Source organism: Ursus maritimus, unplaced genomic scaffold (assembly GCF_017311325.1).
Source record: "Ursus maritimus isolate PB19 unplaced genomic scaffold, ASM1731132v1 scaffold_1, whole genome shotgun sequence".
Classification (NCBI taxonomy): Eukaryota; Metazoa; Chordata; class Mammalia; order Carnivora; family Ursidae; genus Ursus; species Ursus maritimus.
Window position 1 is genome coordinate 59,626,562 of NW_024423343.1, and position 71,603 is coordinate 59,698,164.

Here is a 71,603-nt window from a genome sequence, read left to right on the forward strand (position 1 = left end):
CTATATTATCAAGGTACTCTCTCACTCTCTCTCCCTCTCTCTGTTCTGCAGGACCTCCCGTTCTTCAGGCTGCCTGCAGGCTTTGTCATGCCATGGGAAGAGGGCACCCGGCAGCCTCAGGTATCACAGAAAAGACTCTAGAGAGTCCTCCGGGGGTCACATATCCACTTCCGCACCAACCACTGAGGCCAGACGGACAATGTACTAGAACTGATCCAGCTGTCAGTGGCCTAATTCTGCGGAAGAGGGTGAGCAAAGAAGTTTTCTGAGAGAGGGACAGCTGGGCAATACCCCAGTGTGCCTACTCGAACCCTTCTATCCATCTTAGCAGTCTGCCATTTCATCCATACAGCCAACAGAGTTTCTACAGGTAGTATTTCCAGCACCTGGAGTCCACTAGAAGTAGAGGAGACTCTGGCCACAGGAATTTTGAAAGTCTAGTAGGTCTTGCTACAGTGGCCCCAAGAAAGGACTTGTGAAGCATTTTATGGGGTGCTTTTGGAGACCATTAAGTAAAATGGTTTTGTCATAAAGCAGTTGGAGTTTATCAGTTGAATAAAAATATAAGAGGGCCATTTCAATGAGCCGGCTGGTAGAAGTCTTGTTAAACGAGCAGTTGGAGCTAATGCTAGCAGCGAACAAATACGAACGAAGATCTTACTAGACTTCATAAGGAGGTTCCCAGGGCAACCTACCAGCGAAAGGCAGGAGCTGTTACTCGGGACGAGCTGCTGCAGAAAGTGAGCATGTCGAAGGCTGTCTTGAAGCTGTCATTGTGCCTGTTTTCGGGCAGGGACCTCCCTCCTCCCCAGGGCAGTCGGGACGGCGGACACTTTCTCTGGCTACACCCACGGCTGCAGGAGGCTACCCTGACAAGGTGCAGCCTACGACATCAGATTTCAGAAGCCGCTGGGCCTTTGCCCTGACTGGCATATTTAAGATGGGGCGAAAACCTTTCATTCACTCCCTAGAGATAATTTTACAGAGCAATTATCACTGGGAAAGGTAACACAGGGATGGCACAAGATCCTATCATAAAAATAAGCTTTGCTCAGACATGCTCCGAATGTCTGAAGCTGAGAGGCGGAGAAAGGGAAAAGGAGGTTAATGGGACTGAAAGCGGACTTTGAATCCCTGACACTTCAGCCTGGGGTCAGTTCTCAGGAGAAGTGTTTCCCTGCATAAAAAATGTCTGGGGAAAGCTTACTATGGCCTCGTTTAAAAGGGAAAAAAGTAGAGGAGAAATACTGTTTTCAAGTACTTACATGTAAGAAATCTTTGAATGGGCTTCATCTATAGAAAATACAGATTTTCTGAGCAGTGGACCACAGTAATACATTCTAGTCCCAGGTCTAGTTTCCGGTTACTGAAAGATGTTCGGATGATCCGAGCATCCTCTTCAAGGAAGACTTTGAAGGGCAGATGCAACTAGGTTTGTTTTGGGCGAGGCGAGGGGGGCTGCCTTCTTTTGACTCATCTTTGTGGCCTACTGTACTTTCACATAATAAACAAAAATCTCAGAAACCTTCCCTTTAATTTCACTTATTGTTTTTCTAATGCCATTCATGAGGCAAGGCAACCCTTCTAATTAAGTGTACTTGTAGATGCAGGTGTTCCCATTAGAGAAATAAAAATCAATGGCAGATTGTGCTAATTTTCACAGCCAACAATATTGGCCCACATTATTGGACTGTGATTATAGTTAGTTTGCTGTCTGTTTATCTGTTCCTGACTTTTTTTTTTTTAATGATAGCATCAAGTGTAATTATCAAGTAATCTTCAGGGCATAAAAAGGAGCTTCATTCAACTCCTCAGTAATAACAGTCATTACTGTACTCTCTAAAAACAATTGGCTAGTTACTTGCAGCTTCCAAAAGCTCCCCAATCCGGAAAACTGCAAATTACATAGTAACGATTATTGAGGTTCTGTGGTAACTCCAGTCATAATTTCAATGTAATTGGTAGAGCGCGAATAACTATGAATTATGTCATATATACAACCTATTTACAGGGAACTCACATGGTTATTTGTGGTATGCATAATAAAGCAAAATTTAAATTGAATGTTAATTTTAATAAAAATCACTTTTATACCTCATTTTCATTTGAATGGATACCATCTGTTTTAAGGTGCTAGCAGGGAGCAAAGAAAAAAATGAACTTTTAAATAATTATTTGTTGTTTCCACCTTTTCAAATTTAATGCTGAAAGCCCATGAATGAAACAAGAGACTTTGATACAGATTGTCCTCCACAGCAGGGGGTTGTCCAAGACATTAATAGACGTTAATTAAGAATATTGAGGTATTTTTCTAAGCATACGAAGAAAGCTCTTGGATTTCAGTTTGGTGTCAGATTTGTGGTCATCGTCCAAGTTTAGGATCATCTAGGAGCAAACCCTCAAGCCAGGGTTTGATCACAAGTAGTTTACTTGGGAGGTAAGCCCGGGAGACACCAGTGACGGTGCAGGGATGTGAGGACAGGAGGGGAAGGAAGCCAACAAGGCGCGCATTACCACTGTGGGCACCTGGCGGTCGATGCTTCGGGGGACGCTGGAGAGGATGCGAGGGACACACGTCAGAGAGTCCCAACCAGGGGCTGAGGAAGTTGTATTTACCCACCCACATATCGTCATCTGGAAATGGCTGAGGGATGCGTCAGGCTCAGTTACTCTCCAGGCTTGCTTCAAGAGTGGGCAGAGTGGGATAAGCAGCCAAGAGTGCTTCCTCAGACAGAGTCACATTCTGCAAAATGCCCCTAACATACGTGGCCGACTTTCAACTGAAGATTTGGGGTAACAGAGGGGATTTACATCTAAATGAACATTTAAACTGAATAGTAAACATTGCTATTTGTAAAGGTCCTTGCCATCCCTCCCCTCACCATTGTTTATGGGTTGAACTGTGTCCCCCCAAAAAGATATGTTGGAATCCTAATCCCTAGTGCTTCAGAATGTAATCTAATTTTTTAAAAAAATTTTTAAAGATTTTATTTATTTGAGAGAGAGCATGAGCCAGGGGAGGGGGGGTTGGACAGAGGGAGAGGGAGAAGCAGGCTCCCCACTGAGCAGGGAGCCCGATGCAGGACTTGATCCCAGGACCCTGAGATCATGACCTGAGTCAAAGGCAGAGGCTTAGCCTACCGAGCCACCCAGGCATCCCAGAATGTAATCTAACTTAAAGATAATGTCTATACAGAAGAAATCAAGTTAAAACAAGCTCTCCAGGATAAGTCCTAATCTAATGTGACACAATCCTTATAAGAAAGGGGACATTTGGACACGGAGACAGACATGTGTGGAGGGAAGATGATAAGAAGAGACACAGGCAGAAGACAGCCATTTGCAAGCTGGAGAGATAGGTCTGGAACAGATCCTTCCCTCAGAGCCCTGGGGAGGAACCAACTCTGCCTACACCTTGATCCGGACTTCTAGCCTCTAGAACTGTGAGACAACACATTTCTGTTTTCAACCCACTCAGTTTGTTGTACTTTGTTACAGCAGTCCGAGGAAACCAATACTCCATTGTACCCAGGTCCCCACTCCACCAAGACCTTTCTCTTTCTCTCCTGTATTCGCACAATCATGCTCTTTTGCACAACAGGGAAAAATTCAAATTTTCTGTGATTTTATTGTGAAAAGCAAATGAATGCTCTTTAACTCCTTCGCATCAAGGTTAATCTGCAAGGAGGCTAGCAGTTCATGACCAATCCCATTCATTAGGCTTTCTTTACAAAAAAAAAAAAAAAAGAGGGGCACCTGGGTGGCTCAGTCATTAAGCGTCTGCCTTCGGCTCAGGGCGTGATCCCGGCGTTCTGGGATCGAGCCCCACATCAGGCTCCTCCGCTATGAGCCTGCTTCTTCCTCTCCCACTCCCCCTGCCTGTGTTCCCTCTCTCACTGGCTGTCTCTGTCAAATAAATAAATAAAATCTTTTTAAAAAAAAAAAAAAAAAAAAGAAAGAAAAAAAGAAAAAAAATAGCAGTTCTTTCCCTACCAGTTAACTTGTTAACTGCTTGGCCTACCAGAATAAAGACCACACTTTCCAGCTCTCTTGCATCTAGATTTGGCCATATGACTATGTTCTGGCCAGTGGAATATAAACATAAGTATCTTAGGGTGATTTCCAGGAATGTTTCAAGGAAAATGACAGGAGGTATGAACCTTTATCCTCTTCTTTGTCCTGTCTTGTTGGTTATAGACAGATAGCTGGATATGGAATCGTCACTGGGGCTCAGGAAGGAGCCATTCCTTGGGAATGCAGGCCATGTTATCTAAAACAAGACAGAAGGAGCCTGGATCCCCGAGATCTTACTGGAGCAAGCCACAATAGTAGCCCTGGGATGCTCATTTTTGGACTTTTACATTAAAAAAAATTTTTTTTTAAAGTTGTTACTCCCCTCCTCCATTCACAACTCAACCCATTTCTAACATATATTCCTTTAGCTACAGCTCCACCACAAATTGGAAAATTCCTTTAGCGTTTGCTAGCTGAAATCTCTAAGAGAAAGATCTTTCTAGACTCATTTTTTAATGCTTACAGCAGAGATGGATGGCTTCCACCAGAGATTTTGTCCCCTTTCCACTGTGTAGAGTCGGGCCTGGGAAGTAGTTGTACAATCTAGAAATACAGTCAACCTCGCATGTAGGGGAAGCTGTGTGTCTCACTTACAAGCCAGAGCTCTTAAGAAGCACCTGTTCTCACATCACCATCCTCTCTCTCCCTGTTAGCCTGCTGGAAGAGAACTCTAAGGTGGTGGAGTAATTATATGGAAGGATACTGGGATCCTGAATTACCACGTAGAAAGCGTCCTGCCAAATATCATGATGAATTATAAGGTGAAAAAGAAATAAGCATTGCTTGTGTAAACACCTGAAATTGGGAGATTTATCTGTTTCAGGAATTAGTATTACCCTAATACAAGGCAAATCTGTACATCAGGGTCCCCCTTTCTGACTGTGGACTGGACGCCTGTGGTGGACTGTATAACTGTTCAACAATATCTGGTTCCCCTCCCTGAGGAAGGATTATACTTCCCCATCGTCTTGATCCCGGGCTTGGCCATGTGCCTCGTGTTAGCCAGTAGAATGTGAGGAGATGTGATATGCTTAATTTCCATATAGAAGCCTTTAAGAGCCAGAGAATGATTCATCACTGGAAAAGAAGCAACTGGCCTGCAACCAGTTCTCCTTCTTCTTGAGATACAAACAGGCAGTAGGTGGGATTAAAAGAAAGGAATTATTCTTTGTAAATGTGCTAAGTACACCTCCTGGTGACAGACAACAGAGAATCATCACCTAGGGAATGCTTTCAGCAGGAGGTTTATCTAGGTTGCTTAAGGTAAACAAATCTGAAATTTATGCATTTATGTGGCACGGCCCACTGGAAAACCGTCAGTCAGCTATGTAATGATTAGAGTACAAACTGTAGATATTTCATAACTGAAAATCTCCCTTTTTCTAAGTGAAGCCTTCCTTAAAATTTTAAATCTGAACAAGAATGTGTCCTAATGCAGAAAGGGAGAACCGCACTGGCAGTCCCAAGTTTCTCCATGTTTCATTTGTATCTTAAGATTACCCGTATCTTTTGAATCATTAATACATTTCCATATTGGATAAGATCTATGATCCCTCTGAGTCTGATTGGACAATTCAACCTTTTGTATTATCTTGGCCGTTTTGTTCCTCTGCTGTAGTGACCAGCAATGCCCCAGTAGGTGGGTACCCCTTCAACCTATCTGGAATTGAAGACAGTTTGGAGAGGAACCCGACCTGGCATGTCACAGACATGGAGTATGATCAGGAAATAACCCCATGTTCATCACCCCTCTCCCCACCATATTCTTCGAAGCCACTAATACTGTGGGTGTTACTTGTTATGGCAACGTACCCTAACCTATCCTGACTATCCTGGCCAAGTTTAAGGTTGGAATACATGCTTAGATCCATACCTTCATCAGGATATTCTAGGCAGGACAGTCCCTTAGAAGGGGCTATGGGCAGGTAGGTAGAGTAGTCATGTTTACTGCCTCACTGTCACTTTATCTCTGACCACTGGCACTCTCCATAGTCCTTTGCAATAGGATTGAACAACTGTATTATTTAGGATTCTTTTGATTGTAAATGTCATAAACTCAATTCAAATAACACTGGCCCACTCTCTTACATCATACACAAAAATTAACTCAAAATGAATTGAAGCTTTGAATGTGAGACCTGAAATCATAAAACTCCTAGAAAAAAATATAGGCAGTAAGCTCTTTGACATAAGTCTTGGCAAAGAGTTTTTAGATTTGACATCAAAAGCAAAGGTGACAAAAGCAAAAACAAAGTGGGACTGTATCAAACTACAAAGCTTCTGCTCCGCAAAGGAAACCATCAACAAAACAAAAAGGCAACCTACCAAATGGGAGAAAATATTTGCAAATCATATATTTGATAAGGGGTTAATATAAAAAATATAAAAACGACTCATACAACACAACAGCAAAAAAACGCAATCAGATTTAAAACTATGCAGAAGAGGGGCACCTGGGTGGCTCGGTCAATTGAGCATCTGACACTTGATTTCAGCCCAGGTCATGACCGCAGGGTCATCAGATCGAGTCCTGCATTGGGCTCCCCACTTAGTGGGGAGTCCGTTTCTCTCTCTCTCCCTCTGCCCCCCTCCACCACTCGCGTGATCCTTTAAATAAATAAATAAATAAATCTAAAAAAAATTAATAAAAAAAATAAAATTAAAATAGGCAGAAGACCCGAAAAGATGTTTTTTCCCAAAGAACACATACAGGTGGCCAACAAGTATATGAAAAGATGCTCAACATCACTAATCATGAGGGAAATGCAAACCAAAACCACAAACAGATCATGTCACACTTGTTAGCATGTCTATTAACAAGAAGACAAGAAATAACAAGTATTGGCAAGGTTATGGAGAAAGGTGGAAGCTCATGCACTGTTGGTGGAAATGTATATTGGTGCAGCCACTATAAAAACAGTATGGAGCTTCCTCAAAAAAAAAATAAATAACAGTATAACTACCATATGACCCAGCAATTCCGACTTCTAGATATTTATACAGAGAAAATGAAAACACTAAGTCAAACAGGTGTATGCAGTCCCATGGTCACTGCAGTATTATTAACAACAGCCAGGACACGGAAGCAACCGACAACATGCAAGTGTCCATCAGTGGATGAACGGATAAAGAAAATGTAGTATGGAATTTTACTCAGCCACAGAAAAGAGGCAGTCTTGCCATTTGCAATGACATGGATGTACCTTGAGGTCATTATACTAAGCGATATAAGTCAGACAGAAAGATACTCTATGATCTCACTTATATGTGGAATCTTAAAACAAAAATGAGATCCAAGCTCAAAAATACAGAAAACAGATTGGTGGCTGTCAGTGTCAGGAGTTGGGGGTGGGAAAAATGGGTAAAGGGGGTCCCAAGTTATGAGCTTTGAATTACAAAATAAATCAGTCTTGGAATGTCAGGTACAGTATGGTGACTATAGTTAATACTGCATTGCATATTTGAAGATCACCAAAAGAATAAATTTTAAAAGTTCTCATTGCAAGAAAAAAATTGTAACTATGTAAGATAGATGTTAACTAGACTTATTGTGATGGTGGTTTACAATATATACAAATACCAAATCATGTGCTACATTTGAAATTAATAAGTTATATGTCAATTACAGCTCAACTTAAAAAAATTCAGACTGAAATATTCCTTATACCCAGACTCCTGTGGTCCCCCAAAATCTTCTCCAGGCCCGGAATGCACCCACAGTGGACTAAAATACAGAATGGTCAGAGGACAGATGGTCCCTGCCTAGAATAAATCACCACCGTATTTCTGCTAGCCGGTGCCACTGTCTTGAATAATAACGACCCTCTAGATGTCACACTTCGGTCTTAAGGACCAAAGAGTTCCAACCTGCCTTATCAGATGCCCCCGATTCCAGACCCTTGGCTTCTTGCTAACCACCGATTGCTGGAGGCCACCCCCGTCTTCTGCCTCTTTGGTTCCAGACTCCTGAGCTGCTGAGCTCCCCTGGTCTCTCCGGGCTCTCAGGGGTCCTTGGTACTCCTGGGCCACTTTCGACCAGCGTAAATCAGCTGCTGCCTCTACCCCCATCTGATAGCTGCCTCTGAGGGACCAAAACACCATTCACACCCCTGCATTTGGTAGCTGAAGCGAAGTAAATTTGAAATGTCACACTTGGGCTGGCTACAATTGCCGGCTGAGAGAAGCCGCGAGTTTGCCCACTAGGCGGCGTCTACCGAGCCCAGAGAGAGAAGCTTTCCTGTTGAGAAAGCACAAAGGAAGTGTTCTTTTGCTTCTCTTCTGCCTTTCTATTTATTCTGCTCACCACCATCACCCCCCGCCCCCCCTCCAACCCTAAAAGTAACCTTCAAACAAGGCCCCTTTCTACTTCTTCCTCCCTGGAGGATTCCAGCTTCTCTCAGACTCCCCTGACTGGAGTAAGGCAAGAAGGCTGTTCCTTACCTTAAGTCCGCAAGGACTGACAAACTAGTTTTGCCACTGGGTTGTAATTGAGCCTGCTGAGTGCGGGTAACCCTACCTCCTCCCATCCCTTCCTGTCAGCTGATTTTCTCCAAAGTCCACAACAAGCTCAGCCACCCGTTTTCTTCTCTTTTCTTCTCCCCCCCCCCTCTCTTATGTTTGTTCCGTTTTACATTTACTTTGGAAGGCAGTGCAGCAGCAGAAGAGAACATCTGCTATCAATTCAGCAGGACTTACCTACAAGGACTATAGGGGGCCTGAGTATCCGTGCGGGCACAAGCGCACTGGGGTTCAGCCTGCGAATCTGCTCCCACAAAGTAAAAACTAAAGCTATGCTGATGAAAGACATTGCTCTCTGGAGGTTGGAGTTGTGCCTCTGAGTTCTTCACAGCAGCTGATTGTCTATAACCATTTTCCCGGCCCCATGTGCATGGAAGTAAAAATACGGTCATAGCATTAGGGGCAAAACCCCGTCTGTTATCAGAGGGAACGCCAGGCCTGCTCAAATTCTCCCTAGCTAGTTCAGAAAGCCCCAGGAGTGCAAGTGGGGGTGCTGTCCTTCAGGTACCAGGGGACACTCACCATTTCCTCCAGCCGGGCTGGGGCGCACTCACCACTGCCTCCTTCCCGCTGCGGCTCTTGCTGGGATGCACCGAGGGCCCAGGCAGGGGCTGCCCAGCCAGCCGCGGCCACGATACGCTCTCCTGCGTCCGTCCGCAGGCCAACCCCGCTTCCCTCCATCAGGAAAGGACCCGAGGCCGCCGCACGCGGAGCCATTTCCTCGATTGGGCCCCACGTAGTTGCCTTTGCGCCTTCCTTCCAAGGTGTAAGTACTTAAGACTCACAAATCGGTTGAGCCAGCTTCACGCCCTTTCCTTTGTTTTGCTTCTCCAACGTCATCTGGGGAAATAGTCATCGCTCCAGGTGGTTTCTCCCCTCTAGGAAAGGGTAGGGCAGCTTGCCCACTCTCGGAGGAACCTGAGATCTTTGGGGCTTAATCTGTCATGACTACACATTCATTGTAAGCATTTTTGAACAGTCCTAATTCCGTGGAGTAAAACATGAAACTGTGTCGTCTTCCAGTCTCTGGTCCCAATTGTTGAACCTCTTTTTCTCACTGTGCAGTGAACCCTTTAGCAGCAGCTTATACGCCTCAACGTCCTTATCACTCTTGATTAGTGAACAACAGTCCGGCTTTTTTTTTTTTTTTAAGCACTAAAAAGGGTCACTTTTAAATGTCATCTAAAAATAACCACTGTTTACAAGTTGCCATATTTTTCCCGGAGACTTTATTTTACATGGCCGTGTATTTTCAACTAGGGTTCACCACTGAGACGCAAAGGCAGTTTTAAAACCCACATTTAATCCTCAGCAGGCGTCACGATTTCAGCAACCTCCTCACCTCCCCTACACACACACACTCACACCAACATCCGGAGTTGCCCCGGGGAGCAAGGCGGCGGAGGGGATGCACGCGTCCTGGCGCCGGAGGGGACGCACGCGTCCTGACGCCAGGTGTGGCCCGCCCTACGCGCCATCTCGCCATCCGCGCGCACTCCGCGTCTTCCAGAACCTTCCACATGGGCTCGCTGCCGGCGCCCGTCAGGTCGCTGCACAACAGCGCCCCGCCCCCGCCGGCCCCAGCCCCCGAGGCCAGGCCTGGGGTGGTCAGGCAAGCCCGGTCCCCTCACACTCCTCATGCCCGGATTTCCTCACCTCCCAGGCTTCGGACACGCGTCCCGAGCTGCCCAGGCCCTGCTCTTCAGTCCGTTTCCCCATCTTGCCCGCCTTTGTGCCTCCAGGGACCTGAGGCGGGAGGGGCGCGCTGTGAACTGGGGTGCCCCTCTAGTGGAGGGGGCTCTGGCTCCTCTGGGATGCCTCCTCCCCCTTGACTGCCAGGCTCCAGCGGCTCTGGGCTGATGGGCCCCAACTCACAGTCCTGACCAAGCCCTTCGGCCCTCTCTGGGGAGGAGGTGGGGTTGGAAGTCTGGTGCGAGGCCACGACTAGTGTTGGAACGGCCAGTTCTGCCACCTCGCGGTAAGCTGTGAGTGGGGCGAGCCACTGAACGGTGGTCAGTTCTCTTTAGAACGTGAGCACACTGCGTGTTGACTCCGTAGTTGGATCTAAGCACCAATTTGGGGACAAACAGAAAAGCCTCCCTCAGAAGCCTACTCCAGAATACAAAACCATCCCTCATGCCCTCTTTCCCTCATACACACATGCTTTGAGGACCAGGAGCAGAGGCAAAGCCTGAAACCGCTCACCAAGCCACATCTTCCTGCCCTTTGGTCTGCCTGTTGTTCCTGCATTCATGCCCGCTGGGGTCACCGAGAGCACCCTGATGGCCAAGCAGTGCTGGCATTGGAGCAGAAGCAGCTGCAGCCCTGGCCGCCGCTAGTTTTGTGCCTTTCACCCTGCTCTCTTCCCTTGAGTCCTTGAAATGTATCTATGGCTGGGGGAAAAAAATACCCTGCAAAGTTAACCATTTTGAAGCCATCGTCATTAGCGTCTTTTTTCAAACCAAACTTAATCTGGTAATGTGAGATCTAGACATAAGGCATGGCCCTTTCCCCAAAAATCCCCATGTGGATTCCACTGTTATGTGGCTACAAAACCATACCTGCTTGTGTTCTGCGTGTCTCACAGTTTGTAGTGAAACAACTTCTCTTCTTACCACCGCCTCTTCAGATTTCTGATACTAGTTCTTAGGAATAATCCAAGGGCTGCCTCTTCAAAAATTAAAATCTCAACAAGACATTTCCTGCTGAACTTAAGGGATTCCTGTTCACACCAAATCATTGTCCTTAGAACACTGTCTCTTTTCCTCAGATGAAGTTTTTGTCAGGAGGTACTTTGGCCCCCAGTGCGAATTTAACTCATGGTGGATCCTACCTATAGCACCCCCCACCCCAAAGATGTCCTTGTGCCTTATCCCCGAAATGATGAATGTGTTACGTTACATGGTAAGAGGGAGTTTGCAGATGTGATTAGATTATGGATCTTGAGATGGGGAGATTATGCTGGGTTATTTAAGTAGGCCCAGTGTAATCACAAGGGTCCTTGTAATGGAAAGAAGGGGGCAGGACAGTCAAAGACGAGGATATGAAGTAGGGCTATGAGCCAAGGAAGTCAGACAGCCTCTAGCAACGGGAAAAGTCAAGGAAATAGAGTCTCCCCTAGAGCCTCCAGAAGGAATTCAGCTCTATCTCTGGGACTCTTAAGAACATAAATTTATGTTGTTTTAAGCCACTAAATTTGTGGTCGTTACAGCAGCAATAGGAAACTAATATAGCCCTTTGGACAAACTGAGCCATTATTAAAGAATCTTAGGGTGAACATAGTGTAGGCTTCCAAGGTGGGACCCCTGTTCCATCTGTTATGTCAAGGCCAAGATTTCCTAGGCTTCTCACATGTTGCTTTACACATGGAATCCTTATTGTCTAAGGCTTTATGACCTCACTTCAGGAATATCCTCAGCCTGTCTAGGGTCAAGTGTCCATCCCTATGGTCCAGGGGATGGAATGTCCTGATTTGCCACACCTGAGTCAGGAGATCTCTAGGGAGTGGGCTCATCCCTTCAAATTATACTGGGCAAGAATAAAGAAAGGATATTCTGTCAAAGGAAAGTTAGAGTAATGTGATCAGAAAAAGACTAGACGTCAGGCAGGCATAAAACACAGATGTTTATAATGGAGGCTGAGGGAATCAGGAGGAGAATTTTTGTAAGTGGTTTTATTAGAATATTAAAGCAACCTTGTATTATAAAAAATTCCAGTCTTCAGCCCAAAATATAGTAAAATCCCTTTTACTAAATTGCTTTACATCATTTGCTCAGATTAAAGGATTTTAAGATTCTTGCAGGTAAATTTGATGCATGTATCTGGTTTCCTTTATCTGTAAGAGATAACAGAATTGCCATAATGCCTAGGAGCAGGGCCCCTTGATGTGACTGGAACATTTCCTGTTGAACAAAGTCACCTTATCTAATAGTTACCCTTTCCAGCTTCAAGGCAGCAAATCCCTTGGATCACTGTGCTTTCAACCCAGCCTCACAAACGATGCCCAGGGAGCAAAGTTAGAGAGCCCATTCTCAGAGAGGGGCTATTAAAAGGCTTCAGCAAAGAAAAGTTCAAACACATGCAGATCAATGAAAAAGAAAATTACCCAAATGGAAGGTCTGAGATGTAAGAACATACCATGCATAAATTGAGTGGTAAATACGTGGGTATAACTAAGCAAAAATCTATTGAATAAAGCTATTAATAATACACGGATCGTACGGTTAAAAAGACCTAAGATACTGGCTAACAGCGGCACGTGTATTAGGAGGAGGATCAAAGTGACCTAAGGTTCTTACATGATTTATGAGGAAAGCAAATTATTAACTTTTGAAATGGTAAAGTATTGAAATGGTAAAGTATTCATGCTAATTTATTTAGGGTGAGCGATGAAAAACAGACATCAAGACTGTAATTTAGGAGCAGTTCTAGTCTCATAAGTTAAAACTGAAGAACAGAAACAAGAGACGAAACTCAACTAATTAAAATCTTCTACAAGAAAGGGAGAAAAACATAAAAGGATAGGACAAATAGCACAAAATAACATAGAATTAATCCAAATATAGGAAAGGCAGCCAAAAAAGTGGGTCAGCATGTAATGATGAAAGTTATGACTCACCAGCAAAATATGACAATTACAAACTTGTTTCTACCCAATAACAGAGCAAAAATTAAACTACAAGGGAAAATCAACAAATCCATCACACATAGAATTGAGTGACAACAAAACAATTGTGTGTCAAAACGTGTGGTATATAGCTAAAGGGATGGATGCTTGAGGGAAATATCTATCCTATACTTCCATTAGAAAAGAAGAAATGCTCAAAATTAATGGCCCAAGCATAGAACTTGAGAAGTTAGAAAAAGTTACAGTAGAGAAGACTTAAAAAAAAAAAAAGTAGAAGAAAGGAAATCATAAACACAGAAGCAGAAATTAATGAGGTAAAAGCAATCATACAATAGAGAGTATTGACCAAGACATTCTCCGAACAGTTTAATGGAACTGACAAGGCTCTGCTGAGATTAATCAATAAAAAAAGAAAGCAGGGGTGCCTGGCTGGCTCAGATGGAAGAGCATACGACTCTTGATGTTGGGGTTGTGAATTCAAGCCCCATGTTGGGTGTAGAGATTACTTATAAATAAAATCTTAAAAAAAAAAAAAACACAGACACAAATTACCAGTATAAGGAAAAAAGGGAAGACTATAACTATGGATGCAACAGATTAAAAAAAGAAGAGGTAATTATGGACACCTTTATGCCAATAAATCTGAAAACTTAAAACCTATGTAAAAATTCTTGGAGAATCTAACTTGCAAAAGTGGACTCAAAAAGACAAAAAGGTCATTTCCAGGTGGTGCGGGATGGAGTGGCCAACGGTCTGCAGAGCAACATATCTGAGTTTTAATGTGACTGCTGTGCCACGTTCCTCACCCGTGACTCTGCGTCTGTGAGGAAGACACACTGCAGTGGTAGGAAGCACAAAGAGAATGTGAAAGACTATCAGAAAGGGATGGAGCGGGTCAGAGCCTGATCCACAAAATGCCTGCCGCATTCAACAAGGAAAGCTACCTCTACTCCATTCCCTGCTTCTCCTCCTGCAGCGGCAATGACCCCACCTCCCCCCCATCTCCCGGGTCCTCCTTGCCCTGGTATGATGCCAGCACCCCATATGGGGGGCCCTCCCACGATGCCAATGATGGGTCCTTCCCCTCCTGGGATGATGCCGGTGGGACCTGCTCCTGGAATGAGGCTGCCAATGGGAGGCCACATGCCAATGATGAGACCTCCCACCCGTACCATGATGGTGCCCACTTTGGTAGTGGGACCAAAAAAAAAAAAAAAAGCAATTTTCATTTGTATTGTGAAATGTGAAAATAAAATTGTCAACTCATTTAATTAAAAAAAAGAAAAGACGTGGAAAACAAATTATTTATGAGTAATACTACATGAACTAAACATTTATTTATTGCAGAAACTTAACAAACTAGGAATAAAAAGAAATTTCTTAACCCCAATAAAGGGCATCTATGAAAAAACCTAAAGGAAACATAAAACTGAATGGTGACCGGTGAAAGCATTCCCTCTAATATCAGGATTAAGGCCAGGGTGCCTGCTACCAACACTTCTTTTCTGCATTGTACTGTATATCCTGACCAGAGCAGCATATCAAGGAAAAGGGGTGGGGGAAGGTATAATAATCAAAAAGGAATAAATAAAGCTGTCATTATCCATTAATGGTATATTTCCCTATTTGGAAAACACTAAAGAATCAAAATTATTTGAATTTTAGCAAGCTTTCTGGATACAAAATCATTACCCCAAAGACAATTATATTTGCATACATCAGCAACAGTCAGTTAGAAAATGTCATTTTTTAAAAAGATTTATTTATTTATTTTACAGAGAGAGAGAGAGAGAGCATGTGTGAGCAGGAGAGGGACAAAGGGGGAGGGAGAGAGAGAATCTAAAGCAGACTCTGTGTTGAGTGTGGAGCCCGATGTGGGCTCAGTCTCACAACCCTGAGATTATTACCTGGATTGAAACCAAGAGTTAGACGTCCAATTGACTGAGCTACCCAGGTGCCCCTGGAAATTGTAATTTTTAAAAGATGCCATTTTTGGGTGAAATAGATCAAGGGGGTTAAGAATACACTTATCATTACGAGCACTGAGTAACATATAGAATTGTTGAGTTGTACACCTGAAACTAGTATAATACCATATGTTAATTATACTTCAATAAAAAAGATGCCATTTAAAATAGCAACCATATAAAGTACCTCGGAATAAGCCTATCAGAAATAGTGCATATCCATTGTAAAACTTTACTGAAAGACATTGAAGATGACCTAGTTAAACGGAGATACGACTACGATTATGATTACTACACTCAATATTGAAAATATGCTCGTGCTCTTCAAACTGAGTCACTGCTTCAATAAAACTCCAATAGGATTTTTTTGTGGAACTTGATGAATTGATTCTAAAATTACATGGAAGAGTAAAGGGCTAATAATAACTCTCACTCTTGAAGAAGAACCAAACACCAAAAAAAAAAAAAAAATTCAAGACAAATAGAGACTTAAATGTGAAAGGAATAAAACCATAAAACTTAGAAGCCAATATATACATGAAAATATCTTAATGACTTTAGGATAGGGAAGAATTTCTTAAGACACACGAAAAAGCAGAAAATGCAAAGATAAATACTGATGAATTCTACTACATTAAAGTTAAGAACTTACGTTTCCAAAAAAAGACCATTAATCAGATGAAAATTCAAGCTCCAAATTAGGAGAAGATATTTGCTAAACGTATAATCAAAAAGAATTAGTACTTGGAATGTATAAAGGACTTCTAAATATCATAAGAAAAAGATAAACAACTCAACTGAAAATTGGACAAAGGGCATGATTTAGGCATTTCATAGAAAAGAGAACACAAATGATTCATAAAAATGTGAAAAGATGCCTCATTTTTAATCAGGGTAAGACAAATTAAAACCACAATGAGATATTACTTCATACTCACTAGACTGGCAAAATTCTGAAGCCAAGTGATGGTGAGGTTATGGACCATCGTGCTGTTGGTTAATGTGCGACCTGGTATGACCACTCTGCTTTACTCAGTGAAGTTCAACAACATGACCAGCAATTTCACTTCCAGATATAAATCTTAGAAAAATATTTTTTACACGTGCACCAGCCAGCAAGTACAAGAATGCTCATAGCAACATTGGCCCTAAAGGCAGAAAACTGGAAAAAATTCATACATCTACCCCCAATAAAATGGATAAACCAACTGAAGTATATTCATGCGATGAAATAGCCATAAAAATGAATGAATCCTGGCTGGAACCATCATCAAAGGTAAATCTCAAAAACATGAGGCTACCACCTAAGGCTGTGATCGCAGGCTGTGGCCATGGGTTCAGCAGGCACTGAAATCTAGTCTATGCTCCATGTGCCAAGCTGTACACACTGGCACAGGGACGCCTGTCCCTGAAGGGAGGGGTGCCTTTTTTACTTTTTAAAACTGCACAAGACCCTCTATAGGTTAGCTCTGGTCCTACAAAATCATAAGGTTGAATAGAAAGACAAATCACAGAAGTACATATATTCTGTATTATTGTATTTCTATAAAGTGTGAAACCAGGTAAAACTAAACAATAATGATTCATATATATGTGGTAAAACTATATAGAAAAACAAGAGAGTGATTAATGCAAAATTCAGAATAGTGATTATTTCTTGGGAAAGAGGAAGCATCCAGTTAGGAAAGGTTCATGATGGGTTGGACAGCAATAAGGTACTGATATTCTATTTCTTTAGCAGAGTAGTGGGTACGCAAGTATCATGTCGTCATTCTTTATCCTTTACATGCCTGTTAAAAAAAAACCCTCCTTATATATTCCACATAATGATTTTAAATAAAAGGGACTCCACCCAAGAGTACTGCCTGAGGAGAAGAACTTCCAACATAAGGTTTGGACAGGGTAGATTGCCAAGGGGCCCAGAGCTGAGGGTCTGAGTTCTAAGTGGTCGCAGGAGAAGAGACGTTGACTGCCTCACATGCGATGAGGTGGGAGGGCCTCAATGGGATGTGTCAAAAGTGCTTCATGAAAAAGCAAATTAAAACCACAGCAAGATACCGCTATTAGAATGAAAACATATGTCCATACAAAAGCTTGTATACAAAGGTTCATAGGAGTATTATTTACAATAACCAAAAAAGTGGAAACAACTCCAATGTCCATTAACTAATGAATGGGTAAATACAATGTAGTGTATCTCCAAGTGGAATATTAGTCAGCAATAAAGGGAATGAGATATTGATAAACGCTACAGCACGCATGAGGTGCTCAGTGAAACAAGCCAGTCACAAAACCAGATTGTGTGATTTCATTTATATGACGCGTCTAGAAAAGGCAGATCTGTAGACAGAAAGTGGATGAGTGGTATGCTAGAGGGAGTGCTTGTGTGGGAATGAAGAGAGACCGCTCATTGGTATAAGGTTTCTTTTTAGGATGATGAAAATGTTCTAAAATTGATTGTGGTAATGGAGACACATCTCTCTGAATATACTGCAAACCAGAAAGTTGTACACTTTAAATGGGTGAATGATATGGTCATGTAAATTATATCTCAGTAAAACTATAACCAAAAAAAGAAAGGTTAAAATTTTTAAAAAATTGATAATACCAACTATCAGAATACAGAGCAATTGGAAAATTTGTACATTGCTGGTGAGAATGCAAAATGGTACAGCCACCTTGGAAAACACTACAGCAGTTTCTTGTACAGTCAAACACACTCTATACAGTCTGATCTAGCAACACCCAGGTTAAACGAAAACCTACGTTACACCCAAGTCTGAATACTAACATTTATAGTGAATTTTAATTGCCCCAAAGTGCAAACAACGCAAATTTCCCTGTGTGAGGAAATGGACAAACACATCAGTACATCCGTACAAACGGAACACGACGCACTAATAAAAGGAACTAACGACTGATGCCGACAACAAGGATGAATTTCGAATGCATTGTGTGAAGTGAAACAAACCAGACTCAGAAGGATGCATGTTATGTGATTCCATTTACATGATGGGAAAGGCCAAACTCTAGGACAGAAAGCAAACCAGAAGTTGCCAGGAATTAGGGACTGGGAGAGGCGCTGCCTATAACGGGACAGGGGGACATTTATTGGTGTGATGGACTGTTCTGGATCTTGATTGTGGTGGTGGTTACAGGACTGAATGGGTTTGTCAGAACTCACAGAATACTATACACAGTATACTATAAGGAATGACTTTTATTGTATCTTAGACTTTACCTTAATAAAAGAAAAATCCCCATTCCTCCCCCACTCCCAAATGGTCCCATGAGAAAAAAAATTTCACAGACCAGAGGCCCTGATGCTAGATGAGAATTTATCAGCTACGTAAAATTGTGCCTTTCTTACTTTAACCCCTCTGCCCCTAGGGAAAATGCAGTAACTAGGGAGCAGAGATGAGCTGAAAGAGGAAAAAAAGAAGCTGACCTTGTCCCACCACCAGCCTGTCTCCCCCTAGCACTATGAGATTGCAGCCTAAAACAGTGCCAGACCAAGGGAGGGGAGAAACTCTCTGTTGTATAAAAACTTGAAGTCTTCCCTTATTACATTGAGCTGGACATTTGATTGCTAAAATGAAACTGTTCTTGTAACTGAGAGGCCAGAAAAGCTATGAGATTGACCTGAATTCAAACAGGGGCGTGCAAAGAATCATACCTCAGAGGGGATTGGAAGGAACAGTGGCAGAAAGAAGAAAGTGACTTTAGGATCATCTCCCTGTGGAACCTGGTCTTACGACAACAGTTATGTGTGCGGTCAGTATGCTCATTACAAAGGACTCTTACCTAATCCCTCCATGTGCTGAAGAGAGAGCTCCTTGTATTCCAAGTGAGTGAAATAGTATTATGAAAGCTTAATAGAATGTAGAAAGTGGGTCCTACTTCCTAATGATCCAGCACCAACACATATTCCCTGAAAAAGTGAATCAGGCCCACCGTACGAGCAGGAACAGCAGCAAGGCACGATCCCGTGATCTTAGAGGTATTCAGATACCACAGAGGCCAAGTGCTGTAAGATCCCCATTAGAAGGAACATTTGTCTGCCATGCACATCGCTGTAACCCCAGTGCCTAGAACAGTGCCTGCGACAGAGGAAGAAAACAGGTTTTGAATGGCTGCATGAATGGAACTCCAAGGTGCAAACAGGAAAATGAGAAACAGGGATGGCTTTTTTTTCTCTGGGCTTGAATCTCAAATTTTATTTAATTGCAATCAGAATGATTGTACAGATCAGGGGTTTGGTAACCTATGACAGTGGGTTGAGTCCCAGCTTAAGAAGGGCAGTGACCATCACCTGTGGCAGCTGGTGGAGAGGGGATGGGCTGCGGTGATCTGTAACCATCCCTGGAAAGCTCTGTGCATGAAACACAAACTAGAAGAAAATTTCGTTCAAATTCTCCATGGAGAATATTTTTATTTATTTATATTCTTCTTGCATACTCTAAAACGCACAGTGTGAATTTCCTTTCCTCAAAAACAGTTGTGAGCCTGGTCAATTTATCGGAGCTCTTCAGAAGGTCCTCGGAAACGTTGCCTTAGGTTTGAGCTAAGCAAGTCACAGAGATTGGTCATGAACTACTACAAAGTTACAGGAGATCTAGTTATTATCCAACGGTTACTAGAAAAGCATTGAGAACACTAGACAGATAGCCAGACAGGGAGGGTAATAGAAGAGCAGACGCTGTTTAAGTTCTGGGATTTCCAATCAGATGACTCTATGTACAGTACCAGAATTCTCTTACAGACAGTCAACTTACGCTTTGATCATTATTTTAAGGGCACTCTAGTATAAATACAAGTCTCACTAATTTTTATCTTTTTTCTTTGGCTCACAAAATGCACGAAAATACCATAAACAGTTTTCTGAACTTACTGCATTAATATATAAATAAGATACATTACAAATGGGAAGAAAATACAAGACGCCTCTTTAAGATGGTAAATCTCTGAATATAAATAAGCAATTATTTCATTTACCTACAATTTAAACAGTCATTGAAATCATTACATGTGTTCTTTCTCTATCCCCCGCCCCCGAAGGTCAGACAACAGAAATATACACAATCTACGCAAATTAGTCCCTAAAAATACAACCACAGTACACCTGTAACAATGACTCTGCTACGATTTTCCCCTAACTGGATGCTAATGGAGAGGGTGTGACTCTTGTCATCTAGTGGTACTTCGTCTCATCCGTCATCTCTTCAGGTTAGGAGAAACACTGACAACGAGGTCAACTCTCGCCAGCAGTATGTCCCTTGGTGCCTATGACACAACATCTTGAAAAACATCTTTCCTGGGATTGTTGCGCAAGCTGGTTTGCAGCATGTTTGGCCCCTCGGTAGTTACCGAGAAGGTAAAGTTAATTCTCTTGGAATGGGAGACATGCTGTGATCTATCACCGAGCCACACTCACGATACATACATATACATATAGAGAGAGGTATATATAACTGTACATATATACTGTGTTCCTAATGGGCAACTTTTTAAAAAGAACATGATTTCCTACTAACTATAACAAGCTTAAGTAAGGTTTAAACAGTATTCTTCGGGATATTATATTTCCCCTCGATGAAATAGCCTATGTGTTTTAGCCATTTAGAGAGGTTGGTCTAGAGTGCCAGAAGGAGAGGGAACTCCCACGAACTCATGTTCTGGGGAGGGCACTTACAGATCCTGGCCCAGTCTTTCTATCTCCTCAATGAGGAAGTCAATATCAGACTGCGTAGCGGCTGGGTTCGAGATGACCATCCGGAAAAAGTTGGCCTTGTCCCCCTGAGGCTGGTAGCCAACCATGGTCGTGCCAGACTCCATCATCAGCGCTTTGATTTTGGGGGCCACCTTGTGATGGAAAACACAAAACAAAACTCAAGACCAACATTAACACCACTCTCTTTTGAACAATGCAACCCATTTCTTAGTTGAGGAAAAGAGCCTCTTGCTTTTTACTGTCTGTATCTATACTGGCATAAAGGCAAATGTTTTATATCCGAGTTTCTTCAGTGGCTTATATCCAATGACTGAGTCTACCCAATCATAAATTTCCTCAGAAACTATTGTGTGACTGAATTTTGAAAGTCAGTCGTAGAACCATGATAAAACAAAAAACAAAAACAAAAAACTCTTATGGGCTGCAACACAAATTAAGACTTCTGAATAATCCAGAGCCCAGGATCTTGCCTGGCACATACACTACACTCAATGAATATTTGTTAGATGAATGCAATATTATATAAATTCAATACTAATACCAACAACTACAAATAGTAAACTGGATATAGAAACTAACAACTAGAATGAATCAGCATTAGAGTGGACTTGAACTTAGTAAAAGACATTTTAAGAGACACAGTTTAATATGGAAGTTTCTAGGAATATGTATATCATTCCTCTGCCCCGCATATAGCAACACCAACCTAAGACAGGGATGCGTCCTTCAGCAGCTCCCCCCAAATGTGAATCCCAGCAAAGGGACAGTCCAGATTCAAAAAGAATATAACAAGATGGCACCCCAGCACCCCAAGTCTTTATTTTTTATGTCACCCTCATTAGAAGGACACATTAAAGTGTGGATGTTCTGACTGTTAGAGAAATTGCAGAGGGTTAGATGAGATAAGGAAAGATTCCATACCCTGTGTAGTTTTTCCCGTCGTTCAGGGCTATCCGGAATGCCCCTGAGGCTTTGTGGAATATACCAGAAACAAACGTTTGTATGTTCAGGCTGCAGAGATTTTCACAAAAAAACACATCAGAAAATTATGAGAACTTGAAAGAAAGCTATTCCCAAACCCCTGTGTACCCTTGGTGGAAGGCTCTCAGACCAAAAAAAAAAAAAAAAAAAAAAAAAAAAAATTCTTTTTTATGAGGGTTTCAAGTCCATCTTGAAGGCAATGTTACTTCTCTACTAGGAAGAACAATCCTGGTTTATCCAGTCATATCTGGCAAGAGAGCTGCTTCCTGTGACCAACTTTCTAGATGACCAAAGTTACCCTTTTATTTTTTAAAAGATTTTATTTATTTATCTATCTTAGAGAGAGAGTGTGTATGCGCGAGTGGGATGGGGCAGAAGGGGAGGAAGAAGGACAAGCAGGCTGCGCTGAGCACAGAGCCACATGCAGGGCTCCCCCTCACAACCCTGAGACCATGACCCGATCTCACGACCACAAGACCATGGCCTGAGCCGAAATCAAGAGTTGGCACCCAACTGACTGAGCCATTCAGGATTTCAAAGTTACCACCTTTAAACATTGAAATATTAAAAAATTATTACATTTGGGCAGGTTTTCAGAAGAGTATTATCCATCTTGCCGTTTTGTAGGGCCTCATATAGAGCAGATACCTGGCACAGCTCATTTGGGTATCGAATATGTTATGAGTTTCTCATACTGATACTGAATCTTCTCTTGATGACTCAGGATTATTATAATGAACATTAATATCATGTCTAAACCATAAGACAGGTCTCACGGAGATGCCTGGAACTGTTAAGTGTCCCTGCTCTAAAACCTATCCTTTTCGAGTTCTTCTGTATTCTTGGCATAACTTTTCAATATCCTTCCTCGCTGCTGTTTGCCATCCCCTGCCTGCCTCTAGCTGGCTTGAGATATCACATTGCTCTAAACTGCTAGAATGTTCAAAATAGTGTCAATATTCCAAGTGCGGTCCCATAGGTGAAATGCATGAACACTGTGTCATTAAGTTGAACTGCTCAGGAGTTTTTCTTCCTCATTTGGTGACTCTCCACACGTTCCTAATAGTTGAGGTTGCCTGATAAATAGACTAAGTTGAACGTAGGTGGTGTTACACTATGCTGGTTTATGAGTGGGTTTTCTTTTATTGAACGCTGGCTCCTCCTCTAACTTTCTTTATCCAACTGTGAACTCTGTTAGGGCAGAGACAGTGCCTGTTTTGCTCACTACTCTATAACCCAGCTCATGGCATGGGATCTGGCACACAGCACGCATTCAGTCAATACTAGTATGACAAGTACCTTACTGTATGCGATGTGGATATGAACTCAAGGGCAGAAACAAAAAAAAATTTTTAAGAGAGAGTGGGGGTGGGGGAGGGGGAAGGGCAGAGGGAGAGGGAGAGAGAGAGAGAGAATCTTAAGCAGGCTCCATGCCCCACGCATGAGCCCAATACGGGGCTCAAACTCACAATCCTGAGATCATGACCTGAGCTGAAATCAAGAGTAGGATGCTCAACCAACAGAGCCACCAAGTGCCCCAGAGCAGAAACAACTTTATCTTGCTCTCCTCATAATGAAGCTATGTAAAGTAGAACTTCATTTTAAAACCAGTCTTGAGAGACAAGAATATACCTGTCTTATAAACTTCTTGGAACTGAGAACTACTTTATCCTGGAGGTTCAACACAATAATAAGACATACCCAGGAAAGACAATGGATTCCAACAGGCAAGTAAAGGCCTCTGGTCTGCAAAGGGTTGGTCAAGAGCTGTACCATCTTAGCAAAGGCAAAGGCCAAAAGTCATCCCAATGATATCAAAAGAGAAGGTCACCGACACAGAGGGAATTAAATGAAGAGTACATAAGAATAAAAATTCAGATGCAGCTTCTGGCAGTGTGGGAAAACATGGCTCGAGAGCATCCCTCATTAGCTTTTCTGGAAATGTTATGCATCTAGTCTAAGATGACAACTCACCTCACCATCAAAAACCATCTCAAATTCTTCTCTGTTTTTAATCTTGGCATAGAGGTATTCAGCCAGTTCCAAGCATTTGTTGATCTGATTTTCAAATCCCACTGTGCCCTGGTGTAGAAAAAGAAGTCATGTTGGTTGGTGATGTGTTGCATTTTCCTGTGATGAGCATTTGAGAAAGCTATGCTGACCTTGTCTACTGGGAACACACGTAAGAGTATTCTTGGAGATGGTTAGGAAGAGCCACCTAATTAAATGAGTACAGTTTCTTCCCAGCACTGCAAACAATAAAATGAAGCATGTCTACTCTCTTTGGAAGGTACTCTAGTCTCTGGGCAGTTAGTTCCAATAGGGCTTTTAGTTTCCTTCTAGTGACTCACAGCCTGGACCTGAAGCCTATTGTTGGTTTGCTTTAGGACAGAGCTGCTCAAGGTGTGGCTGTCCACAAACTGTAACTGGCGCATACAAATGTGAGAACAGAAATCGAGATTAAGCAGCAAGAAATTTTAAGAGCATTTTGACAGAGTAATTTTATGTCTACTGACTCTAGTTTTAAAAATTGATGTTTAAACTTTATATAGTTTTTATTTCATTTTTCTAGCAATTCATCATCATTTATTGTATTGGTCTATGATAGGTTAAAAAAAACGCAGCTGGTTCTTCACAGAGTTTGTGAAATACTACTTTAGAACCCACTTTCCCCAGCTGTAGCCCTAGCCAACCATGCCTCCATACTCCCTGGCAAGCTACCTTGCACATAACATGGAATCACTCCTTTTTGGTGCCAGGCAGGCAGCAGGTGGTCTCAGTACATGCCCTAAAATTGGAACAGCTCTAGCTATTGACAAACTGTTTGAGCACAAGTTTCAAAAGCCAGCGTGGCTGATTAATAACAGCAGCAAGGGGGTTGTTGAGTGGGTTGGTGTTAACAAGGCGAGCAGATGCACAAGGCTGGCTTGTGGATTGTTAGTGGGCCTGGGAAGAGTCCAACACAGGCAAAGCATTAGCCTCCCCAAGTAGTCACTGCTGAGTGTGATACCTTGACCTGTCCACTTTCTTTCTTTTTTTTCTTTTTAAAGATTTTATTTATTTGTCAGACACACACACACACACACGCGCGCGCGCGCGCGCATGCACGCGCAGCCATGCAGAGAGAGCATCCATGCACGCACGCATGCACACAAGCGGGGGGGGCAGGCAGAGGGAGAAGCAGGCTCCCCACTGAGCAAGGAGCCTGATGCAGGACCCCAGGATCATGACCTGAGCTGAAGGCAGTTGCTCAACCAACTGAACCAGCCAGGCGTCCCTTGGCCAGTCCACTTTCCACTTGAGAAAGAAGCCCGTACTGGGATCCCACCTCAGCAACGAATTCACTATAAGCCGAATTCCCCGTAGATGGTTCAAGAGGTTATTGTTAGGCAAAATGAAGACACAAATTACTGATGTAGGCCACGTGGTCATTATATTTCTAAATGATAGGGCTCTTTCTCTTGTTGTAATTCATGGCTGTTTATATGCTTAAAATACCTATGATTACTTTGTGGTAGAAATCAGACTATTTCTATATTGAGACAAAATGACTTAATGAGGAAAAAAACTAATAATCCATCAAATCCTTCCTACAGAAAAACATTTGACTAGATGTTTTGCTGGAAAACTTTGTTGTTTTGGTATTAGTAGACACAATCTTTAAATGTAGACGTCATTAAAATTAAGTTATAATAGGTAAGTAAGAACAACGGTTGCAATATAAAGCTGTGAAATCAAAATTACCTTAGTTGATTGCATACTTTTGAAACAAATAGTTGAAATGGCGATCATCTCCCTCACCCATATTTAGGGGGAGATTTCTATAGTTTGCTTCTTTTTCTAGACACAGAAATGCAACCCGAAAGGTTGAATGCAGACACAGCATGCCTTAGTCTAGCAGTAGGATTTCTCGGGATAAAGTACGCAGTATTCCAGAATAGCATATAAAGTACAAATAATGGGAAAGCCATTAGTTAAATAGAACTAAAAACTATCACATATATTCCATGATTCAAGGCCTCATAAAGAAGTTCAGGGTTCTGCATAGAATAATGCAGTAATTTTCTCTCTCTTTCTCTACATCTGCACTAAATAACTTCAGCATTCCTAAAGGATTATGGAGAAAGTCCTTATCTTGGCAAAATTTTTAGTTGTTATAAGAGAAAGTTACAAGAAAACTTCATGTTAACTCAAATTGAGGAGACTGAATGGAAGGAGGGAGATTTTGACATAAGGGATAAAGTGATCTCATTTGCAAACAAAGAAAATACAGTTAACTCAATTATCTAGATATTGATTACACACATGTTAAATTATCTGTGATATATCTTTGCCTCTCGTTTGCCAGCCAGCCTGTGCAAATTGCATTTCTGCTCTATTTCCTGAATTCTCTCCTTCGTACCTTTGCTTTCCACATCAGCCAGAACTTGAAAATGTCCACGTGGCGGCCACACTGGATTGCCTTGTCCCCAGTGTCATAGGAGACATCATACTGCTTGTCTGGCTGGAAAAGGTACCCGGCACACATCTGGTTGCATCCCTGGAGTATACCCTATCAGGAAAATCAAGACAAGTTTGCATCTGTAGTCATAGGTCAGAGATGTGAATGGCTTTGAAACAGGGCTGGTGGGAAGGAGAGACTTGGGATCACATGCAACCTTTCTTCTAATGTCTTTATAAGGCTTTCCATTTGTTCTGATGGCTTTCTTGAAAACCAGCTTTGGAAAAACCTTTGCCCCTTTCTCTCTGTCACTAATTAGAAAATGATTTTTTGTCTCAGACGCTTACAAGAAGGGACCCACTGCCCCCTCTAGGGGGCATTAAGAAATGTGTGTGGGTGTTTTGGGTTGTTTCCAAGACTGGGAAATGCTATGGTGTTCAGTGGACCCGGGCTGCAGATATAAACTCCCTGCAGTGGGTAGAACAGTGTCATGTGGTGAAGAATGTTCCTCCCCCAAAGTGCTGCCCCCCAAGTCTTCTAGTCTTTTCCAGGGATCTCCTATAATGTTAACAGACACTCTGTTAGGAAAGTAGTAAAGAGCTTGGGCAGGTTCTGGCTCCTACAAGCTGGAGACAGATCTTTGGAATGCCTCAGTATACATATATTTTACTGAAGCAACAGTGCTCTTGAGGGCAGGGTCCTATTAGTAGACGCTTAAAGAACTAACTTATTTCCAAAAGCTTTTTAGTCAACATTCCTTGTTGTCCTAAGTCGTTGTTCTGCCTAATTTACTTCAGCTCTTGGGACCACGAACTCATGCTAAGAACTTGTAGTATGTTCCAGGGAGCACTTTTTGTATCCAGTTGGTGGCTCACCCAACGGCTCTCACTTTTGCTAGTACCAACAGGAAGGAATGCGCAGTGAAATAAGGCCCTATAGTTTCCGTCAGGGACAGGACCCCGAGCGCTGAACAACAGGCAGGGAGGGCAGTAGAGAGCAAGAGCCAAGAGGAGGCTCGAGCTGGCGGAAGGCTAAGAGACAAGGGCAGGAAAGAACAGCAATGGTAGTTTCAATGGGGCTGTCAATCTGTGTGTTTATCAAGTACAGTAAAAATAATAATAATAATAATGAAACCAAAACAGAACGAAAACATGCTTTTCTCTTCTTGTGCCTCGTAAAGCACATTCAGGCTGCCAGCTCATCTTTGCGGGCAGTACAGACCTTTTCCTTGACGAGAATGGCAGAGCACTGCAACAGCACACCCATCATCTTGTGAGGGTTCCAGGTGACTGAGTTGGCCCTGAAAGAAGCACATGATATGCTCTGAGGAGAAGGTGCAGGAGTCAGCAAGAGGCAACTGTCCTCTTGAGGAAAACACCACCCGTTGCAACTGGAGTCGGTATGCGTTTTCGATGCCTGGTCCCCCAGACAGGCTACTCAAACAGTAAACAAATATTCTGCAGGCAGTCTGAGGTCCTACGTCGCAGACTGCCTCTTCCAAATAACTGTTGTTAATAGTAGCTAACATTTGTGAAGAATGTTCATTATGTGTCCTGTTGTTCTGAGAGCTTCGCAGGCATTCTGTCAGTACGGTATGGTGGTTAAGAACTCAGGCTTTAGAGCCGGACTGTCTAAGTCTGAATCCTGGCTCTGACATTTGTGAGTTTGGGCAAGTAACCTAACTCCTCTGTTCCTCAGTTTTCCCATTGGTTAAATGGGGAGAATAGTGTCTCCCTCCCAAAAGTTAATAAAGGATAAATGACTGGATACATACAAGACGCTAATAACCATTCCTGGAATATCTAATTCTCACAACAACCCTATGATGTAGGGACTCTCATCCCCTCTTTTACGTGCAGAAACTGAGGCATGAAGGGGTTAAATGCATCACCCAAAGTCAAACAGTGGGGCAGTGCTGGAGCCGAGACTGAAGTCCAGGACGTCGGACGGCAGAGCCCGTGCTCGTAACTCTTCCACGAGCCTGCCTCCCTCTAGGCCAGACCCCGGCTTCCCTCTGCTTTCCTGTTCTTAGTTATAAAATGCGCTGGCAATGCTGACCTACCCGCTTAGGAGGTAGTGTGTGAGTGACACCTAAAAGCAAGGATCGTTTGGATAACTCTAGATTTTGACTCCTTAGCAGCATTATTTTAGTGCCAAATGAACATGACGTTGCCAGCGTAGGCTGCAATGATGGCCGAACAAGCATGGTTTCCTAGCAACCACATCGGTTGTTCAGACTTGAGAAAAGGGTTAAGGAGCACACTGGCTAAGCCATTACAGAGACAACTGAGTCGAGCGCATGATGACTGAAACGGGGGTAACTTGCTTCAGTGGTTTTCAGACTCGTTCCCAATGGCCTGGCCCACAGCTGGGCTCTGCACTTTCATACCTGTGAAGGATGTTTTCCCCAGACACGCCAACGGGCCCTGAATTATACTGCCTCTGTGCTCCCTAGAGCTAAATCCTTGCTGGGAATGTTTAACCTCTTCATCTTGCTGAGGTCCTTTAGATGGAAAACAATTTAGTGTCTAGGTGACTATAGGGTGAGTACTGTGTTTCAAGGAGAAGTAAGGCCTGAAGTACTTCTCCCCTTTGCACATAGTACAATAACCTTTGTGAAAGAGACCTGTGAAGAATTCTTTAAAAAGGTGACTAAATGTTATCACAGTGAAAGTCATCAGTGTCGAGCCATATTTAAAAGGGAGTGGGTTTAATCAATTTTCTCATAGCTATCATTCACTGAGTCATTAAGAAATTTTATTTGGTTCTCATAAACTGTCTTAATGGTTTTTTGAATGTCTTAGAGGTCTGAAGTAAATGATTCTTTGCTGTTCCCAATGTAAAGTAACAAGACATGATATGGATTCAATTTCTTTTAGGAGACATATATGCTTTAAAATCTTAGAAAAATCTGTGCAGAATGTTTCAGGTTCTCCTGGATGCAAAGACAGAAAATGGAAATCGCCTGAGAAATCTACAGTACAGTTGGGCTGACTCATCTACATTTAGTATATTATCCTCCAAGTCATAGGGTCATATAATTATGCTTCGAAGAGTCAGTCCCACTCTCATGGACACTGGCCTTTCAAAACTGAACCGGAAGGAAAGAGGCACAGTAGAGGTAACTGAAACTCAAGCCAGAGCCCCTGCTGTGAGAGAAGCCGCTGGTGTGTTCTCCCTGCTCCCTATGCACCTCTCCCCTCAGTCTGCTCCCACCTCTCTCTACTTTGCTCCAGCCGCACCGGCCTCTTTGATGGTCCTCCAACTTGCCAAGAACAGTCTTACCTCAGGGCTTTCATACTTGCCCTTCCCCTGGCTGGAATACTCTTTTATGTATCCTTGTTTCCTGTCTCGTTCTATCCCCGTATCTGCTGAAATGTCACATCCCCAGGAAGGCCTCTGACTACCCCATCTCAAATGGCGTGCCTTTGTCCTCACTGTTTCCTAACCCTGCTTTATTTTTCTCTACTGTGGGATAGACTAAACGCCTCCTTGTTTAGGAACATCTAGCTTGCTGGACAGTAAGCTTCAGGAAGGTAAATCTCCTGGTTGATAATACCTTCTAGATACTGCCTTATTTTTCCTATGTGTACCAGATACACATTTTTTAGAAAAGTGCCCAAATGGCTGGACTGAAGGCAGGTAACTAAGGACTCACATCCGTGCCTGCCTGGCTCATGACAGGTGCTCAGAAAATATTTGCTGAATGAATACATGAGTCGAGGTGAGCTCATTTGGGATCAATACATTGGAGTCAGGTTAAAATCATATTTGTCTTAGGGCTCGATTCTCTCTGATCAGAAGCTTCTGTTTCTGACATGAATTGTGCCAGGTTAGCAAGTGAACACAAGAAATGGTCCTGATTCTAGCTGGCGGGGTAGGGGCCTGGTTCTCCTAGGTCAAGATGGGGGTGTCCTGGCAGCAGTGAGTGACTTGGGAAAAGCCCAGATGGGTTTGGATGCCTCATTGCTCCTCTGGGAAGTTGTCTTTGCCTCTTCAGCCACTGTAGATGCCAGGAGAGGGGACTGCCATTTGCAGTGGGTGCAAGGTCCAAACACGCCAAAGGCTTTGGCCGCCATCCAAGTAAACTCAGTGATTGAGAAGAACAGGGAACAAAGAGGGGGGCTTCGGTTTGGGAGCTTGTGCAGAAATGGTTCTGATACTGGGCCGGAAAAGGTACAAAGTAGTACTGGTTAGGGAAAAAAAAATCCTATTATCTTAGAACTACCCACTGAACTTAAATGGTGAGCAAGAAAATAAATTAGTTAGCTCAACCGATCAACTGAGTTAGATCAACTAAATTAGTTAGAAGTCCCCCATTCTCAGCAGTAAATTTAATGAGAGAGAAGAGTGTACTGAATCCGTGCCCCTTTCTGTGTCCTTGGCGAATCTCCTTTAGCCTCTAGATCCCTGCACTGCTCACTTTCTCTTCTCTACTAGCTGGTCACCTAGCAATCACGTCTGTCACTGTGCTTACCACATTGTGTTGTCACTGCTTACCTGTTTGTCTCTCTTCCTAAATTGTGAACTCACTGAGGACTCGTTTAGCTGGGAATCATCTTTGATCTCCCAGTGCCTAGCATGCAATAATTGCTCAATAAATGCCTACCGAACTAACACGGACTTAGTCCGACGGAAGGAAGACCCTGGGAATCAGGGTGGGGAACATCGGCGGACGCGGGGCACGGCGTATTTGATGGCCTGGGTGAAAGGCGGCCCTGAGCTCAGGCCCTTACCTTTCTATGCCACTGAGTTTGTAGCGGTGCTTCCTGGACATGAGCAGCCCGCCGCCCCAGGCAGCCTGTGAGGACAGAGACAGGAGAGGGAGGAGGAGCGGCGACGGTTAAGAATCGCACACCAATCACTCCACACCTCTAGTAAAATATGAGAGAGAACGTAAATGGTGAAAACCATGAGGAACCCACACTGATTGTCCAACCAGTAGCAGCTGTAATTATTTATCATTTGTCACTTCTTCAAAAGTTCCTCCAGGTTAACCTCAGAGGGGCTGTGCGAATGATACAGGCAAATGGGGTCTGAGTCCATGGTGCCAAGACCCAAAGGCCTGGAGTACTGTGGAAAGCCAGGGACGCTCAGGGAGCCCCACCATGGCTCTGGAAGTGACTCAAAGGACTGGAGCCTGCCATCCGATTCTCCCTAGGGGAGAATTCTAAGGGCTCCTGAAAAAACCAGCAGGTCTGCCAGGCTTGGGGGTCCCACAACAGCAAGACATTTTTGTGGGGACCCCGATGCATATTTACTGAACAGCTTGGGACAGCACATGACACAAGAACAGCCGTTGTTGGTCATGTGCTCAATAGTCTGGCAGAAACTGTCCAGTTGTGAGAAGTTCTATCCATAAGAGAATGGAGAGAGAAAAAGGAAAAAATATACCCAGTCTCACATGTGGAAAATGTAGCTTTTATGTTCCTGGGAAAATTTGGGACTAAATCTCTTAGTTGATAACATCTTCCTTATACGGCCTTATTTTTCCTACATGTACCAGATACAGGGCTTTTTTTTGAAAAGCGTCACAGATGGCTGGACTGAAGGCAGGCAGCTGAGTGTCCAGATTCATGGCTACTTTCTATACATTGTAGCTTATATTTTTTTCCTTCCAAAACCAGTGATATTCCACTCTGTAGCCATTTGTCTAGACAAAAGCTTCCTGGAAAGGTGAGGGGAACGGTATTCTCACAAGGACCGCAGAAGACAGTGGTGGGCCAGTGAGAAGCCGGATGAGTCCTAGAAGATTACAGACCTGTAGTATGTACCCGTCACGAATGGCCAGCTGGAGGCCACAGGAGGGCTGAGCTGATGTGACGTGGAGAGAGGGCTGGCTGGGGCACGGGGAGAAGCTTGCGGCACATCGTAAAGCAGAGCTGTTCCCCCCGCCCCGCAAACGGACTGGCCCCTCTGTGAGTTCTAGCACTTACGTCGACATGAAGCCATAGGTTATATTTCTCACATATATCTGCAATCTCCTGGATTGGATCAAAAGCTCCATACACCGTCGTGCCCGCAGTTGCATTGACATAGAGGGGAACGAATCCCTACGAGGGAGGAGAGACAGGCTGATTAGTGTTTCCACCCCTCTCCTTTCCACATGAAGTAGAAGAACTGCGGTAGCCTTTCTTTCTAGCAGAGATCAGCTGAGCTGATGTGCTGTCAGATATGATATCTGGGAGAATTCTTTGTTGGTCCATGTACTCATTCATTCAACAAATAGTTTTTGAGTGACACGTATGTGTCAGGTCCTGTTGCAGAGCCGTGGAGGAATTCGGCAGTGAGCACAACAGATGGAGATTTCTGTCCTCGTGGAGTTAACATTCTAGTGGGGAGTGACAGACAACAAACAAAATTAAAGGAGCAAAATGCACAGTATGTTCGCTAGTGATAGGTTCTATGGCAAAGAGGAAAGAAGGAAAGAGTAATAGTAAGTGTTTGCAGTGATGGGCAGGTAGTGCCGAACATCTTCTGGGTATTATACATTTCAGAAGCCGTATTGCTCCAAGTGTATTGATGTAATAATTATGCTCAAGCATTGTTTGCTTATTTAAAACACAGAGGAAGCTGAAAAATTCATGAATAGTGGGCACAGTAAAATTTTGACGTGAACAAGAAATACATGAGTTAAGCGGAATAATGGGGCTAGGACAGGCTTGGGGGACTCTCGGAGTCCCGGGTTCTTTTCAAGCTCAGCTCCACCCATGCCCCTTGCTCAGTCGTAGCAACATTTCCATCCATCTGCTCTACTGACCAGCAAACAGCCAGAGCTAGAAAATGAGCTACAAGGATGAAACCAAAACAACAAGCTGGTAAATGCCTGATAGCTACCTGGCGGTGCCTTGTGGATACATCTGTTCTGTGAGATTTTGTTTTTCCTTAATAGCATTTATTGAGGCTGGATTCACCACGTCCATGGGCCATCTGCCACGGCATGGAAGCACTCTGCTAACCAGAAGCCTAAGCTAAAATGGTATCTGTTACAATGAGATTATACCTAACAAGTAGCAAGTAAAAAGCTCAATTGGGCTGTGTCTTCATGATACTTGGGTAGTGGATTTATTGAAGTACATCAAACTAATCACTTGGCATAATAGAGATAGGACAGGTGGCTTAATTAAGACTGAATTTCTCTTTTTCTTTTAAGAAAATGACACTGTATAGACACAGCTTTAAAGTGAAATCATCCTGTAATTGGAAATAAGCAAATATCTGAGATTATAATTTTAGAAACACAATAAAATTGTCTCTTATATTATCAAAGACTTTTATTGTCTAGGGCAGAAAGAAGATATTTTTAAAAATTTGTATCTGCTGGAGTTTAGGTGCACCACAGGGTACATACCTTTTGCTTGGCATCAAGAATTTTTGCCTCTAAATCAGCTGGAATTATCTTCCCCCTGTAATTATTAAAAAGGAAGAGAAATTAAAATGAAGAATCAATGAGATTGCACATGAAAAAAACTTCAGCGGCAGCAAAAAGTAATTTAATCGGATATTTTCAACAGACCATTAGCAGCTTGGCACACTGTACTGAGTCAGTGCTTAAGCACAATAAAACAAATTTAACAGATGAACACATTTAATACATCAAGAACCTAATATTCACTCTCCCCTGCCTACCTTTCATTGCACTTTATCAAAATCACATTGTCAGTTCCAAAGCCAAGTGCAGATCCAGCCTTCTTTATGGAATAGTGACTCTGCAGCAAACAGAGGATTGAGGTTGGAAATTAGACAGTCTCTTATAAAACACCATAATCCACAAGCAAGGGCACCCAACTCACGTGTTCTGAGGTGAAGAGGACCAGTTTGGGAACAGCCGCCATGCCCTTTGTCTTAACTTCGGGGAAGAACTTGTATCGAGCGGCCATGATGCTGTACATGTTGGAGATGGCTCCCCCTATAGCAAGTAGATACATTGGGAGGTATGAAGCTCCATCATTATTGTTTCTAATAACAAAGACTGAGCTGGTGTCTTAAGAGACAAGGGAGGCAGAAATGGGAGGAACAATATCCTGATAGGTTTTGCTGGCTTCCCTATTGCCACGGCTTCCCTCTGGTCCCTTTGCCTTAGGAATACGGGTAGTCATACTCATTACCAAAGCCATCTAGGCAGTTTGGCTGGAGGTGATTCATGTACTCCAATGCCCGTTCCACCTGAAGCCTAGACAGAAATATAAGAGGTGGCAGTGGCAGTGGCTGCAAAGAGACAGGTGAGTTACAACTTTCCTGCTTTCACTTTCTGCTCCATCTATTTACTGCACAAAGATGAATCTATTCTCTGAATCAGAAAGACAGAAAAAGAGAGAGTAATGGAGCCTACAGAAGGAAACAGTGACATTGCCGAGAAACTCTCCTCAAAGAATAGCTCAACTGAATTATTGAGTCATTTAGGAGAGCTCTAAGTTTATTAAAATAAAACTAAACTCGTGTTTACTTAAATAAAGATCACAAGGAGAATGGAGGTAACTATCTAGGTATGTCTGGCCAACACAAACCAATCGCTTTTGTATCAATTTCTTGGCAATTAAACAGGCAAATTCATGGCCAACTTGAATTGCCTGGACAACTGTAATTCTTATTTCTTCTCTTCCCCTTGTATACAATTATGCTGTCTCTGACACCATCCCACAGTGCTGCTTACCTCCAAGAATATCTGTCCTTGTTTTAAAGATTCTTACTGTATCTACATCAAACTAAAGATTCGAAGTAGATATACTATTTTGGCTGAAATTGATTAGTCAATTGATAATGTTGATTCACTGATCCTCAGATGAAGCAAATTGTTGTTGACAGACTAGAGTTGTTTAGCATGATTTGAACACAGCCTTTGTCAGTTTTCACAGGTGAGGCCCAGGCTCGGTTAGACAGTACACATAGAATGCAGCATTCTTGCTAGCCTTCACCCTCACAAAGATAGGGCAGGAGTATTGAAAAACAGTATTTTTTAAGGTCATTATTCTTCCACAAACTCACTTTGTGTTTAGTGTTCTCAAGGATCCCAAGGATCTAGAGAAGAGAAACATACCAGGAGAAAATATCCCATCACCGTCTTTACTTGACCATCCAACTATCTCTCTCATCTTCTTAAGTGTTATTTGCTCCATGAGGACAAATACTGGTGCGATTTCATATGTAAACCTGAAAAGGTGGTGAGAAAAAAAAGTGAACATACAGAAGTCAATCCACTTGTCTGGGGAACACAGATGATTGGTTTAGTGTTTGTACTTGGGTTCTAAAAAAAGGTGTATTTGTTTCCTGGAAATTCAGTAAGTCACCAATCATATATCAGAAATATCAGAAACCAGCCTGGGTTACCTAGAGAGGTGGTGGAAGTGCCTGCTCTGTGCTTTCTCAACAACAAAATAGATTTTATCTGAATGGAATGTCTTAGATGTGGTCCACCCAGAGAAATAGAAGGAAAGAAAGTAACTTTCCTGGGTCTCCTTTACCTTTAAGATCTAAGATGATACAAATGTTAATTGAAAAATGGTATTCTAAGTTCTACATAAAATTAGTCTGCAACTGGCCGAAACCAACTGCCAGTTTCATACTTGTAGGATCTATAAAACCCAGAGCCAAAATCTATCTTTTAAAAACAATATAAACATCTGAAAGCTAACTGTGAATCTAATTGGAAATATTGACCCAGGTTTTAAAGATCTCAATATAATTACCTACATGGTTTTTCTACTGATAATCCCCAAGGACAGCTATGTTTCTGTAATTCTCTGAAGTCAATATCTGTCAAGAATAATTATAAGTGATGATTTTCTAATTACCAATTATAAATAATAAGATAGTCAACTGGCCTACACAGCTAACTGCAGGTTATCAGATATCCTGGTAGGCCAGTTTTGTCTTCTAACAAACTGATTCAGAAGTAGCAAGCCATACTCTTCTCAAAGCAGTTGAGAACAGAAGCACAGTCAAGTAGACTAGTCATTGAAACAAGATTGTGGTACCAAGGATAGGGTTTAAGAGAAATCAAAGAAGGTCCATCCATAGAAAATTAAGCCAGAAAACAAAAAGATATTTACTGACTCTGAGCCTCTTTGTCTTTCTGCTTGTTGCTTGGTCTTCTTAAGCATTAGAGCCTGTGGGCTCGGCTCAGACCATGCTTGCTGAAGAGAGATTCCTACATTGACTCAGCCAAGTGATATGGGGAGACTTTATCATTGATTAGGGTGTTTGGGCTGAACACCAATGCTGAGGACTAATGGGAATTCTTGCTGGCTTAATGATTTAGAAAAGCTCTTTGCAAGGATGAGATAACAATTGTACAATAAGACACAGGTGAAGCTACTAAGTTTTAATCATGGGGGAAGCAATCAAATTAATCACTTAGTGGTAAAAGAGGACAAAGAGATCCTGGAGGACCCTCAGGATATATCTGCTGGTAGAAGAATTTTGTTTCCAAAAAGAATATGTCCATTTTCCTTGGGAGGACCCTTGAAATTTAGGAGGAAGACCCTTGGAAATCATGTGTTCAGTTACCATCACCTCTGGAGGTCACAATCATGCTTTGGTTCTGCTCTGAGCCCCATCACCGTAGCAACCAACACTCCCTCATGTCTGATGGCCTGATAAAGGAAGAAGAAGAGAAGGATTCCTGGTTTAGCCTGTGCTGCTGAGTGTACCCAAGAGGCAAACTCATGATGTGCTTCCAACATTCTTGAACAAATGTGGTATCAATAGTGCCACTGATTTTTGGAAATGTGGGAATGGCAAAAATGTTTGCATGGTGGAGAGGTACTGGCGGCAGTGTGTGTGCTGGAATTTCACGATACCAAGTGAGAAGGCTCTCTGGGAAAAGGCAAAGAACAAATGGAATCACACGCCATAATATCAGAACCTTATCAAGGGTTAGATGAAATCTGAGTTGGAGTCAAGTCAGTGTTAGATGGCCAGCAGGAACCACATGCAGAAGGGAGAAGGAATGGCCTTGAAGGTCAGGGGGTTGGTCCACTTCATGATTTAAATTAATTTAGGTCCCAGGTTTGTATGAATTAGTGATGCTACCTAAGGACCAGGAACATGGCCATTACTCTCAGTATTAGGAGGAAGAGTCTCCAGAGTTTGATCATGAGACCATTTGATCTCATCTGTTTCAGTTTCCTTATTTGAACCAGGTACCCAGTTCCTAAACCTTCTTCCAGTTTTGTTCAATAAATACATATTGAGTGATTATTCCCTGCCAGGTGGCATCTTATGTACTGAGGAGATGAAGATGGTACAGCACCATTCCCAACCCTGAGGAGGAAGCTTACTAGGATGAGTCCAGCATCTGCTTCTTGGTCTTGCTGCATCCTGTTTGACAGTCCCTGCTGGGGTCTGAAGGACCAGTTATCCTACAGCTAACACCATGCTTCTCCTGATTCACGGCTTTAGTCCTGACATCCTCTTCTGGAAGCTGATAGATTGGTCCCTGGCTGTTGATCCTCAGCCAAGCCTGACAAATGGGCTAACACAGTGTTCCCTGTTTCTGACACCTCTCTGATCCTGCCTTCCCATCCTGGACCATGTTAACAACTGGGAGTCTGCCTATACCCAAAGCCTTAGAGAAGGCCTTGAAGTTCACCCTAGAACAGTGGTTCTTAACTGGGGTCAGGGAAACCTCTGGGGACCTTAGGAAAGCTATGGTCCCTCTCTCCGGGAAGAAGATGAGGATATGGACATCATTTTTGTATTATAGGAGATTCTCCTCTTGCAACCTGGACTCCAAGTTAGGTACCCTTTCCCTAAATGACAGGTAAAGTAAATAGAGCCAAGAGATCAAATGTCAAATATGGATTCAAAAGAAGCTGGTTAGATGCTAAAGTCAGAGTATAAGATGACATTTCAGAATCAGAGAATAAGAAGCTAAAACTGCAAAAGGCTGTGGGGTGAAGTTAAGAACCTGGGATTGGAAACAGGATGGTGATGATCACGAGTGACGGTAAAGGAGAGTTCAGAGACTTCCTGTGTTCTGAGTAGGGTAGCAAGTCTGCCCTTTTTTAGTGGTTCAACTCCACTTCTTAGTGGAATTCATTCCAAACTAAGGCAAACTGTTAACAAGCTTTATTTCTCTTGTGGCAGAGTCTGCTGGTTGCTAACCAGTATCAATTTTCCCTTGCTTCGTTCAATTTTCTTCAGGGTTGCAATCCACCTAGATCAAAGATGACATTTTCTAGCCTTCCTAGGTGTGGCCATGAGACTAGGTTCTGGCTAAAGAGATGCTATGGGAACTGTTGTGTGGAGCTTCTGAAAAGGTTTCTTAGAAGGAAAGAGTGTGTTCTCCTTTTGGCCGCTTGCCCTCCCTCCCTCCTCTCCTTTCTTTCCTCCATCTCCCTATCTTCCTTCCTTCCTCCCTTCCTTCCTTCCTCCCTCCCTCCGTCCCTCCCTCATTCCTAATTCTGGAAACATAAGTGATGGCTAGAGCTCCAGCAGCCAGCCTGCACCATGAGGTGATTCTGAGTGTGAGAGACACGTGTTACAATATGGATTGGAAAGTCACAAGGAATCTGGATCCCTGGTGACTGTCAAACTGGGAACTTCTTTAATGAGAGAAATAAATAATTTTCTATATGGAGTCTCTAACTTTATATTCCTCTTAGATTTCTCCTTCTTACAGATGTGACAGGTGACCCATCTTCACCTTAAAAGATAACATGTCTGAGGGGAAACTTAGTGAGCCCTTCTGGTGCCCAGAGATGATGAGAGACAGAAACAAAAGAGGGAGCCATCTCAAATAGCGACAGTGACCTGTGTAGTGGCTGCCTCTCCTGGGTGTGTTCGCTGCACCTTGCATACACTGGGCACGTAAGACTGGCGCCTTCTCCAGTCTTCAGAGCCTCTCTGTAGGATGAATATTATTATCTCCCATTTTCTGAAGAAGGAACTGAGGCTCAAAGAAGTCCAGTGATTTGCTTTAAGATCTCAGTATGTTTCAGAGTCAGAATTCCCAGGCTTTTTACCTCCCAACTGCTTTTCTATGACAAATGAGACCTGCTTACTGAAGGTTCCTCTCTAATGACCTGCCTAGCAGTACAAAATGACTGATAACTCCCAAAGAAAATTTCTCCTGTGTAATTTCTATGAAAATAAAGCACAAGATACTTGAAACCATAACCTCATAACAAAGGGCTGTGATAGATCTGCCATTAAGATTATGTACTGTCATCAGGGGCTTGAGGGAAGGCTGTTGCTTGCACTTGGGCGCTGCTCAGCCTGCACTATTGTGCTCGGGAGCCCTGTTTTGGAAGAAAAGAGCTGGACATGCCATGGGCAACTACGTATTTGTGAAGTCTTCTTAGGGTCTTCACTGGGTCCTTGCTTGGAAGAATAGATCTCAAAGCTATATGCACAGGCAGGTGTAAAAGGCTGAACATCAATGCTCTTTCTATTTTCTGTCAGCAGTCAGGTACCTTATACTTTGCCACTTGAATTGGGAGACCGGATAGTTCTTTTTGAAAGACCATACTGAGGAATACAGTTATTCCTATTACCAGTGCCACCCAAATGCAACAACAGTGCAGGTCATCAAAATGAGCATATCACTAATTAAACCCTACTCTGCCAAAGAAAAATCCTTTTGTCATTCTTTCCCAAGTTTATTTTGAACACTGTCCCCAATTGGAGAAGGAACTGTCCCAAGGAAGCAAATTTCTGCATCAGTTTCTGACAGTGTTGCCACATTTCATGATCTTCCAGGGGAACAGACTTAGAACAATTTCTAGATAATAGTTATTACTTCTTCAGACAATGCCTTGTCTCTAGAACTGACAGAAACTATTTCGCTATTTTAAATAACCTTCTCTATTGATCTGCTGGAATCAGGTCATATTTTATAAATATCCACTGTGTTCAGTACAGCTGCAATTACTATGTGCCATTTTGTTGGACTGGCCTTGACCTCAGATGGCTGGGACATATTTCAGTGTTTCGTGGCTGAGCTGAGGTAAGAAAAGAGTAAGGGACTTGATTTTATGAACACACACAAAAATGAGAATTTGTGAGATCGCTCTGATTGAAGAAAAGCCTTTTAGGAGACTATCTGGTCATGAACGGTTGAAAAGAGTGAGTTCCTTTTATTTACCTTGAGATTGGGCTCTATCCAGTAGGAAATTGCCCCTGACAATCCTACAGCACACACACCTCAAGACGCCGGGTGAATTCAGAGCCCACGTTAATACGAGTACTTGGGCTTTAATAGATATATACCTTTCCCTCTATTCTTCTCATTTATTTTCCAAATAGTTAAGTTCTTTGAAAAGTTGCACTTCCCAATTTAAAATTGTTCCTTAGTGTGAGATGCTCCAATTAAGCATTAGTGTCTTTTTTCAAGTTATAATTAGTACGTTACGATGTCCGGGCTTGCTGATATATTTTTGCCTCACAAATCTACCACAGCAAAGGTGGCAAAGGCAAGATTTTGTTAGAGGAGGCCGTATAAGCAATTGTTCTTTGACCCCAGTTTCTCTTGGCTCTTCATAGCCTCGGTGTCCCGACACAGACACTCCGTGAACTTAACCATGACTTGCAAACAGGGAGCATGAAAATCATTTTTTTTCCAATCAATTTAATCTTTTGTGCCTTTTAGCACTAAAGGCTTCACTTGTCACATCTGCTTTTAAAAATTTGTCACTGTTGTTTTAAATTAGCAAACAAAGCAGGAATCCTTAATTAATAGAAACTTTTCTTTCTTTTTTTTTTTTAAGATTTTATTTATTTATTTGAGGTAGAGAGACAATGAGAGAGAGAGTGCACAAGCTGGGGGACAGAGGGAGAGGGAGAGGCAGACACCCCACTGAGAAGGGATTGGATGCGGGGCTCAATCCCAAAACCCCTTATCATGGCCTGAGCCAAAGGCGGAAGCTTAACCCACTGAGCCACCCAGGAGCCCCAGTAGAAACTTTCCTGAATGTAGTTTGATATTTTGAGTCACAGCATTAAATAGCTTTGGAACACACGTGTATCAATGTATATATTTTTTTAAAGATTTATTTATTGGGGCGCCTGGGTGGCACAGCGGTTAAGCGTCTGCCTTCGGCTCAGGGCGTGATCCTGGGGTTTTGGGATTGAGCCCCGCATCCAATCCCTTCTCAGTGGGGTGTCTGCCTCTCCCTCTCCGCTGGGAGCCTGCTTCTTCCTCTCCCACTCCCCCTGCTTGTGTTCCCTCTCTGGCTGGCTGTCTTTCTCTGTCAAATAAATAAATAAAATCTTTAAAAAAAAAAAAGATTTATTTATTTGAGAGAGCAAGCGCACACAGGGTGGGGGAGTATAGGGCAGAGGGAGAGAGAGTCTCTTAAGGAGACTCCGTGCTGAGCATGGAGTCTGACTTGGGGCTCGATCTCACAACCCTGAGATCACAACCTGAGCTGAAACCAAGAGTTGGACGCTTAACCAACTGTGTCACACAGGCATCCCCAATGTATAATTTTAAAGCGATTTTTCAGGTTTTGTGACTGGTAGCAGTTTGTTTAGAAAAATAGAATACCTGGGAACTTTAATAACTTACATTCTATCTTGATGTCAAATGGCATCTCTCATTTTAAACGATCCCCCCTTTCACCTAACTTCACTTTTCAAATCTACTTTACCATGAACTTAAAAAGTGGATGGTTATTTTCTAAGTACTTCCACAGTAACTAAAACCCATATGATTATTTAAAAAATTATTGTTAGAAACTTGTTTTATTATTTTCCCCTGGATACTTTAGTAGAACGTGGTCCTGTGGGCTGTGGTATAGATAGTGCTAAAACATCACAGTGTTGAGAGAAGAGGCATTACTCAGTAGGCTATAATGACCCTCCATCAACTTGTAACCTGTCCTTGTCTCTAAAAAGGGCACTTCTGTGTAGAGGAAATTGTGGGGTGATTGCAAGACTACCCGGGAAGTACTTGCACCCCAGGACCTTGGAGTCAGTTTCATAGAAATTTATAAGAAATTGGAAACAAATGAAAGGCCTTGCCAACTCAAACAAGTATGGAAAAAATGTCAAATTCAGAAAAACAATGAGTTACTTTGAAAGGAATATATATCACTACCAGCTGAATTTTGTTTTAGAATTTTTAGGTAAGCAATAGGTTGATTGAACTGGTTTGTGGCTCTCTGGCAACTTTAACTGGGAAGGAAATATGCCCTAAATGATGAGGACCCCATCTGCTTAGACGGGAAAACGGACCAAGATCATATTCCAAAACATGACCTCTTTAGATACCTCATTAAGAGACATGGAATCTTTTACATGAAATTTCACTCTAAATTCTGAAAGCTAGAATTATTCTTTCTCATGACCGTGCTCTTATTAAACCACATTATTCATTAAAAATATCTTATTGAGTACTTACTATTACATCAGAACTGTGATAAACCTAAAACATTTTAAGAGAAAAGATAACTAGGACAACTGTAATAAAATTATTATAGAACCATTGGAAGTGGACTTTTAAAGCAACAAGCCATAATCATATATCATGATTGCTTATATGAAAATAATATGTGGAACTTACATATTGGTATTGGCAGTTGATGTCAGCCATTCGCCAGCTAAACCAATGATATCCAATCCAGTGGAGAGCTGGTTGAAAAATCGAGGATGACCTGGGGAGATGAGTAACAGGCAAGCATCAAGGCAAACCCAAATTTTTCAAGCTGTCTCCAAAGCAAAACGCTGGCCATATTGATGGTGCCTCTATCCCAGTAGTCTAACAGGACAGCCCAAGGATCTTGGGAAAGGAAGGGTGGGTTGATCCACGCTATACTAACCTTTAGCATTAATGATGTTCCTCAAACTTATGCTTCTGAAGCAGAATGATTTTAAAGTTAAAAAAAAAAATTCTATGTCATGAGACTAATTATCTTTCCAGTATCTAATGTGTTGATTTTCAGATGAACTTCCCTGTCATAATAATTTTTTGAATTACAAATCAGGATGTGGTGGTCCTAGTTTTATCTATAAATATTTCAACTTTTAATTTAACATCTTGAGGATTCAAGATCAAGTAAATCAACATTTACCGTTGGAGGAGAGCCTGCAGGCCTCAGAGAGGGTCTGTGGCTCTGTGGACCAAACCAAGCCCGGGGAAAGTGCCAGCTCTGAGGCTCATGCTGAGGGCATGCCCTCCCTGGATCCCTGTGTCACTCAAATATGATGTCAAGCATTGGTGTGTTTTGCCATATATAGTCAGGTGACCATTAAACTAAATTTATTGCTGAGATGACATGGCATTTCCTCTGTGAAACAGAGGCAAATAGAGCCTCCTTTATTCATCAAGTTGTTAGTAAAATAACTGTTATTACTTGATAACTCTAAAACCCTTTGCAACACAGAATATGCTTTAACAGGCTTTGTTCTCAGCAAATTCAGGATTGTTGCCAAGTTTTGGCCAACTCGGCGTTCACAGGAAAACTCAATCCCACATCAGCAGGCTTGGCTAGACTGTCTCGAAGGTGTCAATGCAATAGATTATCTAGGGGTGTGTGACAGAGAACTGGTGTTAGAGAGATATGCTGACTGCTGTGTTTCCAGTAGAAATTGCTTTTGCCTCTGAAATAACTGTCAGAGAGCTAGTGTTTGAATGTTCCTGGTCTGAGACCCCTCTGTGAAAATGTCTATTCTTCCTTGGATGTAAAGGAGACTCATTTAAAACATCCAAACTATGACTTCTTATATCAGAATATACTAATCACTGCATCTCAAGAGTCCTCAAAAAAATAATACTGATATTCAGGGAAAAAAATGAGAGAAGCATAAACAGTAAGCTTAGTGTAATTATGGGCCCAGATTCCAGACATTCATAGATTACTCTAAATAGCTTAAACTTATCCACTTCATTCTACTTTGCTCAGTGCCAACAGAATCTATGAGATCTCTTGCAACGTAACAAATTTTGTTGATGTCCATTAAAAAATATGCAATATCTGTTTGAAAACTTGTAACAATAAGCATTTCAAGACAAGACTAAATATATATATATTTATCATAAATAAATGGAATCACACTGTTTGACAATGTATCAAAACCACTCAATATGGCAGAGACAAAAGATGGACAAAGATAGATAGATTGACACAAATGCCCTCAAATAAACATGAAACAGTATCTCTTTGTCCATAGAATATATAAAGGAAATGAAGTTGTCTAAAACCTTACTTTTATCTTACGACTACAGCATTATCCCCCCAAAATCTTTTTTTTTAACATTTTATTTATTTATTCGACAGAGATAGAGACAGCCAGCGAGAGAGGGAACACAAGCAGGGGGAGTGGGAGAGGAAGAAGCAGGCTCATAGCGGAAAAGCCTGATGCGGGGCTTAATCCCATAACGCCGGGATCACGCCCTGAGCCGAAGGCAGACGCTTAACCGCTGTGCCACCCAGGCGCCCCTATGCCCCCAAAATCTTATACCAGAATATCTATCAAGTAACAAAGTGACCTATTTTAAATTTCAATTTCAACTCTCTATATTCAATGAAATAACAGATGATAGATGTGGTACTAAGTCAGGTAGGGGGGAAAAGAGTTATTGTTCAAAGTTAACTTTTTCAACAAATTAACTTCAAGGAAAAAAATGGAAGGGGAATCTATTAAGAGACATACTAAGCAATTACAATGTGGAGGACTTGCTTGGATCCTGACTCAAATGAATTATAACATTCATGAGACCATTAGGAATTTGAACACTGACTAAATATCTGATATTAAAGAACTGTAAATTTTGGATTTTTTTGATCTCACAATGATATTGTGGTTATTCATTCATTCATTCATTCATTTTTGAAGATTTATATTTTATTTTAGAGAGAGAGAGAGCACATACACGAGTGGGGTGGGCAGAGGGAGAGGGAGAGAGAATCTCAAGCAGAGTCTCCACTGAGTGTGGAGCCCACCACAGGCTCGATCCCGTGACCCTGAGATCATGATCTGAGCTGAAATCAAGACTCAGCCACTTAACTGACTGAGCCACCCAGGCACCCCAAGTGGTTATTTATTTTTTTAAAGAGTTCTTGAAGGGGTATCTGGGTGGTTCAGTTGGTTAAGTGACTCTTCATTTTAACTCAGATCATGATCTCAGTGAGCAGGGGAGTCTGTTTGAGATTCTCTCTCTCTCTCCCTCTGCCCCCCCTTCTAAAAAAAATAGAGTTCTTGAGAATGAAGAATATTTATGGATGAAATAGTGTATCTGAGATTTGCTTCCATATAATAGAGGGGAGGGGAAGCGGTCAAAATGAAACAAAGTCGTCAGGAGTTGATACGAGTTGAAGCTGAGTGTTGGTTACATAGGGTTCATTATACTCTTTTACTTCTGTACATGTTTAAACTTTTCTGTAATAAAAAGTTTAAAAAAAAAAAAAACTAGGGAAGTTGGTATAGCTACTGTGATTGAGGGCTGACCGGTGTCTGTGTCAGGTCATGAAGAATCTATACATACTGGTTCCTTTTTTTTTTTTTTTCAGAAATATTTTATTAATTTGTAAAGAAATTTCCAAATACCATCATCCCTTCACAAACTGCACCCAGCTTAGTATGTTTTCACTATTAAAGCCCAATTCATTATTTTGGCTGAGTATTAATATCCTTAAAAAAAAAAAAAAGTACCTTCCACTGTGGGTAGCCACCTGTGGGGTTTACCCTATTGCTCTGATCTGCATCGAAATTAGAGCTCAGCAACCAGCAGCTGTGTTCTCATATGGCAGCAACGGTCTACTTTCCCAAGGTGAACACCCTGAGATGCAGCGGCAGGTTTCACAAGGCCTGAGAGATGGTGAACTCTATAAATGTAAATATTTGCTTCCAGATGCTGCGCTGATGAACAAGCTAAGAGGAGTCCTACCCCAGACTCAAGCAGTCCACGCTCCTGTGGCCAAGGGATGCTTTCATTTTGTAGGCAATATGAGCTGTGCGTTATGACAAACCCATGTATTTTTCTTTGGAGGACACTATTCGGAGCTTTAATGATAAAAGTACATGGTCTCATCTCTGAGAAAGGGCATACAGGGAGGTATGACAAAATAAAAAAACACTGGACTAAAGCAAGTCCAGCTAAGACATAAAGGGAGAATCTGGACTCTTTTTTATCCAGCTATAAACACTACTTGATCTCCATCAGGAATAGGTTAGCCATCAGACCAAGGGGAGCCATAACTAAGTCGATGAGTGTGCCTTTCTTTAAAAATCAAGCACAGACTTTATAATATAATTAAGTCTTATCCATCCTGCAGTTATTTCAGTAAGCTACACTTATTTCAATGGCATTGGCAGACCTCAAAAGCTGTTTGGGATTCCTTATTTAAAAACGTCTCTTTGGCCTCATTATTCCATTGTAACACTTTGTTTTTGACACCCAATAGGCTTACTCAGCTCTGTCACCACCAAGCTCCCTAGTCTTCACCTTAAATCTATTTTCAGATGACTACCAAGGGTGAGAGGGATAATAAAGGAGAGGGAGAGAGAAAGAAGAAAAAAGAACAAGGGGCTACCAGGGGCTCCCCTGTGGTGGCAAGTATTCCATGGACTTCCAGTTCCTGCAGAACTGTGTGCCCAAGAGCTCAGGAAAGCCAGGCTGCTGGGGGGAAAGACAGCAGCAAGAAGAAACTGTTGCTTTAGTTCTAGGCTTAGAAACAGCCAGATAGAGATCCAAAAAGTCCTTGAACCTGAGGCACCTGGGAAGTAACCACTTTGGCCAGGCCCACGGACTAGAGAGGGTTCCTGTAACATGAAAAGGAGGCAAGTGGGCTTCCTCAAGGCCCCCTGTCAGAGATAGGATTTAGTGACTCAGAGCGTCTAAACTGCAGAAGCTGGAGTGTGAGGCAAATGGTGTGTATATATGTGACGTTTTTGCCTAGCCAACAGAAGGTGCCGTGGGTAGAATTGTGTCCCTCAAAAAGATATGATCAAGTCCTAACCCCTGATTACTGTGAGTGTGACCTTACTTGGAAAGAGGGCCTTTGCAGATGCAATCAAGTTAAGATGAGGCCATAACTGATTGGAGTAGGCCTAATCCAAAGATTGGTGTCCTTATAAGAAGAGAAACCTTGGGACACATTCACAGGAAGAAGGCCAAGGGAAGGTGAAAGCAGAGATTAGAGTGATGCATCGACAAGCCAAGGAATGCCCTCGACCGCCAGAAGCTAGAAGAGGCAAGGACAGATCCTCCCCAAGAGTCTTCAGAGACGGCATGGACCCGCACAACTAAATTTCAAACTTCCAGCCTCCAGAACTGTGAGAGAATACCTTTCTGTTGTTTTGAGTCGCCCAGTTCGTGGTAATTTGTTACGGCAGCCTTAGAAAACTAATACAGAAAGGGAGGGAAATGGGCCCAATTCTCCCCAGTTTTAGGGACCGGCAAGGGGTAGGATTTACCAGAATGAAATAGGCATGAAACGGAGGAGAGAAAAGAAGTAGAGCGCAGGTCATTCTGCTCTTTTTAGATTGTGAATAAATCCAAAGAATGAAAACTCTTTATACAGAACTTGACAAAGCACCATGTGTTTGTATTTTTAAATTTATGTTGACGACAACAAATGATGAGCTTTTGCCTGGGTTGGGCCTTCCACCCACGGCCATGGCCACGGCCACGCCCACACCCAAGGTTGTTCGGTGGCCACTGAACACAGGGCTGCCTTCCCTCACACCGTTTGTGCTTCACCTTCCGCACGGGTTTGCTGTCCTCAACTGGCAAGGGTGTGACGGAGGGCAAGCCTCCCGCCGCGTGTCCATCTGGCTCTCACCCTTACCTGTACGGACCCCGTACTTCAGGGTGTCTCTGCAGTCAACCAAGATCTGCTCCAGGGACTCGGGGTGGTCCGACAGCTCCAAGTTGAAGCCCTCCATGCCTTCCAGCAGCTGGTGCGGGTGATGGAAGTCCAGCACCTTGGTGGAGCGATCAAAGGTCTTGCGGACATAGTTGAGGAGTATGTCTACCACTTCCAGTAGGAACTGCACGGTCTGCTCCTCACCATTCTTAGCTGGAAGCAGATCTGGGGGGGGAGCCAAGAAGCAGTTATCACCTGGCTTGTGTCTAGACTGCCTCAACCCAGAAATCCCTAGTATCAGTCACAGTATCTTTACAGACCTAATTTATCCCAGGTTATGTATACACATGGAGAATCTGATGAGTGCAGGGTATGACTCCACTTTTTTCCCCAGAAAAATGCACGTATATCTACACACAGAAGTTTCACATATACTTTCTGAAGGTTGACAGACTTTCCAGTAGTTAGACTGCTCATAATGGAGAGCTTTGAGAAGCCATGAGAAGCCTGTCATGGCTGTTGCCCACGTGCAGGCTGACTGGGCACCTGTCAGGAGCGTGGTGGAGGAGGCCTCTGCCCTGCTCCCCCGTGACCAGCTGTGTCCCTCTACATCTGTTCAGACACTGGCCTTCTGGTTGGTCATTACGATATGCCTGATGGTGAGGGCTCTGTGGGTAGAGGCAGAGGTCCCTCCTGCAGAGTGGTCCTCTGTAGTGTCCTTAGGAAACAAGAGCTCGAAGATGGGGCTCAGAAAGGTGGGAGAGGGAACTCCCACATCTCTCCCTCTCGACTTCATGCTTTGGATGTCTGGGAGTGACTTTGGGTTCCAGCCTCTGGTAGGCAGAGTCAGGCTGGGTTAACCAGGGAGGAAAACTGTAGGGGGTCCCAACTGAAGTTGTCAGTCATAGCTCAATAGCAGATTGGCTGTCCATGATGCTATGTGTGGATTCCCTGGATTATCTCTGAGGTTTTGTGAAGTCTTATTGACTATTTGGGTCTGGCCTCTGTGGCCTGTGGGGAGTGGAAGGGGGCAAGGGGGGGTTTACCTTCAAGCTGTTCAGGAGAGATGGGGAAAGCTCCTCCTGAGACCAGAGTTGTGGGGACAGCAGTAATAATGAAAGATCTCCAAAAGGAAAATGAGTTTCAGGACAGTACTTGGTTGTAAGTCCCAGCTACACAGCTTCCCACAAAGTGATTTTGTCGTTGTTGCCAACATTGGAGGATAAATGCTATTATGGGAATCACTGGATTTTCTTATATGTAAGATTCCCTCGGATTCTGAGAGTCTATGAGACCGTATTTGTCCCTGCATGTGTCTTTGAAGTTGACTGCTTTTACTGACGGCCCTCATCCAGCTTCCAAAATGATGAAGTCCTGAGCCGTAGAGAAGAAGGGAGTATGTTATATTTAAATACTGGAAAAATAGTTTCATGACAGTTTGGAAAGAGTCATGATAGTTTTGGTCAAAGAAGTTAAATTTCAGGAAAAAGTCAAGAAACCCAACAAGAAACCTACTGGATGGTACTGGACAGGACCAGGGAGGGTTGGGGAGTGTTGGGAAGGTAGGGGTTGGAAACTACCTCGAGCAAACAGATTGGAGAAGTCGGTCTCCGTGCGCCGGAAACGGCCATCCCTGTCACTGTTTTCACAGGAAAGCAGGTTCTTGGAGGACTGCCTCTCCTTGAAGGCGCTCACAAGCCGGCTCTTCTCTTCCAGGCTGTTGGTCCTTTGCAAGAAGCCTGTAGCATAAGATGCTGGGTCAGAGGGAATGTATTAAATTCCCAGTCTAAGAGGGTCAGCTGCCAGGCCAGATCCACTGTCCAAGCAGGGTTCTTGCTCCTCCTGAGAAGAAGCTGAGTATCTGCATTTTATATATAAGGGCTTTGGCACTGCTGGCCTTCAGGCAGGGAAGGGGCAGTGCCAAGTGTCATCAGTGGCACAGACCCAGTCATGCAAGAGAGAAAAACAGTAAGCAAAGCCCATTCTCCTCTCTGAACATGACTCTGAACTCAGAATTAAGTCAATTGGACAGCTTCCACTCCAGTAAGCAGCCCCAGGATGGGGTTTTAAGGGGAAGGACACAATCGGAGAGGATGCTGCTGGCACTGGGTTTATGGGCTGTGCAACCGGAGGAAGGAGGGGGTGAGGACCAGCAGAGGGAGGAGGCAGTGAGGACCAGCGCGGAGCGTTAGGGAAGATGCTTTCCTCGGGCACCAGGTAATGCTCACAGGGTTGAATGTAAGTGTAATTTTTCCGACCCAACCCTGAAGTGCAGCTGTCTCCATATAACACCCCCTCTCCTTGAATAAAGGTGTTGGGGAAAGAGACAAGGAAGCCTAAAACCGTATGTGTGGTGACTTCTAATTCTGTAAATACTTACTGAGCACCTATTGTGGAAAAGCCCTTTGCTAAACATCTAGGCCAGGGGACAGATAAAGATAAATGAGACGGATCTCCTACCTTCCAGGAACTTAGTTTGGCAGACGGTAACCCATGTTGTAATAAAGCCAGAAGGCCATCCCAGAACCCCACAGAGCCGAACTCCCGAGCCCAGGGTGGGATACAAAGCACCTCAGCTCTGCCCCTCAGAAGGCGTAGAAATCTGTCCTATCTGAGGTGAGCAGCGCAAACACCGCCAGTGGCAAACAGAGAAGCAGGCTGAGGCAAAAGGGCTGGAGACTCTGCCAACTAGGAGCACACTCCTTCCCTTCGTACCCACACCCATTCCTTCTGGGGCTCAGGACCTGCTGACCCACTCCTTCCCTCAGCATCTCCTCCAATTATACCCCAATCTTAGCCCAGAATGCAACACACTGAAAAGAAGAGCTGTCTTTGTAGATACCAAGATCCTTGGGGAGTCATGCACATTACAAGACAGGCTTGGAGGAAAGTCCCAGGAGGTTCGAGGAGGGGCAAGTTAATCTGGGGAACTCAGCTTTACTTCCCCAGGACTGCAGTTCAGTGGCAAGAGGTGGAGGAAGGAGGGACACAGGGGGAAGCCTGCAGTGATTGGAATCCTCCCGCACACAGGAGCAGGGTCTATTTTTGGAGGGAAGAATAGGAAGGTAGAGGCACCAGGCCTTTCATTGTTCCCAGCGCCTTGTAAACTTATCACTAAAGCCCCGAAGGACAGCAGGAGGGAGGTAAGACACTATAATAAAGATCCACACTTGGATGTAAAGGCGAGGGTTTGTATCCTTTCCCTCACCTTTCCCCCTTTCTGAATTTCCCACACAACCCTCAGAGTCCAAAACCAGGAGCCAGCACTCATTTGCCAGAGGCATGTAGGAGCACCTGGCTCCTGAATTGCAAGATTGCTCCCCTGCTCCTGGAACAGTGAGCTATGGAATTTGCCAGGCTGAAAAGACCAAATCCATGTGGCCTAATGGAGGTGAGGTCCTGCCAGCTGAACTCCTACTCTTTAGGTCTCTGACCTCTGGTTGGCTCTGACTCACTCCTTGGGACAGCCTTAAGTCTCTACCTTGAAACGCCTTAGGAAAGCCTTTCCTCTGGGCAGCAGGACCTATGACCTTGATTTAGGCTTTGGATATTATCTCCAAAACTGACACAGGCAGTCCCAGGAGTATCCTGATAGGAGTGAGAGATGACAATTATGACACAACTTGGAATCTGCATCTCATCCCTGGACCACACTGCCTGGAGTGCGCTAGGAATCCGTATTTCCTATAAATCCTATATTTATCTTTTCAACAACATGCTTGCATTGCATTATAAACTGTGTAAAAACCATTAATTTGCTAATATAAACACTTAATGTATATTATTATCAGAATAACACTATCTTGGAAGGTATTTGTTTTCTAAAATATTGGAGGTCTCAAAAAAGGTAAAGGACCAACATCTCTCTTGGCTCTGAGAGGCTCTGGGAAGAAATGTATGCTTCTCCCAGGGAGACCAGGTGGTGGATGACATTGAAGTCAGTGCTTTGACAACTTCCCTGGCTAGCAAGGGGTCCTGGAAGCAGGGGTCCCTGAGACTGAAGCAGACTGTATTCTCTCTTGCTCTGCACACCACCTGTGAGGACCTAGTTTCAGCAGTGAGTGACTGATAACCCGGCTCAACATTCCCAAGAAGCAAAAAGAAAAGCAGAGGCAAGCCAAAGCTGCATTTGACTTTGGTCAGCTTGTTGCACCCTGGCTAGCTTTAAGGGGAGAACAGGAAGCAAGCCCTGTCATGACTCCTCCTCTGGGAGGAGGGGAGATCCTGAGGCTGGTTCCTCACCCCTGCCCCCAAACTCAAAGCCTACGGGGCCCATTGAGTGGGGAAGAGTATAGGGAACTAGAGAGCACTTGGCTTGAGTAAGTTGTTTCCAACCGTGTGTATGAGCTATGCATGGTAGAAGGGCACCCAGCCAAGGTGGTAAGTGGGGGCTGAAGCCCAACCCCCATGCTTTTGTTCCACAAGCTATAGAATGGAATTGCATCTACCTAGAGGAAGGAACTTTTTTTTTATTTTTATGGGCTGAAAATACCTTGCCAGATCTCCCCTGCCCCAACTTCTTTTCATTTCAAGAGAAGCCAGAAATACAGAATATTTGAAGTCTTTCTCTGTTTAAAAGTTGTATGGCAACTGACACAAAATTAAACACACACACACACACTGCATGGGCTAAATAAAACAGCTCATAGGCTGTAGCTGGCAGCCAGTTTGGGACCTCTGCATATCTAAGTGATGGAAGGCCAAGGACACACTGGGAAGTTAGCAGAACCCAGAGCCTCTGCATCTCCTTCTATTTAAGTCATGTCGCCATGCTTATAGCTACCCCACTCTACCTCTTGGCTAACCCTAGGTTTCTTCTACCTGATTATTTCCCCAGGGGATTCTGCCTCTGAAGCAAAGGGTACCACTAGTGAGACCCAGAGCCTTCTTTGCAGCTTTCTTTCCTGGCTTCCAGGCAAGGGAGGTGGGAGAGGGAGTGGGAGTTGAATCTTGGCAAGGCACTGAAGATGTTTATGGGGGTCACCCAGGGCAATGGATTTGGAGGTGAGAAGAGGACAATTAATTCCATGTTGTCTTAATGTGAAAGGTCAAACCAACCTGGAGAGTGTGGAGAAGGTCCTCCAGGCTCATGAATGTCTGGGATGAAAGGAGTTGGGGTGTCTGTGAGTGGAGGGGGTGGCCTGTGGATTCAGGTCCAAACCAAAGACTGAACTTTGGAAAGCCAGAGTTGGTCCAAGGCAGCCAGATGTTTCGTTTCCTTTCAGAATCAAATCTAGCGTGAAGCCTCCTAACCTGTGCCCCTCAAAGCTTGCATTTTAGCAGAAGGCAACTTCCCCCTCAACAGACTACCAGCCCTTTCCTCCTGTCAAACATGTTGCAACTTTCCTGAAATTAGTGTTGGTGTGTGTGTGTGTGTGTGTGTTCAGAAGAGAAGGAAACTCTCTGAGGATGGAAGCCCCCAAATGTTCAAGAGCTCTCCTTCATAAGTTGATGCAAACTCGGGGACCCCTATTCCCGGACCCATCGAAGCTCAACTCCTTCGTGCCCGTTTACCCTTTAGGGGCACTTAGGGCTTGTCTCCGGAAGGGGCTGTTAGACCTTTTTTCCCCTAACTCGGAAGGGGGCCGCAGGGGACACGGCCTGCGGCGCGAGGCCGGGCACAGAGAGTGCGGGTGGACGAAAGTTGCGGGTCAGGCAGGCCCAGGACCGCGGGGAAGGCAGCCCTCACCCCAAGCCTCCCCCACCCTGCGGGCGACAGCGGCGGGCGCCCCGGGCTCACTCGGTTCTGCTTGCCCGCCCGCATGACAATGACGGCAGCAGAAGCCGAGCGCCGTGGCCGCCGAAGGGACCGGGCGCGAAACGCGCCATTAAGCCGGGAATGGCGGCTGGGGGAGGGGGCTATTTATAGAACAAAGCTCTGCCGCCTCCAGCTGCCCCCGCCCGCGGCGCGGCCCGAGCCTAGCCCCGCCGGCCTCGCGTGCAGGGGAGAGGGCCAACCCCCGCGCCGCCCCGCGGCAGAGCTGGGCTCTCCCTGGGACATGGCTGGGTCTACGAGTTGAGCAACGCTTCCTCACCTTGGGTCAAGGGGACAGAGCCCCAGAAGCGTCGGGAGGGCGCCTCGCGGCAAAGCGGGGAAGGGAGGGGGTTCCCGGGAGCCGCTAAATACCCCCTGTCCGCTCCGGCCCCAGCTGCCGCCTTCCTCGGGCCCCCGACGCGAAGAAGCTGGAAGAGCAGGCCCAGCGACCGCTCAGGGGCCGGCTCGCGCTCCGGCGCTCGGGGCTGGGGCGGGCGTACCCTGCGCCCGCTCCGCCGCTATCTCCCTCGCGCAGCCGCTGACGGATGGCTCTTTAATAAGCCCCTCGTTAATCTTCCCCCGCCCCTCCACCCCCTGCCCGAGGACGTCCGTATTTTCTGGCCCGATAAGGCTAGAGATTTTAGACGGTGAAATGTAGCAAGGAAAGCAAGTCCTCATTGTTCAGCCGGAGCCACTCAGCTGTGTCCCTTCGAACAAATCTCCTTTTTTCCTTTAAAAAAAAATGACATCCCTTGGGCATTTTCATTTCAGACCCTCACGTCTCCGGAGAACGGTTCTTTCTCCTCTCCAGCTCCCAGATCTATTTGTCTTCCTCTCTGGCAAGTCATGCCCGACACCCCCTTTCTCCTCTCGCGGCCCCACACCCCCGCCTGCCCCCTTTTCCTTCCCTCTCCTTCAAGGGCAAGCTCGGCAAACCCTCTAGCCCGCGCCGCCCTCACCTCCCCCAGGAAGGCCACTGAGGGCTTCAGGCAAAGAATGAAAGAACGAAATCTGAATCCGTTTTGGTATCTCGGGGCAAATTCTCAAGCTGGGGAGGCTACTTTCAATGTACGCTGGGGGGGGGGGGACGACGTGCCAGCCTCCCAGTCTGGCGGAAACCATGCCTTAGGCCTGCTGTCCAGGAAAACCAGACCAGTTCCCGTCTTCTACCAGACCTTCCCCCACGCAGGTAGATCGGCGCTGAAGCGGGCAAGAAGAGCGGGGCTGCCGCGCGGGGGCGCTGTGCTCGCGCTCTGCGCCTAGACCAGGAAAGCCCCGCCATCTCTCCGTAGTCCCGGACTCCGGCAGAAAAGGTACCCCCCAGCCGGGTCAAGGGAAGGCGAAGGAGGGTTAAGACTTGTAGAGGGGCGTCTCGCCAGGCGTCGGGGCTGTAGGTACTTTAGAAAACCAAACCCAAGAGCAGGGATCTCCTCCCTCTTGCACCTCACTCTCCCAAACCTTCAAAACCCGAGAGCTGCGCCGCCCTGCTGGGCCCCAGCGGGCCCTTCCACTCACCGCATATCTTGAGCCCCAGTTTTCTGGTGCATCCATGGGCCACGCCGCACCAGGTGTCGTACGCTAGAAAGCAAAAGAGGTGCGATCAGTGAGGTTCGGAGCGTGCGGGACCGGGTCGAGGGCAAAGGTGTTCTGGGGAGGAGAAGGCAGGTCTTTCGCCAGTGGTCCTCAATAAAAACTCCTTCCTGAAAGGAGCAAGAAGCCAGATCCGTGGGACGACGGGCAGACTCGTGCCCCTTCCTGCTCCCACTTTCAGGTATAGAATGGTGTCTCCGAAAGGCCGAGCACCCATGCGGCCCGCCAGGCCTTCAAGCAACCCCGGCGGGAGGAGCCGGAGAGGCGAGATCGGAGTGGGCCACGTACAAAAGACCCAGCCGGGCGGCTCATGTTACCCAGCACCCACTCGCCAGGCCCTGTCCCTTGGTCCCCACCCTGCAGACTCGAAGAGCGACCACAGCAGCCCGGAAAGGGAACACAGAGGCATCTGGGACCAAAACGTCTCATAATTTCTTGGCGGGTCTCCAGCCGAGTGGCAGCTTAAAATAAACTGGCATGAAATGGGGTCGCGGAAGAGTTCAGGAATTAATTGGGTGAAAAATAGTATTTGACTAGATGATCGGGCTCGCATGGCTGCTCTTCAGTCGGACCCAGAGTCGGGAAACAATAGTGCGCCTCCGGTCCTCATCCCGGATCCCCTCTTCCCAACCTGCCCCTCATTAACCCTTCCCTCAGACGTCTCGGGTCTGGAGCAGGCGAAGGCGAAGGGAAATGAGGAACCTTTCCTCCGGGTCCGAACGGCAGACCTAGGAGCCGTTGTATTTTCCTTCTTTACCAGGCTGTTCTCAAACTCCTCAAGGGTCTATCCTGCCCTCGAGGGGTTCAGCTTGCAGGAAGGAGCACGGGGGTGCCTGTGGAGCCCGCGCGCGCTGGTGCGGTGGGCCCAGCGCGAAACTCCCTTCGTATCTCTCCAAGCAAGGCGCTTCCAATCACTCCCATCCCCCACCCCACCCTGGTCCGAGCTTTCAGCTCCGCGCGAATGTTGGCGGCGATAAGGAGAGTGACATCCATTAAACCGAGGCACAACAGAGCCCCAGCGGGGAGAAGAAATAGACCGACGTCAGTGAGACAGCGTGTCACAGATGGAGTTCCTGCCACAGACAGGAAATCGGTGCGAAAGCAAAACCCTTATAATAATACCTGGCGGGTAAAGAGCTGTTTCCACTCAATAAAGTGCTTTCGCTTTAAACAGCATCTCAGCTAATCCTTAGAACAACCCTATGAAACAAGAAGAGTGTTCATCTAAGACTCATTTTACAAATAAAAACATTGAGATTCAGGGAGGTTAAGCGAATTTCCCAAGGTTACTCAGCTAGGTCATTGGCGTTCAGACCCAGTGCACTGCCTTTCAGAGTTGGGGGTTACAGTAATAAAGGGATAGAGGGATGCAGAGGGGAAGTGAAGATCCCCTTTGGTGTATCGAAGGTTCAGAAGACCACGTGGCGAAGGGCAGGGAGAAGGGGTCGCTGGAGCAAGAGGCTGAGTAAGGTTGTGCGGATTGAGCAAGGCCACCTCCCAGGAGACCTTGGAGGAAGAGAGAAGCGGAGCCGGCTGGGTAGGCGAGGGTGTGTCTACAAGGGAGGACGAGAGCGGGTAGAGAGCTTGGGGTGCGCATGCAGCCTAGGGTGCCCACGCCTCAGCTGGGTTGCTGGGGGCGAGCGACGGCGTTCTCAGCACAGGTGTTGCACGCTCTTCCCAGGCAGGGTCCTCGACTATCTTCCCTCTGCCTCGGTGGCTTCCGGGCGCGCCAGGCCATGTGCGAACTCAGGTCAGCGCCTGCACCGGTTCTGGCCCTGAGGCTGGGCGAATGCGCTCCACCGCGGGCTGCCGCCGGGTGGTAACGTTAACCCGGTGGGGTGAAATGGGGGCAGGACTCTGAGGCGGGTGAACACAGCGGTCGCCCTGCCCTGTCAGGCAGCAAAAAAAAAAAAAGGGGAGGGGGCGGGAAATGTGGAGAGGTCTGGAAAAGAAATCCATCAAGGCCAGAGCAACAGACAAAGGCGGGCAGGCCTCGCGTTCCTCCCGGCCTGATCCGGCCAGCTCGGCCGCCAGTGCCCGGCTCACGTGCCACCAGGGCTGGCGGCTCTCCCGAGCCCCTCTTTGTTGTGTGGGTAATTGTAGCTCGCCTGGGGGCGGGGAGAGGGAGCTGCAAAGCGAAGTGAAACGCAGCCTCAGGACTTAAGGCCTCCGGACCGGGAGCCAATGGTAGCGCCAAGGGACTCGAGAGAGGGCTCCCCGGATAACGTTCCCCCATCTTCGTTGATGGGAACAATTGACATTTTCTCAAGCTAATAGAAAGTGCCATAAAAGCATAGCAATAAGCCATCCTAACCACACTGCCATTCCTAAGCCCCTCTTATATAGAAAATCTGGGGCTGTTACTTCTGGGGCTGATGGGGGGTGGGGAGGACTCATTTCAATAAAATTGGAAAAAAAGAAAAACAATTCCCTCATCTCCAGCCTTCTACAGAAAGGTAGGAAATAAATCTGAATTAAAGACAGATTCTGGAAATGGGCTGAAGAGCACACTGAGCTAGACGTGGGGAAGCATAGAGCCCTCTTCCCCCCTTTTATCTGGTTCCCCTTTTCTTCTCTTTTGCCGACCTGTCAATTGCTGACAGATCTGCCCGGGAGAAAAGAGAAGGGTGCTCTCTCCTCCCGCCCTGGAAAAGCTTCTTGCCGCTTCCTGGCTCCCCACCTCTCTCCACTCAGGTTGCTGCCCGCTCCTTTTTTTTTTTTTTTTTGTCTGAGATGTAATTAATTGTCTGAAATGTCGAGGCTCAGTCTCAAAGCATTTTATGCACCTTTCCCGCCCCTGGCTTCTCCCTCACTCGTCAATAGCTCGACGCAAATTTGGAGCAATTAGGGACCCCGAGTTTTCTAAAAGCTGCAATTAACGTCGAAATTTCCGCTGATTATAGACTTCGAGCACAGCGCAGGAGGAAAAGAGGAGGGGGTCAGATCTTGGCTCAAAGAGAGCTGGAGACAGAAAACTCTCTATTCCAGCCGGGACTACAGTCTCCTCACACCGCCCTCTGCCCTGACCCCCGTCGTCCCACCAAGCCAAAGAAACCACACACAACAAAAACAACACTCTCGCCGCCCGTCCCTTCCCCGAAGCGAAGCCAAGGATCGCCGCTGCTCGAACCTTGCGTGGTTCCCACTCTCCAGCGCCCCAGAATCATCTGGCATTTCTGGCAGTCAAACGACCTCTGGCCGAGACCCAGGTCAGGGCCCCATTTCTTTCCAGCCTCCATGGTCCCCGCGCTCCCCCTTCCCTTTCCACCAGCGCAGCCTCCGCACGTCCCAGCGCCCCCATCTTCCCCGCAGTCCAGTTAATAGGAAACTGGGGCAGAACCTACTTGTGGGGCGCAGGTTGGTAGTATTGGGGTCCGCTCCCGCATTCGAAGCGGTTGCGGACGAAGAAGGGGTAGAAGACGCCATCAGCTTGGTCGTCCCGGGGCCTCTGCTGTCCGGGGTCCTCGGCCAGTCGAGCGCAGGAACAGGCTGCAAAGAGAAGCTAGAGCAGTGCGGGGAGGGCTTCCGGGGTCCGGCGCGGGAGGCCACTGAGCGGCCGGGGGCGCGGACGCTCCCCCCAGAAGTCTGGGCTTGGGACAGAGAGGCGGGAGGAAGGGCACCTAACGGGCTGAGTCGGGGTGCGCGGAGGGGAGGAGGAGACGTGCGCGCGAGCTCTGGGACTCCGGCGCAGGCACCGTAGCCAGGGGCTGCTCTCTCCGGTCTGGCGGCGGAGCGGGGTGACCTGGAGTGCAGCGCAGAGACTAGGGTAGCCCAAGGCCAGTTCAGGACGTAAGGGTGCGGGGGATAGGGCTAGCAGGGCAAGGGAGGCTCAGTGCGCGATTTTCCAGCCGAGCCATGACAAACCCCACTAGGCTCTCAGCAGCCGGAGGGCGGGCAGGCGGGGGGGAGTGCGCACGGGGCGGGCACGTCTGGTTCGGTGTCTGGTTCCCGTTGTTGTGTCTGGCTAATTCCCTGGAAAGAAGGAGTCTAATGGCTCTGTGGACCGGGGACTTTGGGGAGACAAGGTGAGAGGAAAAAAGGGTCCACACCTTTACGTTCTCTCGGACTGGGTCGGGGAAGAACTACAGTCACCTTGCACTCTAGGCAGCCAGAAAGCAGCGGGTCGGAACCTTGTCTCCATCTTGTCCCACCCCGTTTTGAGCCATCTGGAAGCCCAGGACGAGGCTCTGTCCAGGTTTCTGTGTTCCCTCTCCACCCAACTCTCTGAGGTCCCCGGATTTTTCGCTGTACAAAGCCGAAGAGGTTGGGTGAGGCAAGAAAGGGGAACATTACTGGAGAAACGAACTTGCCCTCTGCGCTCGGAAGGAGGCAGACTAGGATCTGTTCGCGACGTCCCTGGACTGCGCTCGGCGCTGGCGCGATGGCTACCGAAGGCCCCGGGGCAGAGAGTGCCGGCCAATCTGGGTAGATCTAAGACCCGGCAGAGTAGCACCTGCTCGCCACCGCCTTCACCCGCACCCTGGGATCCCACACCTAGCCCAGCGTGCGCACTCAAACTGTAACGGCGGCCGCGGTAGACCGCAGCTTCTGGGGAAGTAACAGGTTACCGCTCGGAGTCGCGCCTTTGGCTGCTGCTACTAAGGAGCCTTTTGGTGAGACGGGAGCTCACAGCCGGGAAGCGATGGGGAAAATCCTCTCTCCACTTCAGGCGGGTGTCAGCCTCTGGGCTTCCCCAGGCGTGAATTTCGCTGGTGGGGGTAGGATGAGGGAGAGGTCGGGGGTCGCTGCGCGAAGCGCACCAAGGGAAAGCCGGGAGTAGGGCAGACGGAACGCATTCTGCTAGGGAGGGTAGATGGCGGTCGCTGCGAGTGGGGGTTGGCCAAGAAACCGCGGGTGAAGAGGACCCAGCTGAACAGCTGAAGCCGGGCACTGGGAAGTCCAGGCGGCCGCGCGCTTACCTACCTGGGCTAGGCGGCAGCAAGCCGGACGCTCCTGCCGCTCCTCTGCGCAGCGCGCAGCGATCCTCTCGGCCCGGGCCCTGCCACAGGCGTAATCTTCCCGGCGTCACCTCCAGCTGCCGCCCGGCTCCCGCCAGCACCGTCCCGCAAGCGAGCGCCGGGAGGAGAAGAGAGCGGTCGGGAGAGGCAGCTGGTAGGCTTCGGGGGAGGCGGGGGCGGAGTGGGGAGGCGGGGACCGCTCGGCGGGGGAATCACGAGGCCGCTGCTCGCGGGGGCAGCTCGTCGGCAGAGCGGTGGGGCTCCTTTGCAGGTGCCTGATCCCCTCTGGAGCTTTAAAGGGCGATTATAAATCCAGATCACGGTTTGGGGCCCGGGAAAAAAAAAAAGGCCCTATGAGTAATCCAGAATGTACTCAGCATGCTCTATTTTTTGAAAGAGGGTGTCGGGTAAGACGAGGGAAAAGATAATTCCTATGAAGAGTTCTCCCTCGTTGAGTGCTTCTTCATTCCTCTCCCCCTTTCCCTTCCCCTCCCATATCTTCGAGAAGACTAGAACAGTGGCTTTGCCTCTTTCCTTGCGGTTCCCCCAGATCTACAACCCCGCTACTCTTTCCTGAGTAAAAGCGAGCTCTGGTGTTGTGTCCTCGTTGGCTCTCTACTGAGCCAGGATTGTTGTAAAAGCAAAGGAGGCAGAGACGAGGGCAGGAACACTCAGACCCCAGAGGAGACCTCATCTTTCACTTCAGTTTCTTCATCCAGCTCAGAGCCTCCCCAAAGTACTTTACCTGAGGACCGCTACCCAGTGGCACCCGCAGAGAAAGGTCCTGTTTCCCACCCACTATGCACTCCCTGCTAGCTTTGGTCCCCTTGGTAATAGGGAAAGAAGTCCTCCTGATTAATCACATCTGAAGGTTAATAACACGCACGAGCGCTGCTCCACACAAACGGGAAACCCGAGCACAGAGGTGGCCCAAGGGGCAGGGTGGGGGTGGGCAACGGACCGTCCCTCCCAGCCCTGCCCTCTCTCCTCACTCCCCCGACGATTTTGCGCTCCTTAAGGATTCTCCCTTTGCATTACTTAAGCATATTTAATGAATTGCCGCGTTCCGAAAAGCCCCTCACAATAAGAAGGCGTTCACCCAAAAGTTTCCACCAGGGGGCGCCAGGCACCCAGAGACCGCGAGGCCCTGGGAGGGCGGGTCTTTCCTCCCTGTGGGAGCTTACACCTGGAAGGGCTGTCTGGGCTCTGTTACTCTCCTGCCTCTTCAAGCCATCGCTCAGCCAGCCTCGTCACTAATGTACGTTCTCCTCTCTCCTCTACCTCAGTTTCTTTTTCTTTAGGGCAAAAAAAGTTGATCTTTGTGTCAGGGTGATACCGTGTAACCAATGATTCCTTTACTCGTTACACAGTGGTTTTTCCCCCCCTTGTTGCGGTGCAGCAGGCAGGGGTTATTTATGGACACGTCTGCGGCCTTGCTGGTCCAACGGAAGCCCGTACCTTCTATCTGAATGTCTTATCTCCTTTCACCACGACACTGAGGGGATGCAGAAAATCTTACTAATAACCGAAAATTCCCTAATAAGATCGAAGATTCCGCCCTGAGAAGATATAGTCCCATCAGTAAGAGGGATCGCGCTCTGAGATTTGAAATAGCCGCGTTGCCCTTCATACTGAAGAAAATACTGCCGTCCTCTCTCCACCTCAGAATAAAAGCGCGGGTACTTTTTAAGGACACAAAAGCATCCTGAACGGCGGACGGGCAGTCGCGGCAGCTCTGGGCGCCAGAGCTCCAGGCTGGGCAAGGTGGGCGTGCCCACATCCCTTCAAAACCTTGCACCGCTACGCTTGAAATGTGCGGTTTACTCCGAAATGAGGCTCGGAATTCCACCCACGCCCCCTCCTCAAACCTCCCTAAATAAGATGGTTGCATCAATCAGAGAGCCCAGTGCCCATGCTAAATCATGGAAGACGCCAGGAGCAAGGAGACTGGCGGGAGGAGGCAACAAATAGCGATGTCCCTCATGGTCAGTTGTCCCAGAAGGATGCCTGCTCACCCTGTCTCCCCAGCCCTCTCCCTAGACCCAAGATTTCCCAGAAAGGAAGATTCGTTTACTTTCACCTGTGGCTTGAGATTGAGAAATCTCCTTCTTCTGACCCGTGTCCAAAATGTTCACCCCTAACGTTTTAGCCAAGAAAATGATTCCTATGGTAAAAGAAATCTACAAAAAGCAGGTATCACAAATTAAAGTTGAGTCCGTCTAACTGTGAGGACATCCCTCCCTTTCTTCTTTATGGAGGGGGAGGGAATGAAGTCTCGTCCTTAATTTTAAAATGTTTAACTAAATAACTAGAAATTAGGTAATTAAACGAATATTTATCAATCACTTACTATGTGACAGGCGCTGTTCTCAGAAAGTTTTACACCGTTCCAGCAACTTATATTATATCTGCACTTATGGAGTTGACATTCCAGTTAGGCAGGGAAAGTAACAGACTTGGGGACTTATGGTTTTGGTTTAATTTCCAATTATCTCCCATTCCAACCTAGACTCTTGGGCTCAGCGAGATAAGGAACTAAGGGCCTGGAATTTCAGCCAGTTCCAGCACACAGAGTTGGGACACGGGGCAGGCGTTTTCAGAACCGAGGACAGCGCCCGCCGTTCTGTCCCTTAGGCCTCCCTTTAGTCAGCTTCAGTCACCAGCTCTCGGCCAACCCGCCCCACATACCCTGCCCGCCTCCCTTCCGGTTGTAACTGCTGTGTTTTTCCCTTGTTGGAGTGGGGGCTGGGGATTAGAGTATTTCGTCCTCTCCTTCTCGGTAAGAATTTGTAGTGAGGGTGGTTGTGGTTGTCGTTTGGCTCTTTAGAACATTTGGAATCCATATTTTTGTTTGTTTCTCACTATTCTTTTTATCTTTTATTACTCCCGGGGTGGTGGGGAGGAGATGCTGTGGACAATGAGGGTGGAAAATAGATATCCTCTACAGGGACTCGAACCGGTGGTGAGGGGTGGTCCGGAAGGGAGTGGTGTCCGCCCAGCTGTTTCGTTTGCATTTGATGTAAGGTTTAGAGCTTTGAAGAAATGGGAACACCGAGCCCAGAGGGGGAAGGAGTGGGCGAGCGAGAGCCCTCCGGTCTCTCCCGGGTGGTAGGGGTTTCCGAGCCTGCAGCCCGGGCTACTCGATCCTGTCCACCCAGGACAACCTTCCTTTAGGTCAGCGATGGCTGGGACTTGGGAACACGACCCTCCGCCCACAATGCTCTTTCTCAGGGATGTTTAAAGATATTCCAAGCGGATTTGGAGCCAAGCCTTTCAGCAAAAGAAAAAAGGGAATGGGTGGGAGGAGAGTAAGGCGTGGAAGGGGCCCCAAACAGGCTGCGGGGGAGATTTTTATGCGTAAAATATGGTCCACGTCAAGGTGAGTAAATAAGAAATGTTAGTCTTTTTTTTTTTTTTTTTTTGACGCATTTAGCATTTTTAGCTTCCAGGAAAGGTAATTTGGAGCCACAGTGTTGGTTCATTTCAGCTGGCTCTTTAAAGTCTATTTTAAGTATCTAATTTATGACCAAAAAAGAGAGGAAAAACGGCAGTGCTCACCGTTTAAACGTCTGTCCCCTGAGACGAGGGCTGTGGGAAGCGTTATTAACCTTACACTCGGCTTTTCTTAAGTCGAGGCTAAAGCCTATTCAGTGTGTTTGTGTACTTTAAAGATAGTTCCCAAATTATTCTGGACTTTCATAGGGACCATCGCTAAATCGACACCCCTACCTCAACAGATCACACATACTCCTGAGAGGCAGTAAAGGGTTAAAAGTGTGGCGAGGAAGGCAGAATTTCAGCCAGAACGCTGGAAAGGACTCCGGAAATTACAATCTTTTCTCCTAATGAAGAGAGCTGAGTTCCTCAGATAATTGTCAAACGGTCCCTTCCTCTTTGGCATTCAAAAGATGAAAATATTCTAATATTAAAGAAATTAATCAAGGAGGACACAGTGATTTGTATTTGGGCAAATCTTGTGTAAATCTTAAACCCAATTCCTGCTATTCCAAACACGCAGACAGAGGGACCAGCAGGTGGCGATAGATTACAACTTCTGAGAGGAAACAACAGCCCCCACAAGCGAGCAGTTCTTCAAGGAAAACTGCAGGCCCTTCCCCTTTCACATTCATACCCTGCCATATTTCACAAAGCCGGCTGTTTAAAATGCTGAGAGATGCTACCGGAAGTGGCCTGAAACACGCAGGGTCTCTGTCCCTTTCGTGAAAGAGAAGGGGATGTGAATAGCCATTTCTTTCCCACAGAGCATTACCCCAAAGGTAACCTTAGGAAAGGAACTCTTTGATATAGGCAAGGTATTTCACTGCAGAAGTGGAGACCAAAGAAATAACAGACCTGGACTGCAATTGTGAAGGAGAGCTTTTAAGATGTATCTATGTTTTCTGCTCTTCTCTCAACAGAAACCAAGGCAAAATCAATCTTTTCCCAAAAGAGTGGGATGCAAGAACGTTGATTTCCCCCATGAGATGCTTTGGTGAAATGGTATGGAATGGGAGAATCGCTCCAATAATATTTTATCCATTTCTTTCAGTGTAAAAGCTCTTAACTGTTTAAAATAACAGTAAGTTAGCCTTTGTTTTTAGATGTAGGTGACTATTGTTTATGAGAAGTTTCTGGAAGGTTCTGACTCAATCATGGAAAATCTGAGAACTTAAATTTCTGTTTCAGATTGGGTTCCTTTCCTAATCCTGGCCAGTTACTCAGGGAAGAAAACTGGAAATTTAATGAGAGGGATTCATCTGAGCTGTTGTAGCTCAGTCCCTTTTATGTCAAGAACTTACATGTAAGAGCTCACTGGAATGTATTCACAGCCAAAGTTCTCACCTGTATCATCTGCACATCAGTACCATGGGTTTCCCCAAAGCAGTTAGTCACCTGGAGCTCATTCTTTCTATCTTACCCTCAGTTCCAAGACTGAGGTTCTGTTTTCTTTGCCTTTGGGTAAGTCGGGGACCCTTTAGATCTGCACAACCTGAAATCTCAAGCAATGCATAAATATGTGTTTTAAATGATAACCAGTATCTTCTCACTAGGGTTTTAGGCACATTATCTCAACTTCAAAGCAAGGGACAAGCCACAGACAAGCAGCTGAATAGACAATATATTCCTAAAATCTTCAGATGGCCATCTGGAAGGCACCTAGCAACTGAGGAATGAATGTGCAGAATCATTTTGCATCAGTTGTTTTTTATTGTTATATCTGGATTCGGATGAGTTGAAAAGAAAATGTAGAGAAGGAAGAAATAAGTCTCAAAAAGTCAGAGCCATCTACAGAACCTCAACTAGCCTACGAAGGAGCCACCAGTTACATTAGTATTGAAGCCATTGCTTTAACAGGTTGTAAAAGATCTCAATTTAGCAAGTTTTACTTTGAGATAACTTTCTCAAAGTTCTTTTACTTCTGTTTAGTACATGATTTTTAATATTTTTCTTCTTATTTTCTGTCATTGGTGGGTTACAGGCTAGGAGAAGATGGCTTTAGGAGGGTGATGCTGCCTGGTGATTCGTGTGTTCTGCCTCACCTTTGGATGAGTTCTTCTGACGCCAATAGGAAGAAACTGATTTGGTGCCTGTTATGATGAGGAAGAGATTTTCTTCCTAGCACACAGTCCAGTGGTAGACAGGGTACTATGAAATTTATCATCTTTACAGAATGATCATTTTTGAATGATCCTTTTTATGGAAAGACGTTTAAAATAATTTTGTTAGAGGTAAAGCTACACTTAGGGACCTGAGAGCAAGAAACAGAAAAAACATCATCTCAGAGTAGAAGAGAAGGCAAGTTAAAGTATTAAAAAGGAGGAAAGGGGCTCATGAAAGTTAACTGACTATTTGTTGGGGAGAAATAATTTTCTCTGCTCTTCAAGATCTTTCTAGCTGGACAAAGAATCAAATTGATATGAGGCAGATTAATAGGAGAAAATCAAATTTCATTTTGTACATATAGGAAATCCACACAGACATGAAATTCCAAAAATAGGCAGGCAAAATGAGGAATACATACCATCCTGAACTAAGAAGAGATTAGGGCTCTGGGACCTCAAAGGGAAGGAATGCAATTCATAGGGAGATTAAAAAGGGTAAACACTGTTTACCAACAAATGTTTGCTGAGCCACTCAGGAACAATGGGACATGGAGAATTTGATCAAATAGGCTTTGTTAGGTTCCTCGTCTACCACACCTAGTTGATATTAGACTGTAGTTATGTGTGGTGATAGTTTTCTTGGAGTGGGTCCTCTATCTAAATTCTTTTAAGGCAGTTGATGGGGAGGTAAAGAGCTTTTTCCTGAATCTGCTGGTTTGTTTTGGGTTTTTGTTGTTGTTGTTGTTGTTTGTTTTTTATTGCTTCTTAACTCAAAAGAATTTTTCTGCCAAAGTGGCCTATCTTGGGGTGGCCTGCCCTTGGCCCCCACAATTAAAAATATATTTGTACAGTTATTCAGCAATAGGAGCTACATAATAAATTCTAAGAAAATAGGGACTTTGGGGGGGCACTATTGATGATGGATTATAACTTTTGCTACTTAAATTATCCAATTAAGCGTAAGGGTAAGCAAGTTTGTGAGTATATTAACTGTTCTATGAAGGTCAGCAAGTTTCTATATCAGATGACATTTCTTTTCTGAACATAATAACCTACTTATTTACTTACCAGTGTTTATCCTTATTAGAAGCTTCTAGCATACCAAAAAGGATACTAAAGCCACTAAAATGGCTCACATACAATATGCCTTCCACAAATATTGATCTCTTGTTTCTTCCTTGCCTTGTAACTTTTCTATACCCGGGTCAGTTTTACCTTAACTCTTTTTTAAAGTTTATTTTAAAAAATACATATATTTTCCCTTTAAGATAATATGTAATTGTTAAAGAAAGTATATGACTCTATAAAGAAATGAAATAACCTCATCACCCAAGCACAACCATAGTTAAACTTTTATTAACTTTTTCCCAGATTTCCACCCTCCCTCACTTCATGTATAGGCTTAATTAAAAAGTTTTTAGTATTGGACAGATATTTGTACACTCATGTTCATAGCAACATTATTCACAATAGCCAAAATGTGGACCCAACCCAAGTGTCTATCAATGGATGAATGTATAAACAAAATGTGATATATACACAGTGGGATATTATTTAGCTATAACAAGAAATGAAGCATTGATACATACTATGATGCTGATAAATCTTGAAGACATTATGCTAAGTGAAATAAGCCAGTCACAAAAATGATAAATACTGTAAGATTCCACTTACATGTGGTACCTAGAATGGTCAAAATCATACCAATAGAAAATAGAACAGTGGTTGCCTGGGGCTGGAGTGAGGGGGAATAGAAGTTATTGTTTACTGGGTATAGTGTTTCAGTCTGAGAAAATGAAGTTCTTGAGTTGGATAGTGGTGATATTATCACAGCAATATGAAAATACTAAATGCTATTCAACTTAAAAATGATTGTGTATGTTATGAATATTTTACCACAATAAAAAAGTGATACATGTCCATGACAAAAAAAAAAGAGGATAAATAAAAAGTATAAATTAAAAAATAAACTCTTCTTACTTACCTCCCCTCCTCAGTTGCACAACCCAGGGATAACCATTCAAACCAGTTTCATGCAGGCATACCTTGGAGATATTGAGGATTCAGTTTCAGACCACTGAAATATAGCAAATATCACAATAAAGCAAGTCAAATGAATTTTTTGGCTTCCCAGTAAATATAAAAGTTATGTTTACATTCTACTGTAGTCTACTAAGTGTTAGCATTGTGTCTAAAAAAATCTAATGTACATACTTAAAAATACTTTGTTAGAAAACACTAACCATCATCTGAGCTTGCTGCTGGAGGTTCCTGCCTAGATGTTGATGGCTGCTAACTAATCAGGGTTGTGGTTGGTGAAGGTTAAGGTGACTGTGGCAATTTCTTAAAATAAAACAATAATGAAGTTTGCCACATTGACTGACTCTTCCTTTCATGAACAACTTCTTCGTAGCATGCAATGCTGTTCAATAGCATTTTACCCAAAGCAGAACTTCTTTCAAAACTGGAGTCAATCTATCAAGTCCTGCCACTGCTTCATCAACTAAGTTTATGTAATATTCTAAATCCTCGTTTGTCATTTCAACAATCTTCACATCATCTTCACCAGGAGTAGAAACCATCTCAAGAGACCACTCTCACTGCTCATCAATAAGTAGCAACTCCTCAGGGGCACTTGGGTGGCTCAGTCAGTTAAGCACCTGCCTTCAGCTCAGGTCATGATCTCAGGGTCCTGGGATCAAGCCCCATGTCAGGCTTCCTGGTCAGTGGGGAATCTGTGTCTCCCTTTTCCTCTGGCCCTTCTCCCTGCTTGTGCTCTCAGTCTCTTTCTCTCAAATACATAAATAATCTTAAAAAAAAAAAAAGGCAACTCCTCATCTGTTCAAGTTTTATCATGAAATTGCAGCAATACAGTCACATTTTCAGGCTTCCCTTCTAGTCCTCTTGCTATTTCCACCACATCTGCAATTACTTCCTCCACTGAGTCTTGAAGCTCTCAAAGTCATCCATGAGGGTTGGAATCAACTTCTTTCAAACTCCTGTTGATATTTTTATTTCTTCTCATGAATCACTCATGTTCTTAATGACATCTACAATGGTGAATCCTTTCCAGGTTTTCAATTTACTTTGCCCAGATCCATCAGAGGAATCACTATCAATGGCAACTATGGTCTACAAAATGTTTTTTTTTTTTTTAAGATTTTATTTATTTATTTGACAGAGAGAGACAGCCAGTGAGAGAGGGAACACAAGCAGGGGCAGTAGAAGAGGAAGAAGCAGGCTCCCAGCAGAGGAGCCTGATGTGGGGCTCGATCCCAGAATGCCGGGATCACGCCCTGGGCCGAAGGCTGACGCTTAACGACTGAGCCACCCAGGCACCCCTACAAAATGTATTTCTTATACAAAAAGTTAAAGTTCCTCTTTGATCCTTGGGCTGCAAAATGGGTGTTACTAGGCATGAAAACAACATTAATCTCATTATATATCTCCATCAGAGCTCTTGGGTAACCAGGTGACTTTTTAATGAGCAGTAATATTTTGAAAGGATTTTTTCTGAGCAGGTCTCAACAATAGGCTTAAAATATTCAGTACACCATATTGTAAACAGCTGTGCTGTCATTCCAGCTTTGTTGTTCCGTTTCTAGAGCACAGGCAGAGTAGACTTAGTATGATTCTTAAAGTCTCTTATTTTTTCCCCAAGTTTTTATTTAAATACCTGTTCATTAACATACAGTGTAATACTAGTTTAGGTATAGAATTTAGTGATTCAACACTTACATACATCACAAGTGCATGCCTTAATCCCCATCACCTATTTGACCCATTCCCCCCACCTACCTCCCTTTTGATAACCATCAGTTTGTTCTCTATCATTAAGAGTCTGTTCTTGGTTTTCCTCTTTATTTCCACCGTATGTTCATTTGTTTTGTTTCTTAAGTTCCACATATGAGTGAAATCATATGGTGTTTGTCTTTCTCTGACTTATTTTGCTTAGCATAATACTCTCTAGCTCCACCCACATCATTGCAAATGGCAAAATTTCATTCCTTTTGATGGCTGAGTAATATTCCTCTCTCTCTCTCTCTCTCTCTCTCTCTCTCTCTGTGTGTGTGTGTGTGTACATCTTCTTTATCCACTCATCAGTCGATGGACACTTGGATTCTTTCCATAATTTGACTATTGTTGATAATGCTGCTATAAACATAGGTGTGCATGGATCCCTTTGAATTATTGTTTTGTATCCTATGTAGTATAATAATAGTATAATTACTGGGTCATAGGGTAGTTCTATTTTTAACTTTCTGAGGCAACTCCATACTGTTTTCCAGAATGGCCACATCAGTTTGCATTCCCACCAACAGTGTAAAAGGGTTCCCCTTTCTCCGCATCCTCACCAACTAAGGGCCCTTAGGTTTTCAGAATGGCAAATGAGCATTGGCTTCAACTTCAAGCCGCCAGCTTCGTTAGACCCTGACAAGGGAGTTAGCCCGTTCTTTGAAGCTTTGAAGCCAGGCATTGACTTTTCTCTGGCTACGGAAGTCCTAGTTGGCATCTTCTTCCTAGAGAAGGCTGTTTTGTCTACACTGAAAGTCTATTGTTTAGGGTAGCCATCCTCATTTATTATCTGAGCCAGATCTTCCGGTTGACCTGCTGCAGCTTCTACGTCAGCACATGCTGCTTCCTTTCGCACTTCTATGCTGTGGAGCTGGCTTCGTTCCTTAAACCTCAGGAACCAATTCTGCTAGCTTCCAACTTTTCTTCTGAAGCCTCCTCACCTTTCTCAGCCTTCAGAGAATTGGGGAGTTAGGGCCTTGCTCTGGATTAGGCTTTGGCTTCAGGGAATGTGGTGCCTGGTTTGATCTTCTAGCCATACAACTAAAACCTTCTCCATATCAGCAGTAAGGCTATTGCTCTTTCTTAACGTTTGTATGTTCACTGGAGTAGCACCTTCAATTTCCTTAAGAACTTTTCCTTTGTATTCACAACTTGGCCTAACTGGTGCAAGAGGCTTAGCTTTCAGCCCATCTCAGCTTTCCACATGTCTTCTTCAGTAAGCTTAATCATTTCTAGCTTTTGATTTAAAGTGAGAGATATGTGACTCTTCTTTTCACTTGAACACTTAGAGGCCATTGTAGTCTTGTTAATTGGTTTAGTTTCAACATTATTGTGTCTCAGGGAATAGGGGGTCCTGAGGACAAGGAGAGAGAGAGAAGGGTAGGTCAGTAGAGCAGTCAGAACACACACATTTATCCATTAAGCTTGCTGTATTATATGGCATAGTTCATGGCATCCCAAAATAATTACAATCGTGACACTGAATCACACACAGATCACCATAACACATCACTACAACAAATATAATAATAATGAAAAAGTATTAAATATTGTGAGAATTACCAAAATGGCACCAAGAGACTTGTTCAATGCAGGGTTGCCACAAACCTACAATTTGTAAAAAATACAGTATCTGCAAAATGCAATAAAGCAAAGCACAGTAAAATGAGGTACACCTGTATTTCTATTTTACACATGCTGTGAACTGACACAACGATCCACCAATTCCCCTTCCTTGGCTTTGAGTGGTCATGATCCTGAGGGTAACCTTAAGAGCCCAGTTTGCCTACAGTCTTAAGAAGATGTTATTGGTC

At 44.8% G+C, this 71,603-nt stretch overlaps 1 protein-coding gene and 1 pseudogene across 2 annotated transcripts; one reads left to right on the forward strand and one right to left on the reverse strand.

Moving 5' to 3' along the window:
- The first annotated feature begins 11,472 nt into the window (after positions 1 to 11,472).
- Positions 11,473 to 19,743, forward strand: LOC103659889 (annotated as a pseudogene).
- Positions 19,744 to 20,239: 496 nt separating this feature from the next.
- On the reverse strand, positions 20,240 to 58,883 carry GAD1 (glutamate decarboxylase 1). 2 transcript variants are annotated; one of them, XM_008687105.1, is made up of 16 exons: positions 58,778 to 58,883; positions 55,359 to 55,421; positions 49,669 to 49,827; positions 48,071 to 48,313; positions 42,844 to 42,934; positions 35,377 to 35,489; positions 34,133 to 34,248; positions 33,969 to 34,048; positions 33,691 to 33,745; positions 32,276 to 32,392; positions 31,076 to 31,140; positions 27,561 to 27,639; positions 26,301 to 26,450; positions 23,873 to 23,980; positions 21,839 to 21,928; positions 20,240 to 21,048 (listed from the first exon to the last, which is right to left on the reverse strand). In XM_008687105.1, exons 1-16 carry the CDS (start codon positions 58,857 to 58,859, stop codon positions 20,875 to 20,877), a joined length of 1,785 nt encoding a protein of 594 aa, XP_008685327.1. In that variant the 5' UTR covers positions 58,860 to 58,883; the 3' UTR covers positions 20,240 to 20,874. The 2 variants fall into 2 exon arrangements, with proteins under 2 accessions (XP_008685327.1, XP_008685328.1); XM_008687106.1 differs by lacking the exons at positions 20,240 to 21,048; positions 21,839 to 21,928; positions 23,873 to 23,980; ... (6 more) ...; positions 34,133 to 34,248; positions 35,377 to 35,489 and adding an exon at positions 36,895 to 36,931 and having other exon boundaries at positions 58,778 to 58,859.
- Between the last annotated feature and the right edge of the window lie 12,720 nt (positions 58,884 to 71,603).

Coding starts and splice junctions, on each gene's coding strand:
- GAD1 (XM_008687105.1), bottom strand. CDS start 58,859: ATGGCGTCTTCTACCCCTTCTTCGTCCGCAACCGCTTCGAATGCGGGA. Junction 31,141..32,275: donor ACCTATGGCTTCATGTCGAC/GTAAGTGCTAGA, acceptor CTGTCCTCACAG/GCTGCCTGGGGCGGCGGGCT. Junction 26,451..27,560: donor CCATTCTCGTCAAGGAAAAG/GTCTGTACTGCC, acceptor TTTTCCTGATAG/GGTATACTCCAGGGATGCAA.